Below are 68,317 nucleotides of genomic sequence, written 5' to 3'. Positions count from 1 at the left end.
ATCATCTGGATAATGTGTTATTTCATGTAATCATTAACAAATAGTCCTAAACTCTGTCCAAACATAATCCATCACTGTAGAAAATGGGAAGTACATTACTTGCAAAAGTGTTAGGATAAAGTCAGAAATTAGATTTCATGCTACTTTCAAAGAACAATGGAAGGTAAATCACAGTTGAAACATCATTTTATTAACTTTATATTTAAGACAACAGAATTTCAGTGAAGGTGCTTGAGTTCAGCAAACAGTTAATATTTTGTGTGTCCTTCATTTGATTTAATAACTGCAGACAGTCTTTCAGGCATTGCTGCGACATTTTTAATCAAAGTGACTTTTGGGATTTTACTCCAGATGTCTCTGATACACTCCCATAAAATTTATTTGGAAGTATTGATTGATTAATTGATAAAAGTTAATATTTTACCATGCTGTTTATTTCAATTTTATTAAACAGACAAACTTTGGGATATCTTTATAATGGAAACAAAGCAAATACAAGTGAAACTTGTATGAGACAAGATTTACAAAATCAGGTGCTAAAGTTTTGTGTGAGTTACTCTTACTCCTTTCACTTTGATTTTGACACATTCACCTGAAGTGACCACAATTACCTCATCCTCATCAGTCCATTAATGTAAAACTTCTACTTCCTTGTGGATTAGAATGAATATATATATATATATATATATATATATATATGTGTGTGTGTGTGTGTGTGTTAAATAATTAATTGTTAATAGTATAAAATAGAAGTGTCTGTAAAAGGTATACGTACTTACACAAAAGAAAAACTAAAATTGCAAGTTGAACATGTATGTCCTAGAACAAAAAAAAAAGATCAACAAACACATTGAAGCAATTGAGTGTTCAAAAATTATAGACCAAAAAAACCTACTTGTTATATATATTCTGTTGGTCATACTTTGACAGTGATTTTGAAATTGATAAAATGTTTTTCTTGATAATTTACCTAATAACTTGAAGTAAAGGAGATATTTATTAATGCAATATTGGCTTTTAACCTCAAAGCTTTTTATATTTGATACAGAAAATAACATCTTCATATTTCAAAAACACTTTACTGACATTTCAATAATCTGCTACTAAAAGGTCCATATATATTTTCTGGTGAAGCTGAGTTTACAAATTCTGTTAGTTTCCAGTTTCTCAAAGCTTAAAACAGAAATAAATTTAAATTCCACATTTTATTCCTATTACAGGAATACAAAAAATATGCATATTTGTCAGCCATTACTCTTTTCTTCATTGAAGAGGTATAAAAAAAGTGCAAGCTGTGTAAATTAATATGCACAAAACTTGTTTTTTTTTAACCCAGCTTAATCATAAAACTATGTTTAACAGTAGCGAAATAATTATTAAAAAAATTGCCTACCCTATCAACCTGAAATTGGAGTGTGTCTTGACGACATATGGCTACAATAATTAATACAATAAATGTGAATTATGTTGGTTTGTTCTTTAAATTATGTGCAAAGTTGCTTGAAGGCTATCTGCACTGGCCAATTTAGAAGTGACAGACTAGAGGGAATGCTGTGAGTCGACATCATTCACTGCTAACCATTGGGATACTCTCTTTCTCTGGTTTTTCTTCTTATGAGACCTGAGGTTGGCCATGACATTATAAACTTTGATATCTAGTCTTTGATTTGCCCCCCAGTGACACAGAAGTATGTCTGCAGATTTATACCACAAGAAACCAGGTTTTGTTACCCATGGTTGGCAGAGGACAAATAGCCCTTTGTGTAGCTTTGTGCTGAATAATAAAACATCTTTATGATATGTTTTTTATTAGATCTGTAAGATGAAGCCTAGTAACACAAGCCTCATATGTGTCTACAACAGGTGTTATGAAAGGTCCTTTAATGGGTGAGTTTGACAGTGGTAGAGTTTCAGTATACTGTAGAAATAATGAACTTCTGAAATAAAAAGTTTTAACTTTGTATTTGAAAAACAACTTTTGCACATAAAATGAATCAAGTATATTTTTGCTATTTAAGATCTATAAAAAGGATTTTAGGAAGAAAAAGGAAATAAATTTTGAAATATAAAAACATTCTCTTACTACAACTAATGTTATAGAATTTAATTCTATTGATAAAACCAAGTTTTTTATCATATCCTGTTTCTTTTGTTATTTTATTCATTGGCCTGTAAATCTAAAGCACTGCAACTTCAAAGGGAATTGCTCAATATTTACAGGTTGCTTAATGGAACTGAAAATTTTATAACAGCAGATACAACACAACAGGTTAAATATTAGTGTCACATTTTGTGAATTTGTTAGACAATAGTAGACTTTTTTTGGTACAGATGTTCCTGACAATACTTCACCACCACTAGCAGAAGGAACTGCTATTATTATTGGTTGCCTGTGTTAAATGAAAGAATCAATGTAAAGCTAGTGTTACTATCTCATTTATAATTTTTAGTTTCTCAGTTTTACTCTGACCCTTAATGGAATCATCATTATTAAGACAATATCCATCTGTTTTTCTGTGTTGTTGATCTCTCCAGTAATGAACATTATACCTACAACACTGTTGCACAATATCAAGTTACACTTTATGGATTTATCAGAGTTAAACAGCAATTTTAACAAGGGTATTTTACACAGTTGATGAATTTCTAAATTTACAAGTATTCATAATGCTTAAGAACTACTACCCATGCAAACAGTTAATCTTAAAATACAGTATTTAGATCCAGAATCCATTAATCTATGATTAGCTTACACAATAATGTTTTCCATTGTATCCAGTGGTTGGAATTATACTCCTCCAGTATCTTGTCTCAGGTATTTCAACAATGGGACCTCAACTGAAGCATGATTTTGTGACTGAAATGAATGTCCATAGGCTTCAGCCCATCTAATATACATTTCAGAAAGCAGTGCAAAAAATGTGTAATACACAGCCTAGGAAACTGGATATCTTATTCAATCAATCACAGGTTAGGAACAGTCTGTGGCCATTGTGGTCTTTGCAGAATTGGTTAACATTACAGCTCCTCTCACCATGTAATCAAAGAATTGCATATTTGGAAGCATAACTGAACAATTTTCTGGTTTCAGTTTTAAGCATATCTTCCTTACCTATTGAAGAACTATATCCAGGTTTTCAGCAGTAGAAAGAAACAGGTAAACAAATGCCATCTACATGAAACAAACCTTCATTGTACCTATTTCAATGTAAGCTCCATCAGCCAATTAAAATTAACATGAGTTTTGCATAAGCTTAATGTTATGATAAGGAACTTCAACAAATAATCTGAAAGGCTGAAAGCAGTCTTAGTTCTCTTGTATTTGGGCTCAACTTGCCAATATACAGAAGCCGGGTCTATTGAGCTAAATTAATGGGTGCATTCCAGTAAATACAGACATTCATCTGTCAGTGATTTGTCTAAATAATTTTATGATTACATACTTCAGTATTTGCCATGTCTTACTACTAATTATATTTCTAAAACTTATTTTATTAGTCAAAATGAAATGAAATTTTATTATTTGAGGTGGTGGTTTCTGTATAAACTAGGAATGTGTCTTTGCATTTGTGTTTCTTCATAAGTACATGACAAACCCCAACCAAATCTGTATGAGATGAGCTGGTCCCCATGCCTTTGAACACAAGCTTATTACTGTGACAACAGATTGGTGACCATACCCAATCACACACCCTTAATTTTACGAAGCAGGAATAGCAGCAATAATGGGTTGCAAATATTAATTCTGAACCAGTTGTTTAGTTGGACTTCCTTCCTCACTTTGCTAGGAAAAATATATAGAAATTATATTTGAAATGTACCACCAACCTACAACTGAAGCAAGCTCTCCTTTTCTTTCTTTTCTCTCTCTCTCTCTGTTTTCTTTTCTCTTTTTTGTCTAGAAATAATGGTTATTGATACTGTTGCTCTGTCACAAACTTCATGGGAGCCCTATCCACTCAGTGTGGCTGCATCAAGGTAATGGGAGATGCAGCATTAGAGTACTGGGTTGGGTCTGAGTTTTCGACAGTACAAAAAGTGAAAATACCTCCACAATTGCCCAAGGTGGAATTATTGCAGGAACTGTAGTTGGTTGCTTTCTCTTCTGAAACCGACTTGAAGTTACCAAATAAAACCTAGTCACAACAGAAGCATCATCTGTATTTATATCTCTAATATCCAGATCATATATCACCATTTTGTTTAGGATACTTTTGATGAACTTGCATATGATTATATCCTTGTGATCTGCAGCTGCAACATAGAATATATCTTACTGTGTATGTGATACAAATTTTTCACAAAAGTATACAAGCTCTCATTGATTTTATTCTAAGTAACTTTAAGCTCTTTTTCTTGAACAGTTCAGATTTTCCCTTGGGCCAAAGTATTGGTGAAACTACTCTACAACTGTGTTTCATTCACCAAGCTACTTCTCTTACACATGTTTGGTCAAATCAAGAGCAGATCAATTCTGGTTCAACGTCAAAAAATGCATTGTTTATATCTGAATTCATCCATTACATTCAATTATGTGCATAAAATATTGAAGGAAGCAGTTCAAGTTTTCCTGTGGAGGGATCTGCTTTACTCAGTGTCATAATCCATTTTCTGAATGAAGAGATGCAAAGTGATTCAGCTATGCATAGCCCCAAATGTCCATTTGACCTTTTTTAATTCTAAAAGTATAGTTTTTCTCTCTTAGATGTTCACAGTTTAAACACAAATACTATTTATTTAGTAGTTTGAAAGAAATGCAATTCAGTCAATGGATGCACCATACGAAATTGATAACAATTCTCTTTAATAGTTTAGAGATCTATTCAGGGTAACCAAGATAGCACTCAACAACAATATGCATTTCAAATAAGAAAAACTCATATGATTCATCTTTCACTCTTGGCCCGGCATGGCCAAGCGTGTTAAGGCGTGCATCTTGTAATCTTAGGGTTGCGGGTTCGCATCCTGGTCGCGCCAAACATGCTCGCCCTTTCAGCCGTGGGGGCGTTATAATGTGACGGTCAAATCCCACTATTCATTGATAAAAGAGTAGCCCAAGAGTTGGCGGTAGGTGGTGATGACTAGCTGCCTTCCCTCTAGTCTTACACTGCTAAATTAGAGAGGGCTAGCACAGATAGCCCTCGAGTAGCTTTGTGCGAAATTCAAAAACAAACAATCATCTTTCACCGATGTCACTTGATCATTCCATTTATAAAAATATGTAAGATGTATTTTTCAAGTATTCCTAATCTTATACACAATAGTAAAAGTTTGAAGAATTCACCCGTGCTACCTCCCATGGGAAAAATCCAGAAGTACCAAAATTAGGAAATGATTCTTAAAATTATGTAACTAGCTCATAGGTAATTTCATCGCATTCCAGTGCTTGTTAGCTGCAGTTATATATACAGCACATTGCACAGAACGTGTGTAAGTGTAGGAAATTGTGATGAACAAGAAATTTTAATCATTCTAAATTATAAGAAAATGAAACAGCTTGTTTTACATACCACATTCAAACACTATTGATTACAACACGAAGAAACACTCTAAGTCACTTTGTGTTGGCCAGGTGGTTAAGCACTCGACTTGTAAACTTAGGGTTGCAGGTTCGAATCCTCTTCACATCAGATATATACAATACAGTACAAAAATGTTAGAATACGAAAACATTTAGTATTCTTTCCATTTTATAGGGCTAATTTTTACATGCCACTACAGAATGTAAATTTCAACACTTTGGTAATACTTCACTGATCCCTATTGACAACTGAATGAGCCACAGTGAGAATACTTATCATTCGTTAGAATTCCCACATACTTGTATCAAGGGCATGTCATAAAGGTTCTGGTTGAAAGAACATACTGAACAAATTTAGGGTCTAAAATAACTTTCATGGCACTCCATGCAGTGTATTATCTACACTCTTGTGCAAAATAATTGAAACAAGAGGGAAAATTACGATTTTTTTTCAATTTTTTGCGTTTTCTTTTTGAGAATCCAAAAATTTCAAATTAATACATCATATGACCGCCTTTACTTTTCAGAAGATCATTAATCCGCTTTGGCATCGAGTCCACGAATTGACTGCAATCTTTACTAATTTTTGGATTGCGGTACCACACCTCAATTATAGCTTCAATTAGCTTATCTTTTGTAGTACAGTCATTTCCCCGAAGTCTTTCTTTACAAATCGACCAAAGATTTTCAATAGTATTTAAGTGCGGAGAGTTTCCAGGCCAGTCCAGCACCTTTATTTGCGTTGTAGTCATAAAATTCTTCACAAGTTTCGATGTGTGGCACGGAACCAGATCTTGCTGAAAAATGCCAGATCCATCTGGAAATCTCTTTTTCAATTCTGGAACGACTTTTTTTGCAAAACTTCGATATACTGTGGTCCTCGCATCATACCTTCTACGATATGTAAGCCTCCGACGCCATAGTAGCTGAAAAAGCTCCAAACGTCTTTTCAAGGGATGTTTTACGAACTTATTGATGTGAGATTCTCGAAGTTTCTCACCTGGAGATCTGCGAACATTCAGACTTCTTTGACCCTGTACGAAGAAATGAGTCTCGTCACTGAATAACACCTTCCTCCATTTTTCTTGCGTCCAGTTCTTGTATTTCAGACCCCATTGATACCGGTTTTTCTTCATTGAGTTGGTAAGAAGTTGTTTTTTGACTGGTCTCCTTGCCTTTCTAACTCAATTTCGAACGACGTAATATTCCTTAAAATTTCGTCGCATATCCCAAAAATAAATCGACCGTACTGCAAAACACAGCTAATGACACCGTCTGTGTGAGAAAATGACTATTAAAGGAAATTAGCGGGTCCAGCGAGCCTACACCCGGCCGCCATGTTGAAAATATTGTAAAATGACCATTTGTTTCAATTGCTGGAATTAGTTAAAATGATGCATTGACTCTTACAGAGTCCTGATCTCAACCCAATTAAGCAGATCTAGGATTGATAAAATACTTGACAAATTGAAAGTTACTTCCAAAGAGTGCCCACAGTGGTATGTCTGTGGACTCACAATGTTGGAAACAGGGTTTAATACCCTGTGGTAGACAGAGCACAGCCCATTGTATAGCTTTGTGCTTAATTCCAAACAATCAATCAATCAGTACTTCCAAATAAATTTTATGGGAGTGCATTATAGAAATCTGTAGTAAAATCCCAAAGGATACTTTGATGAAATATGTTGCAACAATGCCTGACAGACTGTCTACAATTATTGAAGCAAAAGGTGGAAGTAAAACATTAAATGTTTCTTGAACTCAAGCACTTTCCCTAAGTTTCCATTGCACTAAATATGAAGATTAATAAAATTTTGACTTTTCAACTGTGATTTACCTTCCATTGTTCTTTGAAAGTAGCTTGAAATCTAATTTTTGACTTTGTCCTAACACTTTTGCACAGTACTAAACCATTAGACTGGGTTGATAAAGCAAAGTAAATATCTTCAAGACCATCAGCACTTTATACATTTGAAAGATGTGGCTGCTAAAATTAGCTCCTTGATCTTTATAGATTTCGTCTGGTGCTCCAAACTGGGCAGTTTTGTGCTCCCAACATATAAGGTACGAATTGTATCAAAATATCAGTCAATGGATAAGCCTTGTCTAATTTGTGAAGTTGTTGATAATAATAATGAGTATGTCAATGAATTTGTTCAGTACTGGGAATGGACTAACTATGAGAGCTATCTTCCACAAAGGATGTCCAACAATTTTCTGCTGAAATTTACCCTGTTTAAACTGGCTGTAAGAACTGTATGATATTCACACGAGTGCTGAAAACCTGAACTTGAATGCAGCCAGCAGAGCATAAGTGAATGTTTGTACAAATATAAGTTACGACATGGTGCTCTATTTTAGTTGTGATATTCAAACTCTAAATAACCTGTTATATTAGAGACTTTGCAACACAGGTTATGCACCATGACCCAGTGTTTAAAAACAGTGGAACAATACATCTCACGCTTGTTACTGACTATACTAGTTTTAACAAATGCTTGGATGCACATCAGCTTGTCAAAAGTATTTGGAGAATTACAAAGGCTAAATGCTACAACAGAAATCTTGTACAAACCATTTAAAGTGCTAAAAGCAGTTTTATGTCTGCAATTTATGTTCAGCTTCATTTGCCAGTATCAGTAATTCAGGTCACCTTTAATATAGTCAGGCATTCATCTGCCCATAGCAATATAAAATCATCAATGCATATCACAGCAATCACCCCGTGGAACTCAACACAAAAGCTATTCATGCTGTCCTTTTCTTTCTGACAATGACTACTGAAGATGACCATGGCCTTTAGGAAGAACGTATTAATTCTGTTTTTTAACATTCACTTTATCTTAATTTTTTTTTTTTCTAGACCTCCAGAGAAGCCCGTGTGACGCTTGTTTAACCAAATACACTTCATCTATATTTATAATGGCATATTGTTAAATATACACAATTGTTTAGTGTGCTATTATTCAGTTTATTTGGTGATTTAATATTTATTTTACATTTCATAACATGAGAGTTAAATGTAATTATTTCACATACAGTAGTTGTGATACATTTCGCAATTGTGTTTACAAATACATTGTTGCCTAGGCTTTACTATTTTTTTACGTCACGTTACTCGAAACTTATATTTTTCTCGCTACCTTAAGTGAGTATTGTTACTTCACAGCGCCACTTGCGTATTTTTGAGAAAATTTGAGCTTCAGTTGGCCTGGTATGGCCAGGTGCTTAAGGCACTCAACTCGTGATCCGAGGGATGCGGGTTCGAATCCCCGTCATATCAAATATACTCACCCTTTCAGCCGTAGGGGCGTTATAATTTTACTGTCAATCCCACTATTCGTTAGTAAAAGAGTAGCCCAAGAGTTGGCGGTGGTTGGTGATGACTAGCTGCCTTCCCTCTAGTCTCACACTGCTAAATTAATGACGGCTAGCGCAGATAGCCCTCGAGTAGCTTTGCGCGAAATTCAAAACAAACCAAACCAAGCTTCATTGTCAAGTGGCTGTTCTTATGATCAGCGGATTCCACTGCAAAGTATGCTTCTTATGTCATCATTACATATCGTCAATAACGACATCAAAGTTTGTTTTGTTTTGAATTTCGTGCAAAGCTACACGCGGGCTATCTGAACTAGCCGTCCATAATTTAAGAATGTAAGGCATGGGGGGTGCCCAGCATGGCCGAGCGCGTTAGGCGTGCGACTCGTAATTCCAGGGTCGCGGGTTCGCATCCCAGTCGCGTTAAACATGCTCGCCCTTTCAGCCGTGGGGGCGTTATAATGTTACGGTCAAATCCCACTATTCATTGATAAAAGAGTAGCCCAAGAGTTGGCGGTGGGTGGTGATGACTAGCTGCCTTCCCTCTAGTCTTACACTGCAAAATTAGGGACGGCTAAGGTTTCTCCTCTTGGTTGGGGGTTGTGCGGTAGGCTAACAATCTACTCACTTAAAAAACCAGCCTGTTAATGAATCCGCAAGCGATTGCGGCCCTATGTTCCTTCATGGAATCGAGAGGCATAATAATAATAAGGCATGGGGGAAGGCAGCTGGTCATCACCACCTCTTGGGCTACTCTTTTACCAACGAATAGTGGGTTTGACCATTTAATTATAACGCCCCCACGGCTGATAGAGCGACCATGTTTAGTGTGACAGATATTCGAACCCTCATATTGTGATTGGAGCGCCTTGACTATCTAGCCATGCCGAGCCGACATCCAAAGTCCTAGGGTGCCGTATTCTTTGAGTTTTAAATTCATTGTAATATATGACTCAATTTTCCACCAGGTCAGAATGTTGATGTAGCTTTTTCACAACTATGCTTCAGTTCTGAAGCTGTGATTCTGTTAGCTGCTTAATTTGATCAAGGCATGACATCACCTGCTCTTGAGTCTATACATTCCAGGAAGTAACATATTTAAAATGATTCAACAACCAATCAAAATACTCTTTGGTCACACTTAAACATCTGGGAACATATTTACTTTGTCTTTACCACAGTTATATGCAATTTTGGCATAAGCCTATCCACTATAAACTTATTGTTTGCACTCAGTTGAACAGTCTTGTATGCTCGGAGTCTTACTCTTGTTAATTCCTGACGACATGGTTGCAGAGTAGTGAATTACGGGAAGTAGATTACTCATTGACCTTGCACAATCTTAATTTCCTCGATGATCCATAATTGCCTCAGTAGTATGGTTCAAATCATGGAGAAGCTTTTTACTACTCCAAAGATCACCATTTTCACAAGTAAATTCCTATTGTCTCTTCATTGTGGTAAAACAACTACTGTTGGTGGACTTTGCTTTTAGCACATCACACGTTTCCATTAGCTTGATATTGTGCCAACCTTCGTGACGTGGCTCTCTACTGCCCAATAAGTTACTCTTTTCAGCCCCACTGTCTTGACTGCTGGAACAACATTTTCTGTTAGTGGATGTCATCTATCAATGGCACCTTGCATTTTCCTCCTTCAGGAAAGGTGTTTATTCACTTTGGGTACTCCAAACACTGGTTGTCTTTTTTCCCAAGTTCGTGACAGCAAAAATATAGCAATCAGTGAACTTCAAAGCATCAATGAACTCCTGATGTTCTGGAGAGGAAATGTCCTAGAAAGAATGACCCTTCCTGTGAGCTTCTTATCTTAATATCTGATTCTTCCTCCAACTTGTGCTTTATCCAACTAGCATAAAATGCCATTTTCACATGTTGAGAGCCTCGACACTCTAGCGACTCAAAACGTACAGTCACATACCCACTAAACAATAACAAATATTCAGAATAAAAGTATTCATGGCCATTGCATCAAATTTTCTCCACTTTACTCCCTCTGTGGTATTTTTTCACTGATTTATCTTCGAGTAAATTTACAGGGCTTTCAAAATTGAAGATCTAACAAATACTTTATTACGTAATATAGCATTGCTTCTCTTTGACTTTGACTGAGGTGGTCTCTAAGGAAGAGGCTGCAGAAAAATGCATTCGAAATCATTTTTACAATAAAAATAGTCACAATACAAAACAAAACATTGGCAGGTGTTTGCTATGTTTATGTGTGTACTTGGATAAAATGTCAGATAAATTTTATTAGTTCTCTTTCTCACTAATTCAGTGTAAGCCCTTTTGCAAGTTGAACAAAATAAATCTGAATGTCAACAGTTAAAAATGATCATTACACTGTTATTCAAACATAAACTCTTCAAAATTAAAATATTGTACTGAAATTTCTTACAGTTTACGTTTGCTCAAATCTTTGGAAATGTAAGTAGAAGAGAGTACGGCTTTTAATTACCAAAATAAACTATACATAAACAAAGCTAGGCTGCTGATGTCCCATGTCTCACCCATATGACTTTAGGCCATTCTCAGTTGCCACTGTGGCAGGGAAACCCTAAACCATTACCTAGTCTTTCAACAGAAAAGACAACTATCTACCAAGGAATCCGAATAGAGCAACAACAATTTTTTTTCGCAAGAAAACACCTTCAGTAGCTCAAGTGAGTGATTCTGATTTCATACACAATTAAAGAGGAACTGTATTTTTTACTTCAGCAGCGCTATTCATTAAAAATGAACTGAAACAAAATAGAAACTTCGAAAAATTTACATATTTATGTAGGTGTAACAAATTTATTGTACCGTTCTGTTCGACGATCATATTCAGTGGTCAAAAACGTACCTCTCCAGCCTCAAAGAATGGGACCATTGAACTTTCTATGAGCTTGACTAGACGTGATGAGTTAACTGTAATTAAGAGAAGAGGCGAGGCTTAGAAATTGTTATTATTCTTTTTAATTTCGCACAAACTAATCGAGGGTTATCTGTGCTAGCCGTCCCTAATTTAGCAGTGTAAGACTAGAGGGAAGGCAGCTAGTCATCACCACCCACCGCCAACTCTTGGGCTACTCTTTTACCAACGAATAGTGGGATGGACTGTCACATCACAACGCCCCCACGGCTGAAAGGGGGAGCATGTTTGGCGCGACGGGATGCGAACCCGCAACCCTCAGATTACGAGTCGCACGCCTTAACACGCTTGGCCATGCCGGGCCTAGAAATCGTTATAATGTATTAGATTCTATTTTCTTAGTTTGAAATATATTTTTCTTCTTCTTTATAGAAATCTTTCCATGGAGTGTTCAATAAAATGAATAAAGACGCCGTGGCACAATTGGGTGCCATGAAGGCTAGTTGCGCCACTGCTGAAATGTAAAGATTGTATTTAAGTTTTACATTTCTTAAGGGTGGGTGTAGGACAGCCTTAAAAGACCAAATGGTTCCTTGTCTATAGGATTTTGTTAGTATTTTTTAATTTAGAAATCTTTATATACAAGTAAAGGTTTCTCACCTGCTTCCTGCATATTAACGTGTAACTTATAGTGCATATATTATTAAGTTATTCGTGTTTAACCCGATACTATATGTGCACCATGAGAGGGTGTATTATCATTCTGTTATTAGTTTGTATTATGCTGAATATATATATATATATATATATATATATATCTGAAGGATTGCTTCGTTAAAAATCTGTTCTTGACGTAAAGGGTCGTTTGTGATTTAGAAAAAAAAAAGTAAAATTAAGAGATAAAAGTTTATATTTGCCTAACGTAATGGGTTAGTGTAAAAATAAAGTTTAAATATAGAAATTGTAATGTGGGCTGATATTGATAATTAGTATTTAAACCGTTTGACACTTTTTCTTTTCTAATTCTATGACAGTATTAAAACTGTCACGTTCAAGAAATCAGTTTTGAACTTATTTTTGGGTCATTCCATGTCAAATCATCCAGAAAAAAAGAACTTTTCCAAGTTCATAGCATAGATTTTCTTTAAAAATATTAAGCAAAAACTACCTTTTGATTTATTTCGCAATGCAATACAGCTTTAGGATCTTGCATGGCTAAATAAATCATAATGTAGTTTTTGCTTAAATTATTTGAAGGAAATATATGATATAACTGGGAAGCCCTAGGTGCATGGGCATGGAATGACCCTTTTGTCAGTGCATGGCTTAAGGTAATGTAGGGTGTTTAGAAAGTTTTCAATTAGCTTGAAAAAGCTGGATTATTAGGGTTATATGCTAAATATAAATGTAAGGAAAGCGAAATAGGAAACGTTTTCGTTTGTAAGTAAGCCTTGTTTGTTTATTGTCTGAACTTAAACATATAAGGAAGATTTTTCTTTTTATCATAGATTTTGAAAAAAAAAAAAAAAAGATGGAGAAATATCTGAAAATTAAAACTAACAATTTATCAGATCTGACAAAGGATTGTTGAGATTCATGACTTTCAGAGAGCTTTGAATAAGTTTTTCAAAAATGTTTATTGTTAATTTAGATTCTTAATTTATGGAATTACAGAAACATTTTCAGGTGCGATTAGAAAATTTGCTTAAAAGTACTTTTTCAATTTGAAAAATATAAATATTAGGAGCTGTTTTGAGGCATGTGTTGCCATGTGTATACAAATAACTTGGATAGTGTTCTTGAGATTATCATCAAACTAGCTGATGATACTAAAATCTGTAAAAGAGTTGATTCTGTTCAGAATGTTTCTTTTATTCAGAGCATCTTGCCAATCTTATTCAGTGAGATAGAACTTGAAAAGTAGTTTTAATGTGCAGGGGAAGTAATGTAGTTGATAAATTTCCAGTCACTGTGGTATTACTGGATGTCTGAAAATCATAAATGTGTGCTAATCCTTCTACATTGTTAATCCTTCTTGTTTCTCTTTAGTATCAAGCTAACATGTATGCTTTTCTGTTTGAACATCTTGAAAGGTAACCTGTTAAAAAACTGCTTTGTGGAATAGCTTAGAATTCCTTCTTATGTGTATTGAAACACTGCTTTAAAAAATAAGCAAAGAAGTGAAGAAAAACATTTTCAAAAAAAGTAAGTGTAGGAATGGCAAATGTCAATTCTTGAAAACACAATGGGAACAAAATAGTAGGGATGGCACTTGCATCACCTCTATATTATAGCATAGGCAAGAAATTAACATATAGCAATATATATACACTGCTGGCCAAAATCTTAGGGCCAATGAACATAAAGAAAAAATATGCATTTTGCATTGTTAGACTCAACCACTTATTTGAGTAGAGATTCAAAAGATGAAAATAATAAAAAAAGGGAAAATAAAAAAAAAAAACGTTTTTAGCATTTAATAGGGAAAATGTGAACACTATGAAATTAGCCTAAATACTAGCTGGTCAAAAGTTTAAGACCATACCAAAAAAAAGTCCTAAACAGGGTAGGAACTGCCCAGCAAGAGGTCTCACTAGTGAGTTGCATGGCCAACATTGCAAATAACTGCAAACATTCGCTTTGGCATGGTCAGTGTAAGTGGTTGCACAGAAGGCTGGCTGGAATGTTATTTCAAATGGTGAAGATGGCTTCAGGAAGATCATGCACTGTTTGGAATTTCTATAGACTTCCCTTGCCATCCACCTCCAAACATTTTCAGTGGGGTTCAGTTCAGGTGAACACGCTGGATGGTCCAAAAGAATCAAGTTATTTGCCATGAAAAAGTCCTTTGTCCTGCAGGCATTGTGTATTGCAGTATTGCCCTGCTGAAAGATCCAGTCATTTCCACACGAGTGAGGGCCTTCTGTCAATAAGGATGCTCTCTCCAACATGCCAAACAGCTGCTGTTTGACGCCCCAGTATAAGCTAAAGCTCCATTGTTCCATGAAAGGAAAAAGCACCCCAAACCATGATGGAACCTCTTCCACTGTGTCATGTAGAAAATGTCTCCAGTGGGATATTCTTATTGTGCCAGTAAGGTTGGAAGCCATCTGGACCATCCAGATTAAATTTTTTCTCATCAGAGAACAAAACCATCTTCCATTTTTCTACATCTCATGTTTGGTGATTCTCGACAAAGTTTAACTGAGCTGTTTCATGGTGTGGAAGGAGGTGTGACCTTTGAAGATGTTTACAGTTTTTAAAGCTTTTCTCCCATTGATGCCGTCTTATTGTTCTTGAGCTGCATCCTGCATCTGTAAGGGCCTTAATCTGGTTCGATGTTCAGCTGGTATCTTGCTGGACAACCTATCGAATCCTCTTCTCAATGCCGGTGAAATTTTCTTGGGCCGACCACTTGAAATTCTCGTTCCATATCCCTCATGGTCTTTTAAGAAATTTACTACAGCTGTTTTACTGTGCCCAGTCTCGCCAGCAATGGCACGTTGAGAGAGACCTTGCTTTTGCAGCTCGATAATTCTCCTATGTTCAAACCTTGTCAACTTTTTAGCCTTTGCCATGTTTTTACCCAATGTAACACAGGAGATGTCAGTAAGAGATGTTGACAATGCTAATACTTGAATGCAAATGACTAAATTTTGTTACGTGTTTACCAATTAATGCTTTGTTTCAGTATGGTCTTAAACTTTTAACCAGCTTGTATTTAGGCTAATTTCATAGTGTTCACATTTTCCCTATTAAATGCTAAAAAAGCTTTTTATTTTTATTTTCATCTTTTGAAGCTCTATTCAAATAAGTGGTTGAGTCTAACAACGCAAAAGCATATTTTTTCTTTATGTTCATTAGCCTTAAGATTTTTGCCAGCAGTGTATAACCATTCAATCTTAACTGAGTTTATTCTATTTTTGTCTGTTAACGTTTATCTATGCTGTGCCTATGCTATTATGTATGGACGATGTAAATTCCATCCCTGTTGTCTTATTGGCATTATGTTTGAAGGAGTTATATTAGTTATTTCTATTTTTTTTTTGCTTACAAAGCTTATTTAAGTGTAAAAGTTAGTATTTAAGAAAATAAATCTTTTGTTTTACTTGGTTTTTTGGCTCTAGTGTTTCCATCCTTGATATCAGAAGTCAGTTACTGGGTAACTTTTACAAATGTATAGTGTAAATAAATATTTTGTTTATTCACTTATATTTTCTCATATTTGACTTTTCTTCCATGGTTTATCAGCCCTAAATCAGCATAATTTTGTGCATTTTTTAAATAACTATTGTCATCAACTGTTGCATACCACAATTTTTTTAAATGAAATATGACCATAATGAGGTCATAACAGTTTATTACCATACCTTTTTTTGTGTCTTTCTGTTTAAGAATAAATCTCAGTAGATTCATGTTCCAAAGAAGTTTCCCAATTTTTTTATTTTTCTTAAATAACTATCTCCAGGCTTTCAAGTGGCACACTGTGCATAACCTCCTTCTGGTGAGGGAGTGTGCATATCAGTAGAACTCTTGTGCAACTGAGTTGTGTCCTTAGTGCCACACTAGGGTAGACTTTGTCATGCACAGGTTGGTCCTCTGTCCAACATCAGCGTAGATCTGGGATAGGGTGGCTTGCCTTTTCTGGGTCCAGCCACTCTTGGCTGAAAGCATCTTATACCACGTGCTGGTCCCTGTTCTCAGTCACTTAGCCTTTTCTTTCCAGTATACACTGTCTTTAAGTACGTCATCTGGCTTGTTCAAACCAATTTGTTTTCGAGCAGGCACCAGTGTCATACTTTAAGATACTGGGTAAGGCCAGGTATAAGCTGTTACTCTGTCTCGAGGCAAACTTTCAGCAGCTGAGTTCCAGGGACGTTTTCCATTAGTGGTGGCCGGATGTTTGCTTTGTTTGTTGGTGGGTGGTTGGGTCGAGCATGGGTTCTGAGCTTTCCTATCTCCACTCTCGGTTCTTGTATGTATATATGTATTTTCTTTATTTTTCTTAATTTTTGTATACATTTATGTCCATAATTATTTTCTTGCTTTACTTATATTTAATAATTTCTTTGCCTTGTATGTATTTAATTATTTTTGCCTTGTATATTTAATTTTTTTGTTTTGTATATATGTAACTTTTTTATATCCTTAATTATTTTTTGCTTTGTATATATCTAATAATTTTTTGCCTTGTATTTATTTAATTTTTTGCTTTGTATATTTTTAATTATTTTCTTTTGCTTTATATATATTGAATTACTTTGTTTTTGCTTTGTATATGCCATTTTTTTCACTTTGTATGTATGTTTAATTATTACCTTTTATCCCTTGCTTTGTGTGTATGTGTGTGTGTGTAATTATTCCCTTTTTCACTTTCTATACATGTGTAACAATTTTTTCATAATTTACACTGCATTCTTTTTGTCATGATTCATTGTACGGTTAATTCTTGTTGGAAATAAATTCAAAATCATCATCTACACTTGTGTTTCCACAACAGGCAGTTGCTGTCCATTCTTCAAAGTTTCATCATGAATACTCTGCCTTAACAATCTATCAACAAATGCCATGCTAGTTGTTGCAGTCTCTTAAGAGTGCCTTTCTTGGAGATCTTGATTATTATGTTTTTGCTCCATTTTGATGATATTTTTTCTAGGTTCTGAATTTTGGTGAAGAGTAGAATGGGTTGTTTGCAGCTACTTTTGGATCTACATTAGTTTTTCAGGACAAGACACTTTTCCATTTTTGAGCCTCATTGTGGCTTCCATTATTATTTTATTTGTGGTGGAGGATTTCTGTTGGTTACAACATGCATCACCATTCACAGCCAGGAGTTGAAATATATATTTATTCTGCTTTTTTAATATTATGAACTTTATTTATCATACTAGTTATTATTTATCTAAAATTGCACAAAGTTTTTAACTCTAGATATCTTACTTTTAAGTTATTTTTAAGAGCATTCTTTTTTAATAAAACTAAATTGAAAACATTTTATGTGAAACTGAAAATTGGAATTAAATCAATGAGGTAGAAAGTGGTCTGAAAGTTATGCAAGTTTGTTTAAGAACTGGAAAAAATCAAACTAGGCTTTAGTTAAGACTTTTTTTTTCTAACTAGGACTAACATTGGAATTAGTAATAGGGGACAGCACTTTATAATAGTTGAAAAGGGAAATGAATACTTTATTTGAAAAATAGAGTAAGTTTATTTGTAATTTATTTTTCAGGATGGGTATGTTACATATGCATATTGGTAATAAGTTGTTCTGAGGCTGGATTTACTTTTTTATATTAAGTATAGTTAAAATGGCTGCTTTATTTTGAAAGGAGATACAATGTAGCTTTGAAAAGTTTTGGTTAAAATGCCTAATAACTAACTGTATGAATACATCACAAAAAGAAAATTTCAGTTACTGATGAATCAAATATTTTTCATAATGACAATGTTTTAAGTATTTTTTTCTTTTTGTACTATCACATTAAACTCCAGAATTTTTAACAAATCATAGTGTAAAAAAATATTGTGTAACTTTTGTTTTTTTTCATATATACCATTGTTTTTTTTCTAATAGTATTAATATCAACAATGGCACAAACATGTGATCCTTCATCATTTCCAATAACGATATGGGAAACAGATGTTGGTTACTATGCAGACAGTGTTGAATGGTGTCCTGTAAACCCTTATCAAAATCTTCTGTTATGTGGAATGTATCAGCTAGAAGAGGTTAGTTTGCTTGTTAGTTTAGATCATATTAATACACATTATCATTTTTGTTCAACTCGGAGTAACTAGTAAATAACTGAAAATATAAACTAGAATAAAGTTGTTTATAATTTGTTTAATTTGAAAAGAATATTCATTAGAGCTGAGTGATTAGTAGAATTTAATAGTTAATCATTGGACTCATTAATCAGTAACATTAAACTAATTGATTATTTTCTCATAAGATTTAATTGGTCGGTTGGAATGATTGGAAACACTGATTTTGGTTAATTACATTTGTGAGATATGAAACTGAACAGTTAAGCTGAACAACCTTGAATTAATCATAAATAACAATAAGGAATCATAATATTTTGATTAACTGGAAACTAATTTTGATTAGTTAATTTTTCCATGACATTTATAAGCTTAATTGAAATTACAGTTAAGTGTGATGTAATTGATGCTTATGAGTAATTGATTAATTACTCATCTGTAATGTCTATGAAATAAACAAAAATATTTTCATTTGGGATAACTTACTGCATTTTCTTTTTGTAGTAGAGAAATCTTTGAATCTAAATGAATGAAGAATATTTTGTTTCCTACCTGTGCTTTCTTTAATACAGATATGAAATTCTAAGATATAAAATTTAGCTATGTAATATAATTTGTATTAAAGAGCAAAGGTAGAACATTTATGAGTGGGTTATAAATTTTTGTGCATGTGTGTTTTTAAACTGAACAACTTAAAAGATACACATATACACATTTTATAAAGGTAAAATAAGCTTAATAATGTGTTGTAACATTGGTAAAGGGTAGGAAAAATTCCTAACTATAACTTTGTTATTGTGAAATACATAAGTAAACTACAACAGGTTATTTATCCATTGAGGCAAGCAATTCTTCACAAAATAACAACATATATTTAAGTATGATAATTTCTCTCCAATCATTATATACACATAAGCTTTGATAAAAATCTAAGTTCACAGCACTACCACTTCTTTACTGATAGCATTCATCAAGCTGATACCAGATTTAGTAGTCTGAATCCTGCATATTTTAAATTTTGTTAAAATTGGATAACTCTTACAGGTTGTAGAATTATTTTATTTCCAGACAAAAGTTTTTAAGTAATGTAAAGTAATTTGATATACATTTTAAGAATCACAAAATACTCTTTACTAAAATATTTTTGCATAAATTGTTTCTACATAGACATCATTTTCAGAATTTTACAAATTGTTACAACAGTTGTGAACAAAATAAATTTTCTGAATTTGAAGTTTATATGAACTGCAGTTGACTATGGTATAGGAGTAGATGATAGTTTGGTTTTTTTGATAAGCTTCTGTAGAAATTGTGCTCTAGTTGTATACATCTTGTTCTCTGATAGCTGTAGCTTGGATGTTTTGGGATATCTCTTTTTGTTTAGGTTTAGTTTATGATGTTATCATCATGGTAGTGATATTATTAGAGTGGAAGCACAGTCTTTGAACTCAAGTTTGTGGTTTCCCTTGTTTGTTAATATGTTTTTATTGAGTGTAAATCTCTCAATTTTAGTGAATTGAAAACCTTAGTAATCATTGAGTGTGTGTTGAGGGATGTCATTGAAGAACACTTGGCTTTATTTTCATTGTTTTTAGTACTGAGGATTTGTCCTTGACCTTAACTGAGAGTATGAAAATTAATGCAGTTTTTCCAGTGGAATTTTAGATAGAGTATACATAGTAGGTTTCAGAAATTTAATGCACTGAAACTGCTTGTTGAAAGAAAAGAAACTAATGTTTCAGTTTCTATACTGGGGCCACCTTCTCTTCAGGTTGCTGCTGATGCGGTATAAACGTTAATGTAGCTGTGCGGATTGGCAGAGGTTGTCAGCATGATCGTGTTGTCATTATATCAAGTTTGTTGAGGGTTGTTTTGGTTGCTGATGTGGAAATCATTCTCTGTTGAGGTCTCAGTATAGAAGCTGAAATGTCATTTTCTTTTGTTTCAAGAGGCATTTGCAGTCCATTAAAGTTCTCAAACCTATCAGTATTGTTATGTAACTAGGGAAGACTTTTAAAAGTGTAGTGGCTTTGTGGTTAATTGGTATTTCAACTTTTCTTTGGCTAGGCTGTGGTTCTTCAAGTGTCTCTAATATAGAAATCTCCACAACAACAGTAAACTTCATAGGTAATATTTTTTTTGCTCTTTATTACTTGTTTACTTCTGTAGTTTAGAGAGATGCAGTTCAAGACAGTTCAAGCTCCTTACTGTTTTAAACACATGCATCTTCATTACTTTGTAAGTGTGGTTGTACTATAGACCTGCATTTAAATATTAATATACATCCAGGCAAATATACATGTAAATGCAATGTGAAGTGTGTTCCATTAATATCATTTAGAAGTTTTTTGTTGTTTTTTTTTCATGCAGATTATGTTGTTTTCCACTCAATGATTATGTAAAATTATTTCTGGAAGCGTACGTCTTTAATAATCTTGCTCCAAAACATATGAAGGCTGTAATATATAGCTGTTACTATGTCAGATACCAAATAAGTAGACCGTGCTTGGCTATCCAGAAATAGTGTTTAAATTCAAGTATGATATTTATTACATTCACATTGTTGTTTATATACAGGACAAGTCAGTAACTGAGAGTGCAGGCTTCAATTCACAGACTAGGGTAGGATGTCTACAATTATTTCAACTGACTCAAGATGATACCTGTTTTCTCCAGTATAAACTTCAGACTTTTGGAGTTCTTGATGTTAAATGGTGTCCTCATATGATTCATAAATATTGTCTTGTGGGTGTGGCATCAGCAGATGGTCAGCTTGTTCTTTATAACTTAAAAAATGCAGATGATTCTCCAAACTTGCTACTAGAGGAGTTTTCGAAAAAAAAACTAGATGAAAATTCTAGTAATTTAGCTCTTTCACTGGACTGGTTCAACTGGAAACAGCCCAGGTAATTATTTATACATTATTAGTGTGTTAATAATGCAGAGTGTATAGTGTGTGTATGTATTTATTTTTCTTTATATTCCATATGTTTATTACTACAAACTTGGGATTGAACCTCCTTTGCAGTTGTTTTTTACTGTATGTAACATTTGTGTTATTTTTCTTGCAGTTTTAGAAATGCCAATTAGCTTATTAAAATACATTTATGATTCAAAAACTAAACGTTTATTGAGGTGAAACAAACGCACTCCCTTTGGACACCTGGCATGACTGTATTATATGAATGCCTTTTTTTCCTTAGTTTCAGACATGGGATGGCACCGAATCTTTGTGGAGTTTTCTTGTCATCTAACATATACTTTTCTGTTGTCCAAGTTGCTAATAACTTTCTTTATTCTTAAAACAATAGAATCTGATTTGCAAAGAAAATATTGTATGAAAATATGGTATCAGCTATTGACTGTATTTATTCCATACATGTGTGAGCATGTGAACAATTATTCCTACACTGGAAAGATGCTTTTTTTTTATCTCCAAACAATGCATACGTATATAAGTAGAAATGTTATAATTTATAATGATAGGATTTCTGTGTTTTACTTTGTACTTGGATGTATATGGGTATTTTTTTTTGTAAATATAATTTTTCAAGTGGATCAAAATTAATCATTCTGAAGTAAGGTTGCAAATGTTTGTTGTGTTACAGTTCAGTCACTATATTTCAGGTTCTGTTGGTTGAATATTTGGAATGGTAGTGACTTTGATCTTTGTAAAGTTGTATTATATGGAATCTCTAGATTTCCAACTGGAAAGTAAAAATAGCTTACATGGTGACAGTTTTTAGAAAGGTGGGGAAAATGAATGACATGGGAAATTACAGGTTATTAGCTTCATTGCTGGTGTTAATAAGAGATTGTGATTTCTTCTGTGATATTTTAGAATATGGAAAGTTGATATGCTATCAGAGTTTGTTAGAAGGTAAATTTCAGCTAACAAATTCGTTATTTTTGTGTTTTAGTAAGGTGTTTAGTTGTTGTTTGATAAGGGCAACCTGATGTGTAAGAGTTCTTGAAATCTTCACGCAATAAGTAAGGTAATGGAAAGCCAGTTTGCCATTTTAGATCATCCTTCTACTTACTAAACAAAACCAAAACTCTGTCCCAAAATAAAGTCCTTCCTAGCTACATACCTATCCAAAAAATGTGTAAGATAAGTTCAAACAATAGTATACATCACATCATCAGAATAATTATTCCTTAAGTTTATAACTTGAAAGAGAAGTAATTCTGCTAAAGGAACAGTTTGGATCAAGGCTTCTAAAGCTCAGTTAACTTCTAATAATCAAGTTCTCATTTATAATCTCATCATTCTACCATTTAAGCAGACCTTTTGACAAGTCTATCGTTCTCTAACAAATTTAAATAACTGAGTTAAGTCATATATACAGGGGATGAACCAGAAAAGTGACCCCTAAGAAAAAAGTGGTTAATTTCTTATACATTTCATTAGATAGAAAAGCATGTGTAAAACTTTGTTTTTAACATGCATTTGATGAGATCTGTTTAAATATGATTTCTAATCCTAATTTTATGACTGACTTACATAAATACCTGAATTTTTTATTTTAGTTACTTTTTCTCACAGTGTTGTGCACCTGTTGAAGTTTGTAAGATCATATTACAGTTACCTAAAGTATGTTTCTGTTGCTAATTTATCATAATTCTGTCTTTCTCTTCATATCAATAATTTGTTCAGATGCCTCATGGAAAATGTTAGTAATCAATATGTATATTAAATTAGAACCTTTTTACACATCACTTTTTTGATGAATGTATTATGTAAATTCAGCTGATTTTTTTTATAACTCCTCCAAACCCTTTTAAATTGATTTTTATGATAGTGTCAGTTAATCAACCAAACTTAATATCACTAAGACAAAACCTTTCAGCTGAAAAAACTTATTATGAAGTGTTGTTGTATTGACATATGTGTCACCTTCCAACAAATGTCTACAGGAAATGAAGGATGATACAGATGTTCAGTGTTGTGGGCTTGAGCATTCATAATTTCTTTTTATTATTTTATTTTAATGAAATTCTCCATTTGGCAGTCTCACATGAAGAGAGATGGTGTATTTTCACCTTAATGTGGGTCCTACTTCCACAGTTACTTCAAAAAACCCATGGCTTCCTTTATACCCCACATTATAGCCTGTATCTTGGAGATCTTTTTAATTTATGGGCATCTTTAAATTAATTTTTTGTTTATTTAAATGAATTGATGTTTTTATTGTAGTCCTTTCTTTTGATTTTTATTTTACTTAACTATTGAAGTATTAATTTTCTGTATATTGTGTGTGTGTATAAAGTAATATCTGCAGAAAGCATTAAATAAAGTCTTTCTTGGCTTAATACAGACTGCTGTGGCAAGTTTTGATCATTGAAACTGATATCAACGTGTTGGTATAAAAGTACATATGAACTGCTAGTGCGACATCTAATTTACAAAATATGAACTGAAAAAGGTTTTAAGGTTTTTTTCTTTATAATAAAAATTAGAGGAAACTTGATTCAAGCATTAAAAAACACTTTTAAGAGATTAAGTAAATTGTGTATGTGAAGTTTTTTTGAGTGGTAGAATGATGTTCTTGGAAACTTAAATGGTAGGATAGGTTTTGAAAACCACATCCATACTTATTCTTCAATAGAATAAGAATTATTTCATTTTCAGATATTTTAAACTTGTGAACTGCTTCCTTAATATGATATATACTGTTTGTTTATAATTATTATTTTTGTTTCATATCTTCTGATTTTTTGTCACTTAATCATTTGAATATTTTTTAATGTGCATCAAAAACACAATATTGTTGCTGTTAAAGCAGCTTTTAATTCAGTTATCAGTTCCTATGTGTATATGAAGCTGTAACTGTTGAGAAAGGTATAAGCTGAAATGTCAGGGTTGAATAAAATCTTTATTTTTTCTGGAGTTTGATTTGTATTTCTTTTTTAAATATAAATATAAACATTGTAATTTATATTGTGCCTGTTAAGTTTTTTTCATAATTTTGATTTGTGAATGGGTAATGTCAATGGCCTACTGTCATCATGGTTCTTATTGTTATGTTTGTATTTATCTACTAAACATTTGGTATGAAAGAGAGATGTATAATTTTGTTGCTTAGAGAAAGATAAATTGTCTAGAAATGTGTATGTTTCATAATGGTTTCATCATTATTCAGCCCCTGAAAATGTTTGAAAAAAAAAAGTGATTTCTTGTTATTTTTTTTAGACCGAATACATTGTGTGCTCTCTAAGTTTTATTAATGTCTTTTTATGTTAGCCTTGATCCAAAGGTGGTAGTAAGTGATTCAAATGGACAGGTGACTGTAATACAACTTACAGAAACAAATTTAGATATTCTTCATCAATGCAGTGCCCACAGTTTTGAGTGTTGGATTGCTGCAGCCAACTATTTTGATCCCAGTGTTGTTTTTTCAGGTTTGTTATATTTTGATTAATATGAAATGTCAATTTTAATAACATAATGATAGAGATTTAACATGGAACTTGAAAAGCTTACCATGTAAAAAAAAAAAATGATGATAAATATTTTTGTTTTTTAAAATGTTTTATAAAATTGAATGTCATCAGAGCTAAAAACTAAAACTAATTGTAGTCTGTAACAAATTTTGTAGAAAAACCAATTGTTTGTTAAAAATACAAGTAGTTTTATTTCCGACATGGTATTAGGTTGAGGAATAATTCGTGAGCGTTTTTAAATAATTTCATTCAACCATTACATGCAAGACTATACAATACTTCAATGCATGAACACATTACACCCAAAACATTTATTATGATACTTTATTTCATGTAATACCTAGGTATATAGTATGCATTGTTTTAAACGAAATTGCAAGAAATTAAATGCGAAAAGCAGATGGTGTCGAAAAAGCTAGATTTTGCCCACTTGACATTCCATTTAATGAGCTGAAAATGAAAGCAAAAATTAAAGACATATGAAAATCAAACACACCATCTATTAGAGCAAAAAAGTATCTACCAAATGACATGAAATATTTTGTGAAAGCGTTTCATTTATGAATATATTTTTTTAACTTGAAAAAATGCTCCCGAATTATTCCTCAACCCAATACATTACCTCCATTCACCAGCAGAGTCATTTTCATTCAGTGCTTCCCTCTATATGCAAAAATATTTTAGTTTGTCTCGCATGTAAATCAACATGAGACAACCCTTTACCAGTAGGAGTGCAAAACATTCTCTTCATGTATGTGACTCCCTTTGTTCAATTCTTTCAAACTATCACTTGTTGGGTAAAGATTGAGAGCAGATGTTTTTTCATTGTGCTGTTTTCACACATTCATTTTTGTTTTAAAGTAGTGATTTACTTGATTTATTCATTTGCTAGAGTTTGTTATTCTCTAGAAGTTTGCAGCACCAACCTTGTTTTTCTCCTGATATTTGACATCTTCACAATTTAAGAAGAATTCTAGAGTTTGTGTTTTACAACTTTATAATTATTACTGCTACTTTGAGTGCCACTACTGGCTTCAGGTCTCGGGATTTTATCTAAGGAATTTTCAGTTATCATGAGATTGATCGTGATATCATAATGATTGGAATTCCTCCTGCTTTGTCTGATAAGGAGGATTTTGACAGTTTTTTTTTTTGGTTTCTTCCTACCTATGCTATTTCTTCTTGTGCATCTTTTATGAACTCTATTAGGTTTAACTCTTCTTTCTGAAAATGCTTTCTCTTGAAATTAGCATTCCTTATTTTCTTTCCTTCATTTGACATTATGGTTTGTGTTGATTATTTCATTTCTCATTTTAGAGCTTGTGTGAGCATGTCTTGTTCTCCATGAACTTCTTATCATTATGCTTTATCTGTCAGCTGATCAACCATTTCTTGACTCTCAGCAGTTGGAGTCAATTTTGTTCATGTATGTGGCTGTCCCTGATAGTCTTATATATTTATCCCATGTCCATTTTCCAACCTTATCTTATCACCTAGAAGATGCTGGACCCATCAGGGACTTCAGCACTGCACAGGGACTTTCTGCACTTCCCAAGTTCAGAGCTTATACACAGTCTCATGTACCTTCTTTGCACCTCTGCCATTTGCAACTGTCTTCACTGTATGCTTTGAAACTTTGATCATTACCAAAGTATCCCACCTGGGGTTGTTTTCCTTCCTTGGTGGGCCGTGATTTTTCAGACCAGATGGTCTGCCATTGCTCCTTTTGGTTCATCTATCTTCCAGTTATCATTGTGACTTCTGAGTGGCTTTTTTTCTCCACAAGTTTCTTTTTGCAGTCTTTGGATTCATGTGTGGACTTTGCAATTAAGCACCTTTTCTTCTTTCCTGGAGTCTCACTTTTGTTGTCCCTTGGAGGAAACTTTTCAGTCATGCATATGGCTTGGTGTAGTTGTTTCTTCCATGTCAGAGTACTGCCTTTTAATTGTTGCTGTCTTTCCAACTTTTGGTGTGGCTGTGCATGGGTAAGTTATCTTTTATCTTTCTTTCTGTACATACATTTCCCCACCAAAGGCATGTCTGATGAAGGATTTAGATCCTGTTTAGTGGCAAGTGCTGCCTGTACAGGTACACTTCCCATATTTCAAATCCACACTGTACAGCCATGATATATACTCATGGTCAATAATGCACACTGTTGAGTTGGGGTGTTCTACAGAATTGCTAGTTGATATTTCTTTTTGATATATTTACTTCATTAATATACCTGTACTAACCCGTGGACTTGCATAGGTAAAACAGAAGGGGATAGCTGTCCATCCCTGTTGCTCTTTTGGTTGAATAAATCTGGGGTGATCTGCTTTTTAAAACATGGTTTATGTGGTCATCCATTGCACTGTATCCAGTGTTGGTGTCTCTCTAGACTTTCTACTGCATTTTCTTTCTATTGTTCTTCTCATAGGGAGTCCTTGCTACTTGTCAGTTCTGGGCCACTTGGGTGACAGACCATGGAGAAGTCCCTCAGAATGTGTTTGTTTTCATTCAAGAGAGAGTAGAGTAGTTATGTTCTGCTGGTGTAGATAATGTACACCATCTCTGTGCAATGATTCCCAGAGATTGATGTTATGTCTAGGTTCTGTCTGGAGGATGAGGTTGCTTATATTTCATGGATTCAATGTGATCTGAAGGTTGCTATTGTGCTTCAGCCTTTGTGTGGTCCTATTCAGAAGATGATGTTGCTTTAGAATAGATCTGACATATTGCATTACATTCCTTTCATCATCCAACCATCACCTGGATCTCAGTTCCCTGTGAGTGGTTTTTGATTAGAACTGGACCAACTAGCATAAGTCCTCACATGTGTTAGTTGTGTTACCTCTTCCTCACTCAATTATGCCTCAGGATCTCCACCTCTGTGTGGTGGGTCCCAAAGGTTAATTTTATACCTAGTTTCTGTGTAGTTCTATTCAGAGGGTTAAGTTTGCATTATATTTCTAGAGGTCATTCACTTCCATGAGGTGGGACTTGGATGATGGCATTGTGCTTTGGCTTCTGTTCAGTCCTATCCATAGGATAATGTTGATCTGGGTGACAGCTTTTCCTCTTGCACTCCACCTCAGGATATTTTCACTGGTTGAGGCTGATGTTGCACAGAGGGTGCCAGTCTTGATTTGAGTTTGAACCTGGTGTGGCCTTCTTCATTGGCACATCTCTTTCTATCATCATTCATAGTTGGTTGTGTATTTGAGCACATATGGTTGTTTCATAATCAGTTTGCACAGTGTATCCTTCCATTCTACTTAATTTGAGGTGAAGACAGTGTGGATCCTCCTGATACTTCTTAGTTTTGGGGTGGGCAGTCCATGTATTGTCTGTTGTGCCCCAGCTACATTACATCTTGGAGCACATTCATTTTAGCTTTTCCCACATTCCTGTCAGTAGATGGTTCTTCTGTAGTCTTTCTTCTATGGAATAGAGCTTCTGGTATACTGTGATTTAGAGTCCAACCCAACCGATTCTCTCTTCATTCTTGATTGTGCTCTTCCCACTTTCTAACCATAGACGAGACATCTATTTCAACACTGGGTACAGAATATGCCTGTTACAGAAATAGTACAGTTTTCTATATGTGATCCTCTCTCAATATGGATCACACTTCATGGGTGTTCTTTGGATGATTTGAAGGATACTTATTTCTATCCCTCACACTGGTCCGTCCACTTATTCTAGCTATACAAATGAATGGAGGTGATATACTGTATTGGAAGTTATTTTCCTGTTCTACCAATGGATTTCTGAAAAGTAGTTACCTCCTCCTGTCACACTTGTCACCTTTCCTCTACACCGAAAACTGGTGCTTTCTTTTTTTCTTAACCTCAGAGTGATAGTTTAGTAAACTGAATAGAGGGAATCACATGGTGAGGGGGTTTCACTCCTATTGGTGGAGGGTGGTTGGATGATGATTTATATGCAAGACACAGTTGAACCACACTGAACATTGGAGTTTGAGGCTTATGGCATGCAAAATGTTGTTTTTTTTAATATAGAAGGCAGCATTGTGACAGAAGTCAATAGATTTTATTAGAAATCTTAAAAATAGTAATTTATTCAAGCTTTTATCTTTATTTTCTTGTACATAAGTGGCATTTATGTAGATATATATTTTTGTTTTGTTTTTTTTCAAGATACTTTCTGGACTTGTTTTGTTTGTTTCTTTTTGCAAAATAATACATACCCATATGATTTTGGTAATATTTTTAATTGTTTTCCTTTAATTTGTAATTTTTTCTTATAAACACCATAAAAGAGTAGGACTTGACATAAAAATAAAAATTCTGATAGATAACTACAACATTTAATGACACAAACATCTAACATTACCTAAATTAAAATGTTATTTATGATTTAAATTAATTGATTGCTCCAACAAACCAAGTCAAGTATCAAATTTGTAAAAATGTTTATTATTGTTTTGAAATTATAGGTATTTCTGTCAAGATATTTCTGACTGATTCTGTAAAGTTCTGACCTCTTTTTGTGGACAGATTGTTTATTCAGAAAATATTGATAATTCCTTGGCTAGTGTCTGTATTATTCAAATTAATAATTAATTAAAATATTCAAAACAAAAACTAACTTTATGAAACCATGTTGTTTTATTTTGTGTTTTTGCTTGATTTAGTATAGGAAGAGATAGATATTTATTACTTTAAGTTTAGAGTAATTTCACATATCTTAGATGCTACTTTGTGAGAGCAAACAAAATAAGAATGAGGAATATCAGTGTTTGAAAACAAAGTTTTTAGGAATTTTTGTTATACTTTTCTAGCCCTTTAAACAACACAAGTTTTGCATTAATGATACTTTTATAAGACATTAATATTTGTCTTTTAATTTTAACACTAATTATCATTACAAGTATATTTAATGATAATCATACTTTGGCAACTCAGCTTATAAAAGGAATTCATACTTGAACAGTACAAGTTTTTTTCAGTGTTGACTTGTCAAAGAAGTTTAATATTATAAGGGAAGAGTGTGGAAAAGTTGGTGCCTGAAGTTTTACTTAGAAAGCTGCCTTTAACTTTTATTTCATTAAATATACTGAAACAGTATAAAACCTAATGTAAGTTTCCTTTTTTTACCATGGTCAAAATGTTTTATTCATCTATTAAGTATAATTTCATCCAAAAGAATCTCATTAAAATGTACAGAAAGAATTTACTATCATGTGTCTTTATTAATGCACTTACAGTTTTTGCTATAGACTTGACTTAGTTTTGAAAGAAATTTGCACTACCTCAGATAGACACTGATGTCAGTGCAGTATCCATTATGTGTAGACAATGTTTTATGATTATATAGGTAGAATTCTAGAAATCCTTTATATATATATATATATATAAAAAAAGAAAGAAAAAAAAGAAGGATTTTTGCTGCCACTGGCAAAATCCAACAGTGGCTTGTTCAAATCAGGAAGGACTCGTGCCTTTGCCGATGGTATAAAATATGAATACTTTTAGTGTCTCTCGTATGGAATTCACAAACCTTAAGAGTTTACAAGTCATAGTGACATTAAAGAAGTGGATTATCCAAATTCCAACAACTTTAGACAATTGAATCATGTCACCGTATTTTTTGTACATTCCAGGAAAAAGTAATAAGACAAATGTTGAAGTCTCTCCTAATAGCTCAGTGTTTCAAAGTGAATATCAACCTTGTAACTTTTATCTATACCATTTTTATCAGATGACCTTCTGTCTTATGAAGAGGCCAAAGGTAGTATTGTGGATAAATTTGTAAACACAGAATTGTACAAATGGAAAATAATAAACCCTCTTTTAAGTTAAAATTTTAAAAGAAAACTCCAGTCATTTAGTCAGTTATAAACATTATCTAAATACTCTTGGCAAGTACTGAAGCTTTTCTCAGTAAACACCAAAGCATTAAAAATATTTTTTGATATAACTGGTAAACTGTATTATAAGAAAATGCCCATATTATAAATGTGGTTGGCTGAACATTATTATACTTCATCATTTGACTTTATGAATGACCAAAATTTAATTATATTAATTAAATCACATAAACCAGTTTGATGGTGTCCAGAACTTGTTTTTTAATTTTATAAACTGATTTTTTTCAGTCATTAGTAAATCTTCAGTTATGTTTTATTTTTTCTTTCTCTATACTAAACTTGTTTATAAAACATAGTTGGTGACTATATTAAAAAACTATTTTAAAAACGTAGATAAATAGATTATTGTAGTTAACAGACAGCTCATTTATTTTTAAAATGAAATGTTTTAATTCCTATTCTTTGGCCACAAAAAAATTAAAAGAAATACATCAAATTCTTTTCAATACACTGTTCTTAAATATTATTTTACCAGGTAATAAAAATAAGTTTTATTTAAAATTTATATTAATCCTTTTGGTACTCTTGTGACTTTCTGTTGCTGAAATTTGAAACAAAATGGACAATATATTTTTACCACTTTATAGCTTTATGGTTTCTTTTGAAGACTGCAATCAGTATGTAATATGAGAGAGCTAGATAATGTTCAATTTATGTCTTAGCTAGTGTAAAAAATAGTACTTTTATTATATTCTGTAATATTATCTATCAATACATATCCCAAGATAATTTCTTTAACATTTTGTAAGTTGTACAGATTATGCAAGTTCATTGAAAGGTACTTTTTTTTTTAAATTTAACCACCAGTTTTGTTTTGTTTTTCATTCTCAGGAGGAGATGACTGTTTGCTGAAAAGTTGGGATATTAGGATGTCAACTATTCATCCAGTTTTTGCTTGTAAAAAGTAAGTTTCTGTTATACCATGTATCAAAGCACTAAAACATATATTTTCCTACACATTTTTTTAATTACAGAAGCTTTAATTATACACTGCTTGCCAAAATCTTAAGGCCAATGAACATAAAGAAAAAATATACATTTTGCATTGTTAGACTCAACCAATTATTTGAGTAGAGCTTAGAAAGATGGAAAGAAATGGGAAAATAAATAAAAAAAAAATTTTAGCATTTAATAGGGAAAATGTGAACACTATGAAATTAGCCTAAATACTAGCTGGTCAAAAGTTCTAGAATGGAAAAATCGACTTGTATGTATTTTTTTTTTTATGGCATTTAAGAGATTGGTCAAATTGACAGACCCCACATAGTTATGGTAAAGAAAATAACATACATAAAATCTTACCAAAAACAAATGTTTGAATTTAGGAGGTTTTAGAGATTACATAAATAATATTTGAAAATTTGAGGATGAAGAATAATTTTTTAATCATAAAATTAAAAAATCACTTTGCACTAGAACTATTAACAAAACAGGCTGAATATTTTCACTTCATTAAAAAAATGATTTTTTGTGTTAAAAAAATTTGCAATCTTTACTAAAAGTTGACCAAATTTTTTGAAGATACACACTACATCAAAAGGTATGTTATGAATACTTAAAATGTGCTGATGTGTATATAAACTTGTATATTATATTAAGAACGTCACAAAAATATTTACACAAACATTTATTAATTTAGAAAGGAATGCTACATAAAAACGTGTTGAAGTTTATAAAATTTCTTTATAAAAGAAAGCTGTTAGATATTGTTTAACATTCATTTAAAATAAAATAAATAATGCAAATTTACAAAAACTTGTGAAGTGTTCAAATACTTATTGATCATTTTCTGTTCAACATTATTTTGGTGATAGACATTCCATGGGAGTAACCAGTATCCACAAAAGCAAGAAGAAAGAGTACATGTTAGCCTCAGGAAGGTAAGCTTCGTCATCATATGAAGTGCTTTAAATAAGATATAGAATTGCGAGAGAATATTTTATGTAAAGTTACATATAGACACATTGTAAATATTATTGTAATTATAGCCAAAACATTTAACAGTAAGAATGCTTGTCAGACGTGTGAAAATGCACTTTGTATTGCCTTATTGGCTTAATTTTAAATTCAAGATAGATGAAAACTTTTTAAAATTAAAATTGGTAACAATCATTTATATATTTGTGGTTTCAAAATGACTTGATAAGAAAAACAAAAACTGATTGATTTATAGTATAGGAATTTAGAGTAGTGATTTAAAAGTAAATAAAATAATTACATTTTATTTATATACATATATACACTGCTGGCCAAAATCTTAAGGTCAATGAACATAAAGAAAAAATATGCATTTTGCATTGTTAGACTCAACCACTTATTTGAGTAGAGCTTTGAAAGATGAAAATAAGAAAAGAGAAAATAAAAATAAAAAACTTTTTTAGCATTTAATAGGGAAAATGTGAACACAATGAAATTAGCCTAAATACTAGCTGGTCAAAAGTTTAAGACCATACCAAAAAAAAGTCCTAAACAGGGTAGGAAATGCCCAGCAAGAGGTCTCAGTAGTGAGTTGCATGGCTATCATTGTGAATAACTGTAAACATTTGCTTTGGCATGGTCGATATAAGCTTTTGCAGAAGGTTGGCTGGAACGTTATTCCAAATGGTGAAGATGGCTTCAGGAAGATTGTGCACTGTTTGGAATTGACATCCATTTCTACAGACTTCTCTTGCCATCCACCCCCAAACATTTTCATTGGGGTTTATTTCTGGCAAACACTCTGGATGATCCAAAAGAATCATGTTATTCACCATGAAAATGTCCTTTTTCCTGTGGCATTGTGGATTGCAGCATTGTCCTGCTGAAAGATCCAGTCATTTCCACACAAGCAAGGGCCTTCCGTCCATGGAAAGAAAAAACACGCCAGATCATGATGGAACCTCCTCCACTCTGTTGTGTAGAAAATGTCTCTGGTGGGATATCCTTATCATGCCAGTAATGTTGGAAGCCATCTGTACCATCCAGGTTAAATATTTTCTCATCAGAGAACAAACCCTTTTTCCACTTTTCTTCGTCCCATATTTGGTGCTTCTCCACAAAGTTTAACCGAGCTGTTTTATGGTGATGAAGGAAGCGTGACCTTTGAAGATGTTTACGGTTTATAAAGCTTTTCTCATAGATGACATCTTATTGTTCTTGAGCTGCATTCTGCATCTGTAAGGGCCTTAATCTGGATCGATGATCGGCTGGTGTCTTGCCGGTTGACCCGTCAAATCCTCTTGCTCAACATCTGCGAAATTGTCTTGGGCCGACCACTTGAAATTCTCATTCAGTACCCCTCAGGGTCTTTTAAGAAATTTGCAACAGAAGTTTTACTCTGCCCAATCTCACCAGCAATGGCACGTTGAGAGAGTCCTTGCTTTTGCAGCTTGACAATTCTGCCAACTTCAAACTGATAACTTTTTAGCCTTTGCCATGTTTTTACCCAATGTAATGCAGGAGATGTCAGTGAGAGATGTTGACAACGCTAATGCTTGAACACAAATGACTAAATTTTGTTATGTATTTACTTACCGATTAACACTTCATTTCAGTATGGTCTTAAATTTTTGACCAGCTAGTATTTAGGCTAATTTCATAATGTTCACATTTTCCCTATTAAATGCTAAAAAAGTTTATTTTTCCTTTTCTTATTTTCATCTTTCGAAGCTCTACTCAAATAAGTGGTTGAGTCTAACAGCACAAAATGCATATTTTTTCTTTATGTTTATTGGCCTTAAGATTCTGGCCAGCAGTGTATATATGTGCGTGTGTTTGTGTGTGTTTATAACATTTATGTAAATATACTGCTTTCAGTTGTTTTCACTTTTATTGAATTCAGCAACTAGTCATGTATGTGTATGGTTTAACTGTATCAAGTCTGTAATGTGTTTCATAAATCAAGATATATAGACACAAACACATGTATAAACTTATCTTAGAGCATTGGTTCTCAACCTTTTCAGTAGCAGAGAGAGCACAAAAACATGCAAGAAAATTGTTATTAGATTGATTTTAACTAAATTTTCGAATTTGTTTTGTTTTTTAACCATTTTTAAGGTGCTTGGTTCAGTCGACTTACTAAGAAACCTGTGAAACTGTACATAAAGATTTGTTAATATAATTCCAAATTTAGTAATTAAAACCTCTTTTTGTAAAGCTAATTAGCAAATAAGTTTGGAAGTTGGATAGATAGGGAAAGTGCTTCTCCCATGGGTTTAAGAAATATATTGATATTTCAATTAATTAAGAAGGTGGAAGATTCAAATATTTGATTCTCACTCATAATTATGTATACTTTGTTCCTGACTGGATGGAAACTGCAGTAGGCTATTTTTGATATTAGAAGATACTGAAGTAGAAAAATTAGAGCTCAGATGCATCACATGACAGAAAAGGAAGACTGAGAATTTTTAAAATATTTCTGAAGTCAAAAAATTAAACTTTAGATAATGCACAAACTTAACTAACAAACTGTGTTTTATGCCTATTTAATGACATTAATAATAGTTATTTAATTAAATTTCAAATTTAACTGTAAAAAAGTCATGACATAAAAAAAAAACCCACAACACAAACATTTTCATTTTTAAAGACTTGCAAACATATTTCTGACAGATTAATGTGGATATAAATTAACAATAATAGTCCATAAATTGTGATGTTCTACATTTTCAAGCATGATTTATTGTAGCAGTCCATGTTTCAAATACAATACACCAGATATGTTCATTTAGAAATTTTGTTTTTTGTCACAATATAACAGATAAAATTTGTTTTACATAGTGACATCCCCATGGTGTGGATTCCTGTACATGGTGAGGGGACCTCCCAGGGAAGGTTCTGTTCTTTCAGTTTACTTCCTCTGTGATCTAAACATCCACCCACATGTATGCCGTGCATGGCAACTCGTGAAAGGGAGGAGAGGATCCTGGTGGTTGAGGGGTCCAACACCACTTTGGCCTTGAATTCCTGTAGACGGGCAACATTGAGGTGGCCCCCCTGGGTCAGTTGGCTGTTCCACTCAGGCTAGCGTCAACCAAGTTCCAGTGTTGGATGTTCTCAACACATGTTGTGGGCATTAAATCTGATGCTGGTGTTTGGGTATAGTGCTCAAAAACCCTGGTGTTGCTGCAGTATCCTTGTTTTACATTGTAGTGTGTCCCCTCGTAGGACTCCATGGTGGGTGGGGTCAGTGGGCACCGAAATTTCCATTGATTTATTATTGATACACCAATTAAAAATCTTAGTAAAATTGTGAAAAAACAGTCTATAGGTAAATAACCACATCTTGAAGATTCTGATACATGCCTCATTTTCTTATATTGCACTCACTTTCAGACAAACCTTTACTACTTTGAATTCATCAGTGTGAAACGGATCCTCATTGTATCAATTTCAATGGCTCTCACCCATCCGACTTTTGTTCTTGCCCTAAATGGTTGGAAGAAAAAGAGGTGTATCGCTTGAAAGCGATTCATAATATTACCTATCTTGAGGCTCAAAAATTGCCGTTCATCACCTCATTTTGGACGTATGATGCTGCACTTCATTCCACAGTTACTGTGGGAGTGCAGACAGATCTCTCTGTGCCTCCTAAAGAATCGTTCTCCAAACAAATGAAAAGTCTTTTGACCTCCATGGTTAAAGAAGTTGATGAATCAACATCCACACCTATCTCTGTCCCTTATATACATTCCACCAAACCCCAAGTTCCACATCCTTTAGTTCCAGATACTGGCATTTCCTCGGATCGATCTTCCTCTCTCACCCCAAGATGCAAAACAATCATTTGTTCATGTCTTCAGTGTCTGGAATTCCCTTCCAACAGCAAAGACCTGCCCAATTGATCCAGGGCAGGATCCATAGAAGTCGATAAACCTCCCTTAAGTAAGGAAAAAGAAGTGGTCGTAAACAGAAGGGTTCTTTGCCCAATTCGCCTACGTGTAAATGAAAATGGCCACCCTGATACAATGGAACTGTCAAGGTTTACGTTCTAATCTGGATGACATCAAAACACTGATTGCTTCCTACCATCCTGTTTGTTTCTCCTTACAGGAAACATTTCTGAAACCTGCTGATACAGTCACCTTTCAGCAGTTTTCTTTATACAGAAATGACAGGCTGTGTGATGAATGAGTGCATGGAGGGGTAGCACTGTTGGTTGATCAGCATGTGCACACCCTGTCTTTGCCACTCGACACACCCTTGTAGACCATAGCCATCTGTTTCCTTGGGTTATTCCATCACTGTTTGTTCTCTCTATCTGCCTCCTAGAGAAACATATGATCAATCAGTCCTTGATGCTCTCATTGAACAGTTGCCATCTCCCTTTTTCATCCTGGGGGACTTTAATGGACATCATTCTCTCTGGGTAAGTGCTGGAATTGATAGGAGGGTATGCCCTCGGATCACAACCTTTCTCTTTTCAATACTGGTTCTTCTACTTATTTCAATGCGCCTAGTCAGTCCTTTACTGTTATTGATCCCTCAGTTTGCTCCCCTTCATTATTTTCCCATTTTTCATGGAGGGTTGGCAATAATCCATGAGGCAGTGATCATTTTCTTATAATCTTGAGAGAGACTGGCCATGGTCAATGCCACCTGACCCGTGTGCCCCAGTGGAAGCTGGATCAGCCATCTTTCACTGCTCTCACAGAACTTGATCCTGCCATTGTTTTTAAGCCATCAATAGACGACTGTGTGGCAGCAGTAACTGACGGCATTATACAAGCAGCTGCTCAATGTATTTCTAAAACCTTGACACGTTTTCCACTATATCCTCGTCCATGGTGGAATCCTGCATGCCACATGGCACGGAAGGCTCAAAAACGAGCCTAGGATACATCCGTAGATATTCCACACTCTCAAACCACATCGCTTTCCAGCAGACCCATGCTCGATGGGTAAGATATCAGATCCAGAAGGAATCTTGGATTAAGTTCATAACCAGCATATCTTCTACCACCAGTTCTAAAGTCATTTGGGACAAGATTTGAAAGGTCAGTGGGCAATATATCTCTCTGTTTCCCACTCGATCTTGCTCTCTGATGCCCAGGAAGTAACTGATACCCAGAGCATTGCTGATACTCTGGGTGAAAGCTTTTGCCAGGTATCTAGCGCTTCTGCCTCTTTGTCGACTTTCTTGGCCATCAAGACTCAGACAGAGCAATCACCTCTTTCCTTTCGAGCTGATTGTCCCTTTATACTGGTGGAACTCAAACTAGCCCTTCATCGGTCTGGCAGTACATCAGTTAGACCTGATGATATACACTATGAGATGCTGCACCATCTATCTCCTGCTTCTCTTTCTATTCTTCTGGTTTTTATTAACTGGATCTGGCAGGAGAATGTTTTTCCTGATGCCTGGCACCAGGTTATTGTCCTGCCTTTTTTCCAAGCCTGGGAAGGATCCCAAGATTCCTTCAAACTACCGTCCAATTGCTTTGACGAACTGTCTCTGTAAGACCTTAGAGAGGATGGTTAATGCTCGTTTTGTTTGGTTCCTCGAATCAAACAACCTCCTCTCACCCACACAGTGTGGGTTCCAATGACAGTGCTCCACCATGGACCACCTTATTTGACTTGAAAAGTCAATCAGAGAAGCCTTCCTGAAATGACAACATCTTGTATCAATATTCTTTGACATTGAGAAGGGAACTTGGAGCTCCTTAGGGCTGTGTTTTGAGTGTCACACTTTTCAGTATGAAGATTAATGCTATCACTGAACATCTCCTTCTCACTGTTGCAAACGGGCTCTATGTCGACGACTTTCACATCTCATGTCAGTTGTTGAACATGAGGTATATTGAGCAGCAGCTACAGAATTCTCTCAATTGTTTACTGAAGTGGACCACAGTAAACGGCTTTACCTTCTCTCTCTCTAAAGATGTTTGCATGCACTTTTGTTGACAATGAGGTATTCACCCTGATCCTGAACTCTGTATTGGTGAAGTTGTGCTGTCTGTGGTCTCTGAGACTAAGTTCTTAGGGCTTATCTTTGACCGTAAGCTAACCTTTATACCACACTTCAAGCAGCTTCAGGTCAAATGTACAAGAACACTGAACATCCTCTGTGTCCTCTCTGCCACCACTTGGGGAGTGGATCGACGTTCTATGCTAAAGATATATTGTGCTCTTATTCGTTCAAAACTGGTCTATGGCTCTGCCAGACCATCGGCCTTAAAGATGCTAGACCCTATTCATCACCAAGGACTTTGGCTCTGCACTGGGGCTTTCCACACTTCCCCAGTTCAGAGCTTATACATAGTCTCATGAACCTTCTTTGCACCTCTGCCATTTGCAACTGTCTTTACTATATGCTTAGAAATTTCGTTTTTTATCAAAGGGTCCCACCTGTGGTTGTGTTTTCCTTCCTCGATGGGCCATGCTTTTTCAGACCAGACGGTCTGCCTTTGCTCCTTTTGGTCTTTGTATTTAGGTGTAGTTAGATGAAGTTGGTCTGTCCTTTGATAATATTGCTGTATCTACTGGTCAGCCCATCCCACCATGGCTTCTTAGTCCCCAATTCTGATCTATCTTTAAGTCATCTGAGAAAAGTAGACACTCGCAATTGGAAATACTGTTTGCTATTTGCTGAACATTTTTCAAACCATCTTTTCATTCCTATTTATACAAATGGTTCAAAATCAGGTGACTGTGGGCTTTGCCATGGTTTGTTGTGGTTCTGTGCTTGCACGCAGAATCCTCTCTACAGCTTCTGTGTTCGCTGCTGAATTGTATGCCATTTCTCTTACCCTAGATCACATAGAAGCTAAGCAGTACTCGAACTGCATGATTTATTCTGACTCGTTTAGTTCTCTACTGGCCCTGGAATCACTTCATGTTGGTTCACACCCTGTTCTCGCTAATATTGAAAACCAACTAGGCCATTTCTCTTTAACATCTACTTCTATCCAGTTTGTTTGGGTACTGGGCCACGTTGGTATTCACAGGAACGAGCTTGCCGACACTGCAGCTAAGTCTTTCTGCTCTGGCACTATCACTGCTGTGCCTGTTCCATACGTGGACTATGGTCCTGTATTCAAGGCTCGGCTCCAACTTGGAGTGAGCAACATGAAAACAAGCTTTTTCAAATAAAACCCTATATTGGCCATCTTGTTCCCGTAAGGATTGGAAAGAGGAAGTTTTTATAACTATACTACGCATTGGTTACAATTTTTCAACTCATCATTTTCTTTTATTTGGAACTGATGCACCAGTGTGTAGTTTGTGTAACACTCAGATCACAATAAGCCATATTTTACTATCTTGTCATCATCATGATTCACAACCATAGCACCATTTTAAGCATGTTCTCTCCCAAGGTTTCTCCATAACGTTAGTTAGTGTTATTGGTGATAGTGACGCTGTCCTCCTTGGTAGTGTGTTTAGTTTTTTAAAAGCCATTAATCTTTTTAATGCCATTTAAGTTTTTTGATTTATACATTACACCTTTTCATGTGGCTCTCTTTTAAAAATCACAGTTCATCTAGCTCAATTTGAAATTAGAAACTGACTGTAACATTGAGGAATTCGGAAACCAGTATTGGAAAGGCCAACTTCAGGTGACTGATGATGGTTTTTGTACTTACGTGTTAGTCTTCCTGGTGAGTTATGATTATTACTGTCATGCCTCAGAAAGTCCTTTACAACATGAATTACTGTAGTTTTGACATTGTAGACTAGATGTAAACATTTGTTTTATGCTTTTTTTTTTAACTTTGTTTTGTTTTACCTTAATTTCCTTTTATGAATTTTACTGAATTTCTTTTACCTTTTTACCGACATTTAGAGCAGATAGCCTTGCTGCTTTGTGCCATAAAACACTAAATCAACCAAAGTGATATATTAAACCTATGTAGCATTATGTAACTGGCAGAATTCATGCTATTTTTTAAACCAATTTTAATCTATATGTAGCAAAAGATTTAGAATAACTATACAAAAATTTGGCTTAATTTTGAATGGTTTGAGAGATAAATAATGTCATAACTTCTTACTTTATTTGTAGGTAAATAAAATCTTGTTAGTATTAGTGTTTATGTTTGTCTTTTACTGAAGTTATGACGAGCATGTCGTTCTTTGGGACACAAGACATATGAAGCAGTCGTTAACAGAAAATAAAATAGGAGGAGGAGTATGGAGGTTAAAGTGGCAACCTGAGAAAGAACATTTGCTATTGGCTGCAGCAATGCACAATGGATTTTATGTTCTTGATGCTATAGGATCAGGAGAACAAGGTATGAAAAAGATTCTCAGACACTAAGCTGTAAGTGCTAAAAGAAATACACATGTTCAGAGACCATGTGTGAAAGGTTGAACACTGGGTTAAATTCTCTTCTTTACATTAATAACACTGCTGTGTCATTACAGGAAAGTGAAAAAGCTTCACCCTGTTAATTTATAATGATGTATGGGCCCCACATGGGTTTCATATTGAATAGGGGCGTGTAAGATGTTGAAAATATAATTCAAATAAAGCTCACACATGTCAAGAAGTCTCCAATTATAACATCTTTGAGGCTTAGATGAAGTTACAAAAGTAAAATCCATCATGGATAGGATGTTTAAACCATGTGATAGTTTTGTTTTTATTATAATTTTGTATTTAAATTTTTTTATTACATGAGTTTCTTCTCTGTTTAAAGAAATGGAACAGTACAAAACTGTACACCTTTGGGCATTTCTTTGAGTAACTATTCATCAAATAGTTATTATAACACAATTTTCATATATTTTTGGATTTATTTATTAAAAAAAAAGCCATAATTTTTTATCCGTATTGTTTCATGTCATTTCTTCCCGTCTTTCCAAATTTCTTTCTGTGTTGGTATATATAGAAGTCACTTAAATTTCTACCAAAATTTTGAGTCCTTTATAGTTTTTGATGTCGTATTAAGCATTATCATCAATTGAACTTTGAAACTTTAACAGTTATAAATAAAAAGGTAATGTTACCTCTATTAATGAAATTGATTAAACAAAAATATTGACATATTACAAAACTGTATCTAATTCAGTTTAACTACTATTTATCTTTTACTGCTGGTGACCTTTACACAGAAATAAATTTGTACATGATAGCAAAGAGGATGAAAGAAGAATTATCTTGAAACACATATCAATGATTTCTCCAAGTAAGAACTAAGTGAATAATTATTTTACAGTAGAATTCACCATTAACCACTAATGGTCAATGTTAATTATCAAATTGATGGGCTCTTCACTAGACTCAGTGTTTGCTATCATGAAAAACTTGGTTAAGTTCAAACCAAAATTTGTACTTTTTTTAAAATCATCAAAATGATTGATTTTGATTGATATAGGCAAAAATTATTTATCATTTTGAATTAATTTTTGAACATTATTGTTAGGAGTAAATGTTTGTAAACTTTTTTGTATTCAAAAATTTAAATTAGCAACTATGAATAAATATTTTATATTTTTACCAACCACTTGGTAAGTTGTAATCTTTCAGCTGTTTGTTTGTGTATTACAAAATAGATTTAACAATAGGACATTGCTAAATGTATAAGAATAATTAGAGGTTGGTGAGAAGAAAAGTTTTTGTTTTTTTTTAGTTATTTTTTGGGGCATTGTAACCAACCAATATCATATAATTAATTCTGAGTTGTAGAGGTTTACATGTACCATTACTGTTTGACCAATTAATGGTAAGGTGATGTAAAAAGCTTTTTTCACTTCTGTCTAGGTGATGGTTGTCTAAAACCTGTTTGGCACTACACTAAACACAAATCACTGGCCTATGGAGTTGATTGGTGTTACAAAGAGAGTACTACTGCTGTCAATGAGGCCGATTACAGACTGACAGAATTGGAACAAAAAAGCATAACTGTTGGGTCCTGTTCATTTTATGATAGGTCACTTCAGCTGTGGAGAGTACCAGATTTTGTATCTTAATACTGTTTAGATGGAAGAAATCTCTGACAAAAAATGAGATTATTCTTTGCCTTTATATAAATGAAGTTTGAATTCTTATAATATTGACTGTGCAAACAAAGAATGTATATTTAGTATTGTAAATGTTTAAACAGATATTAATAATTTTGTTCAGTATACTTTAAAAGTTAATTCATATGCATTTTTCAAAAATGTAATTTGGTTATAAAATCCATATTTTTACAAAGAAAAGTTTTTATGAAATGTATAAATACACGTGCCACACCAAGTAAAATATCAATCAAAGCTAGATATATAAATACATGTGACACACCATGTAAAATATTAATGTAAATTAGAAAGGAAGTAAAGAATGAATATGAGTAGGGTGTAGCAAAAGTACTGAAAACAAATTTCAGTTTTGTTTTTTAATATTGCAGTCATTTGCTTATCATAACAGGTTCCTAGTGTGGTTCCAGTATGGTAATTTATCTTGTTACATAATAGCTTCTCTTCAATTCTGTCCTCTATATGCACAAATGTTTTGCTCACCACTAGTTTAAAACTTCCATCTTTCCCATGTTCAATGTGGTTTCACTGCATCTTCACATATAAATAATCATATGACAACCCTTGACCAATAGGAGCAAAACAGACACTCCTGATGCAGGTTACTCTTTCTGTATGATTCTTCCTAATTTTCACTTCTTGTTGAGGACCTTTTGTGTTTGGACATTACATAGTTTTGCTCATTTTTCAACTTACTCTTTAGTTTAATTTTTTTTCCTTTGTTTCTTAATGTAATTGTTTTTAAATCATTAAGCATTTCACTTTCAGATTGAAGTGAAAGTTAACTGTTTGTTTTTCTTTATTCTTTGTTATTCATAAAGTGACCACAGTTTAATCTAAATTCTTAATTTTGAGTTGCACATGCCACTTTTATGATTTATACTACATTTTTATTTGCCGTTTTTTTCTTCAATTCTACAGTTCCGGCTGAGGAGGTCTCAACCTTCATTTATATGGAGCTTCAACACTACGTGATATGACCAGCTTCTTTTGAACCTGGACAAGATATTCCTTTACACAGGAGTTTGATTTTGATGATTAAGATTTACTGAACCTTTTTCTCTCTCATTCTATGCTGTGCATTCTTCTCTGTCACTTGTTGAAGTTACCAGGCCTCCCTCAGCCTTTTTGGTTATAAATGCACTGATATGTTACCTTTTGTTGTGTGTTCCCTCTCTTGTGAAATCCTGCTTCTTCCCTTTTATACAAGATTCATTCTGACCAGTTCCAGGTGCACATGCAAGGTGCAGCATGCCTTGATCCCCTAGATCTTCATATTTTTGGTTGTGGCTTGTCACCGAGCAGATTTTTCCTTTTCTAGGCTCACCACACCTATAATCTATGATGCAATTGTGAGTGGCTAATTTTGATTTTCAGGTTAGGTTCTTCCAAGTACAATTGTTTTCAGATTCCAGTTCACACTGATCTCTGTTCTTAAATACTTGACTACTGTGTACCTCCTAGCTGAAGTTTTCCTATGATCCCCTGAAGTGTCTTGTTTCTTGAAGGTACTCAGAGCCTCATACTTTCCTCATTGAAATGTTTCTATTCAGCTCTTTCTCTGCAAGTATGGATCTTTTGCTACTGGGATTTCCTGGGTAGGGAAGCTTTTTTGTCTGAGGTGTGCCTACCCTTAAGCTACCTGTATGACCTTAGGAGGGCATTATTCTTAAAGAAATATATTTTTAGAGATGTTGGTGGAGTTGTGAATGGAGTCTGCACAACATCAATCCTTTGTTTCTTTACTAGTTTATTGGTAGTCTTAGCTTTCAACAGTTGCTCTCACTATCTCTTCCCATACCTTCTCCACCTTTACCTGTTCCTCTCTCTCTTTCTCTCCCCAGGAATTCAACAGTCAGTCATGTATTTCCTACCACAGAAGCACATGGTGCCAACGATACCAGTAAATATCCAGTGAGGTCTGGCAGGGCAAATGCCTGGCTGGTTGAATTTAGTCATATGTGGTAGGAGTTCACTTCTGAATCTTGTTTTTTTTCAAGTGCTGTCCAAGAACCCCTTTCTTCACTTCCTCTCTTTTTCTCAATTGTCAACAGATCCTATTTTTTCTTCTCTCCATTGGAATCCCATGACTTGCCAGCATCTCTCTAAAGTGGCCCATATTCTTCTCCTCAAGGACACTATCGAACCACTAAGTCAATCGTTTGTGGCTGTTTGTGGTTCCCAACAAATCTGGGGTTGGATGTCTGATGATAGCTCAACTGTTTTGTATACCTTCCCTGTTTCACCATGGAGTTTTTCTAACTCTGTGATAATATTTCATTCCAGGTCTGTTACTAACCAAGGTAGATGTCTGGTATACATTCCTTTATGTCCCTGTTACTGTACTTTCTAGATGATTCCTGTGTTCATATTCAACATTGGTCAGGTTTACCTGTTTCATGTATTGATGTTTGGTTCTTCACAGTACATTGTGTGCTTTGTTGAGTATTCAGGGCTTTTGCTTGACCACTCCATGTCCAAGACTTGCATTTTATCATTATATGGCCAACTGGCTTCATCACAGATAGTTGCTTCTTGGAGAAACAATGCATGTAGATTTGGTCATTAAAGTGGAGAAGCATTTTTCACCTACCTTGTCCATTTGAGAGTATGTTTTACTATTACTTAAGTGATACCCAACACTCTCTGGTTAATGGAGTCTTTATTTACCAAAGTTCTTACCTCTACTATACTCACTGCATGTGAGGTTAATTCTGTTTTGAGGACATGGACTTCCATAGAAGCTCTTATACTTTTAGGTTATACTTGCATGCACATTATTCAATAAATGCTTAAGATTAGTGGAACCTTGCCAGGGATTCCATTGTCCATCTCTCACCTTCTTCCTACTTATTTTTATTCAGTTTGATGTTTTATCAGACAAGGAGCAGACCTTTTGCTACAGATCACTGAATCATAGTTTCCTTCCTTCCAAACTTCCCAGTGGCTCAGCATTATGTCTGCAGACTTACAGTGCTAAAACTGTGTTTCAAAACCTGTGGTGGGTGGAGCACAGATAGCCCATTGTATAGCTTTGTGCTTAATTCAAAACAACCTTTCTTCCAAACCAACCATACCTCATGTCACAGAATTTTACTCGGTTGTTTAAGCATAACTCTTTAGTATCAGCCATAACAGGGTATCAAACAGCCTTGCCCAACACCTTCCATTATACCACATAGTGCAAAGTGCCATATTTTATGGCACAAAGCAACTAAATACCAAACCAACCAACCAAAGTGCTTTCTCTTGCACCTTTTCCTTTTGTTATATTCCTTTCAGATTAGGATGTCTTCGCCCCCATATAAATGGCCAGATTGAGATATTAATGTTGTTCTCCACACTTTTACTTGTCCTCTCTTTGCAACCTTAGCCATTTGTTTTGTCTACCATTTATTCCCTACAACCTATTTTCTACTCCTCTTAGCCTGTGGTTGTTGGATATCTTTTACTCTGACATTTCATATGCTCTTTTACTGCCACACCAATATTCTCTTTTATCTGGATTGTAGCTTCCTTCTCAAGACATCTGTGACTTGTGAAGGGAACTCCTTTTTTACACTGTTCCCTCTCTTCACTTTTCTGTTTATACTCGTGTGCAGATCAAGAGAGACTTTTATGCCATAATTGTGCTCTATTTTGTTATATTGCTTCCTTTCATTGTTCTTTTTCCAGGTTATTCATTCTATGAAACCCATCCTCTCAGTGAGAACTTTCACCTTCCTCCCTCATTACTTGGATTTGCCAACTTATTTGGCTGGCATATGCATTTTTATTTCCTGATTCTCTCATCAGATGTGACATCTTACCTCTTTCTTGGTAGCTTATTTACATTGCCCTCTGAAGGAGATCATCCAGTTTGGCATGTGGACTACATTTACCATGTACATCTATATTATGTTATTTCATTCTCATCTGGATGCTGCATTCTACCTATGCCACACTTCATGTGATGGTTCAACTGTGAATCAGTAAGTTTACTTTTTTTTTTTCTTCTACATGATCTTGTCTTATAAGTTGTGGTTTCTGCTCAGTATATAGTCAAATTTTATCACATAAAGAGAATATATATGTACACTGTCTGCAGTATTCCTAGTATACCACCTGTGATGGGTTGATGCCTGGAGGCTGATGTAGCAAGGAGGGGACTAGGTGAATGGTTGCCTAGCATATCCCAGCAGAGAAACCCCAGGGGCTGGACCTACCAATTTCTCTCCAAGCCTATAATGCATATTGATGAGGTCCCCCAGTGGCTCAGTGGTATGTTTGTGGACTTATAACACTAAAAACTTGGGTTTCGATACCGGGGTGGGCAGAGCACAGATAGCCCATTGATTAGCTTTGTGCGTAATTCAAAACCACAACCAACAACACACTGATGAGATGGAGTAGTCCACAAGAATGCTAGTAGGTTAACTTTGCAGTATATTGCTTCAGAGTTATGCCTGTATCAGAACATACTAATACATGTGCTATCATGTAAAGTAGAAGGGGTAGCTACTTATCCCTGCCATTCCTTCAACTGAGTAAATCTGGGGCAGTCTTCTTTTCAAAATAGGATTACTGTGGTCACTCATTGCATAGACTCCCCATCATGTACCTTCTTTTTCAACTTGAGTACAGAAGTCCTTATCAATTACCAGTTTCTAGCTACTTGGATGATGGATGCTTCTTTTTAAACATGCTCAATTCTGTTCAGTAGAGATTAGGGCAGTGGTATTCTGGTAATGTAGAATCAGAAAGTGGATTAAATTCACCATAGTACAATTCACCATTCTTTTAGGGACCCGTTTTCCTATTATCACCTGGTTATTGGTTCCTGAACAATAAATTTTGGATTGTTGCTGGACCAGTCAACATTTGTCTGCATGCATGTACTGGCTGTGAGTCTTCTATTATGGACACAATGTACTGGTTGGTTAGAGTACTTTTGACATATCCATCAAGCTTGAGGCTTAGGTGTTTGGTATTGCAGGAAGCTAACTTACTGACAGGTACTATAGTTGGCTGGAATACCATTTATGGGTTGCATGAAGCTGGACCAGGAATCATAAGTCCAGTTGGTTTTGAATTTCAGTTAACCTCCACACAAGCACTTTCATTCCTACTGTTGTATGGATGTTAGATTCTTGAGTAACTGATATTGGTTAAGAAATTGTGCACCTGTGCCTTTTCAATTTTTTAGGCTGGAGGTGTTAACCGTAGGGATCTTTCTCCTACTGTAGACTAGATGATAAGTACCCAACGCTACCTGGTTTTGGACTGGAGTTGACATGCCAGGCACAGTATTGATACCCAAACCATTATACACTGTAGCACACAACTGTTTATTTTCCCCTACCATTAATATATTTGTTTAGGAATCATCCATTTCACCATCTCCTTGATGTCAGTTCCTAGGGGCTTGTGTTGCATGTTAGACTGGACAAAACAACTCGCATACATTATTGAATTTGCTCCAACTAATTTCCATTCAATCATGCAACATTTACTACCACAATAGGCAAAGATTATATCTGGTACAGAAGTGATGCAGTCTCCCACGGGGATTCTTTGGATATTTTCGAAAGAGTGCTCATCAATAAAACTTTTGCACTGGAACCTCCATTATTTCATTGTGTTATTCTAACTATTATGTGAGAGAAGGTAAGATACCATATTGGAAGATATGTTCATACACTGAAACTATATTTTCAATGGGTACTTACTTCCTTTTTGCAATTCCCACCTTTCTCTCCATTTCTGATGATTCTTTTATGCTTAATCTCGAATGAAGTTTAGGCTAAATATTATAGAGGAAGTAACCTGCATAAGGAGAGTGTGTCATGCTCTTATTTATGGAAAGTTATGTTGTTGCATGATTATTTACCTGAAATTATGAAGTACAGAGGTCAACACTGAATGAGAGAAATTATGTGAGAGGACGTAACTGCCTATTGGAAATATTATTTCACTGTAAGAAAATATTTTTGGCTCATAAACATAACTGAAATGTGTGTTGTGCTCAACAGAATTAAGGTAGTTAAATAGGAAAACAATATCTTCCTATATATTAAAAACATTCGACTAGTAGTAAAGTTTTGTGATAACAGAATTTACGAAGAGGTTATTTGTGTGGTAGTTAATGTTTTACATTTCTCTTCCATATACTTCTGTTAGAGTCGGTGATACATGAAAAGTGTTATTCATAAAAAACAATGTACATGAAATAATGCTTACTTTCCATAGTATGCAAAAAATTAACTGTTTACATAACACACAAGTTTTATTAATTCTTTCTTTTTGAAATACCATACATTTCTGCACTCATACAGATGCAGTATGTATATAGTAATAAACGTTAAATTTTGAATGGTGAAAATTACATTTGTTATTGTATATATGTGTTTCTTATAGCAAAGCCATATCGGACTATCTGCTGAACCACCGAGGGTAATCGAACCCCTGATTCTAGCATTGTAAATCTGTAGACATACAGCTGTACCAGCAGGAGGTTCACTTTTACAAAGTGCAGTTTTAGTTATATAAACATAAATGTGTCCAATTTTAATAATTACGATATTAATCAAAATATCATAAGATATTGTTTTTCCAACATAAAATCCCAAAGTTCGTGTATGTTGCAAGTTTAAACAAATGAATCTCGATATTAAAGCTAAATTATATATTTTTTAAACAATATTAAGCTATTTATGATTAATGTAAGAACATTGCCTAACAGTACATTTCTCAACTGACAATCGTTTTTGTTTCATTATGTAATGTTAACTAGTATATCACTTTTTAAAATTATATAGATTAATAAGCACTTATTGTTAAGAATAAATAATAACGTATAATAATATTTAAATCACACCATATTTTCTTTTTCTAAGGTGACCAGATTTCAAAACCAAGACAGCCCAGCCCTTGCCCCTTATTTCAGAATAATTATTACAAATTTAAAATAATTTAGCTTTAATTTACTTTACACTTATTAAACTATTCTGAACTATTCCCAAATATATTAACATTGGTATTGGTTTTGAAATAATTTAAACTAAATTTTTGGTGATAGACATACATTCTTTAATTTCATGCTCGCCCTTTCAACCGTGGGAGCGTCGTAATGTACGGTCATTCGCACTGTTAGTCTTATACTGCTAAATTAGGGACGATTAGCTAACTTTTGAAAGAGAAGTAGGAGTGGGAGCACTGTGTTAAAATTACCAAGTGTTGAAATGTTATTCTGCCTGTATTCCTACCTTGTTTCCTAACCTTTTGATCTCCATTTCTTACTTCCTAATTTATTTTAAATATCTTACACTTATCATAAAACTGGGATGTTTTTGTGTCAGTGTGACGAACTGCAACAAAAGAGAACTATCCCGGAATCTGAACATTTTATCTATATCCAATCTTATCAATAACTTTCATCTAATACCAAAACTCTCCAGGCGAAATATGGTAGTGGGCGAAACACGATTAACATTAATAGTTGTACGTACAAATGTTAAGATACGATTTTGGTTGTTAAAGTGGTTTAATATAAGTTTATCCTTTTTTGTATATCACAACACGAAATTATAACTTAGTTATATTTTATCGGGGACCTAACTGGATTGTTGAAGGTTGGTATTAAAGAAAAATGTTTTAGGTGTTCATTGTTTGAGTTTTAATACTTATGGAAACCTTTAACTGGTGTGTTTTAAACTTAATTTTGGTACTGTTCTTTGTGGAGCGCATGAATTTAAATGTTATCAAATGTTTATTATTTCATTGTAAAATTCAAATATATATTTCCTGTCTGATATAAATTAGTAAATGACATGCAAGTCGGCATTATCTTTTTCTCCACAGCTAGTTTACATATAAAGGTTTTGCTTTGTTTTGAATTTCACGCAAAGCTACTCGAGGGCGATCTGCGCTAGCCGTCCCTAATTTAGCAGTGTAAGACTAGAGGGAAGGCAGCTAGTCATCACCACCCGCCACCAACTCTCGGGTTACTCTTTTACCAACGAATAGTGGGATTGAGCGTCACATTATAACGCCCCACGGCTGATAGGGCGAGAATGTTTGGTGTGACGGGGATTCGAACCCGCGACCTTCAGATTACGAGTCGAGTGCTTTTAGCACCTGGCCATGTCGGGCCCTGTGTAAAGGAATTTTTGTTTTAAAGTACAATGCCACAGAATGGGCTATACTATGATCTTCGTGATGACCTTAGAGAGTCGAAACTTTCTTCTCTACTTTATTTTAATACAGTTTTAATACCCATACCAGACGTCTTGAGATACATTTATACTATTTTCTACCTACCACAGGTATTGAAACTGTTTTTATCGTTGTAAGTCCGCAGACTTACCGCTATGCCACTGAGAGGCGGGAAAAATAATACATTGCATTGCTTTTCTTTATAAACTGGTATTTGAAGTTGTAGTAAACTAATCTTATGTGTAATTACTTGTTCAAATGTACATTGAAATGCAAATTTTAATTGTAGAAATAAGTATAAAATCCATTTGACGTAATTTTTCTTTATCTACATTTGAGGTCCCCTGCTGGTACAGCGGTACGTCTTAGGATTTATAACGCTAAAATCAGGGGTTCTATTCCATTCGGTGGACACAACAAGTAACCCGCTGCGGTTTTGCTATAATGAAACACGCACACCCTACTTTGTTTTTCACGATGAATTAATGAATTTTTTAGAGGTATATCATCACTATTTTCTAGTTAATAAAACCTTTCAATCCAGTAACTGAATGATGCCATTAAATCTGTATTAACGTATTGAAACATTTGTTTGATTTTGATATATATTAATTATACGAGACTATTTATTTATTTGCTTCGGTCTTTCAAGTAGCATTGATGACTGTGTATTCACCAAAAGAAATGTGCTGTAGGAAATTCATGAACAGATTTGGCTGCTACGCCTCTTTATTCACTTAAATTCGCGTTGTAATAAGTGTGTGTATTTTATATCAAAGCTACATCTGGGTCAAAGGCGGGTAATACAACAGCTGATTTTTGCTTTGGAATGCGATAGACTTACCGCTGTCCCACCAGGTGATTTTTTTGTGAGAAAATAAACAAATAAATATTGAAATTTATCGTCAAAAAACAAGTAATAGACGTTGCGAAAGCCGCGTTATTATCATTGAGTTTTTCAGTTTTTTAATACAGTAAAATCACAATATTTATTCACTACCTATTATATTAAAATATATTTTATATAAAGGGGACGGACAAAAAGTATCCCCCTGAGAATGTTGTTAATTTGTTATATATTTTATTCCATAACAAAAATATGTAAAGCTATATGTTTTGAACACACTCAACAATATCTGTTCAAATACGATCTTAAATCCTAATTTTAACTCTGAATTTCGTAAATACCTGAACTTTTTTTTTTATTTTAGTTACATTTTCTCATGAAAAATGTTGTGTGTCTGCTGTAGTTTCTTATATTTTATTCCAATTTGCCTTCAAAATTACACTATGTAACACAAATTTTGTTCCTGAATAGTACGTGTTACTTTTTTAATTGCTTATGTTGTAAAAGTACAGAAAATGGCCATTATTCCCTTCAAACTTTTTGATTTTGTGACCTTGATAATGAAATTTAAAAATTAACCTATCTTCTATGAAAAAACGGGCAAATTTACATAAAGACTGAATAAACCAGCATATGAATCAAGATTTACTTGTATTTATACCAAAGTTATACAAAAATGAACATTAATGTTTAGAAGTGAGTAGTTTTTCGAAATTTGCGACTGCAATGTAAATCACTTTCTTGTATCAGCCCCCGAATATCATGTTTTCGTTATACGCTCTTAGGTCACAAAAGCAAAGTTTGAAGAGTAAAATAGGTCTTTTTCCATTTACTTTAGGCATAAGCAATTGGGAAATAACACTTTCTGCCCAGGAATGAGAAAAAGTAAAAATTTTGTTACATAGTGTTATCAAAGAAGTTTATCTGCAACTGTGGAGTCATTAAAAGATATTTTAGAAATAAGAGAATTGATGTGATAAAACAGGGTCACCAAACTTTTTTCACAGGGGGCCAGATTACTTGGGGAATGAGAAACGCGGGCCGCATGATCATTATGTTCAATACTCATAAGCTAAAACGAAGGATCTCTGTAAAAGATTTAACATTAAGTTTAGGATGCCACATTAGCCACGTGGGAGTAGCATGCAATACACATACATAATAAAAAAACAAATAGAAATATAACCAACATTTTTATTTACCAAAAGGTTATAAAAAAAGGTGACATTAGCAAAAACAATTGTCACATTGCACGTAGTGAGTACATATCTGAATTTCACTAAACCGCAAAAAAGTTAGATTTATGAAATTGGCGTTGGGCTTTCAAAATATCTTTAATGTTCGGTTTTGAATTACTGCATCCAATCATCAGAATTGCTTTCAAATGTTCATCAGTCAACCTTGATCGATGTACCGACTTCACATACTTCATTTTTGAAAATGCTTGTTCAGACATAAGTTATTCTGAACATTGATGCCATACCAGATGGGAACTGCTTCAGCTTTGGAAATCATCTTCAGGTATGCAGCTGTAAAATTCAGTAAGTTGCCCCTCTCTGTGTTTTGCTTTCAACAAGTCATTTCCTTGTAAATCGATGACCTTCTGCTAAAGTTCCACTGGCACGTCATCAATGACATAATCAAATGGATTCTGAAAAGGAGAATGTCACTTTCGATTCTGTCGAGATCCAAAAATCTCTCTAAAATGCTTATTATTACTGATAATCTTTTTCTGAAACTCCAGGTTGACATCTTCTGTAATTCCAGCAGGAAACTCATTGAAACACTGAAAATGAGAGAGGTTTCCTCCTTCCAAATGTGCTTAAACAATGACAGCTTTCTCCGAAATTCTTTAATGATTCTATTGAGATCACAGACAAGGTTCTCTTCTTCCGAAGTTTCAAGTTCAATTCATTCATGTGGGATGTGATGTCAACCAAAAATGACAACCAGGTTGGATCCGACAGAAATGGATCGGCTCTTTCTTTCTCGATAAGAAATATCTATTTTTCTCCTCAGCTTATAAAAAACGAGACAAGACTTTACCACAGCTGAGCCACCTCATCGCCGTGTGATAAGGCAAGTCACAGAAATCCGAATCAATTTCTTCAAGAAACGCCTTGGACTGGCAATGATTAAGTGGATGACCCCGAATGAAGTTCACTGCAGACATGACTGGTTTCTGTACGCAAGAAATACGAGGGCTGTTAAAAAAAATACGTGGACTGACGTCATAAAACAAAATGTACTTCATTTAGAAGTTACAGGTCTGGGACCCCTTCAAAGTACTCTCCTCCCCAACGCACACACTTATCCCAACGGTGTTTCCACTTGTTGAAACAGTCCTGGTACGCTGCTTTTGTAATGTCCTCCAGCTCCTTCGTCGCATTTGCCTTAATCTCGAGAATCGTCTCAAATCTTTTTCCTTTCAAGAGTCTTTTGAGTTTGGGGAACAAGAAAAAATCGCAAGGAGCAAGGTCAGGTGAGTAGGGGGGGTGGGGAAGAACAGTGATCGAGTGTTTGGCCAAAAACTCACGAGTTCTGAGGCACAAATTTCGCAGCAACGCGGTGCATCTTCAATTTTTCGGTCAAAATCTCGTAACAAGATCCAACTGATATCCCACACTCTTCAGCAAGCTCCCTGACAGTCAGGCGTTGATTTGCTCGCACCAGGGTGTTGATTTTGTCGACGTGTGAGTCGTCAGTTGACGTGGAAGGACGTCCAGGACGCTCATCATCTTCAATGGACTGTCGACCATCCTTAAAACGTTCATGCCACTTGAAACATGTTGTACGCTTCCTAGCAACATCACCGTAAGCCGTGTTAAGCATAGCAAAAGTTTCAGTCGCAGATTTTCCAAGTTTAACACAAATTTCACAGCAAGTCGTTGCTCCTTCAGGTCATTCATTCTGAAATCCGCCAAACGAAAAAATCGCACTTCACTTAAAACCGCGTAGCTAATACACAAATGAAGATATCTGCAATCGAGAAATGGCGTCGTAATCAGCTGATCTGTGCAAACCTAGCGACACCAAGCGGATTCCCCTGGAACCAACTGCGCAATTCAAACAGTTCTTGTATTTTTTGAACAGACCTCGTATCTAAGTCTTTTCCACAGAGTACTTGCTGATGTATGATGCAGTGTATGAACAGAGCGCTTGGGAGTTGAAGATCTTTCAACTGTTTCCTGATCAGCCCCACCAGACCCTTCTTTACTCCAGCCATGTTTTTCATCCATCAACTGTTACACCCCAAAACTGATTTTACTGAAGTTATAGTCTTGCAAAGTTTTATGCACTTCCATGAAAATGTCTTCTCCAGTTGCTCTTCCGTGCATGCTGCAAACTGATGCCAACTCTTCCGTGATTTGAAAGTCCAAATTAACTCCACGAATGAACACGAGAAGTTGTGACGTACTCGAGAGATCAGTAGACTCATCCAGTGCCAGAGAATACCATAGGAAGTTTCTAGCATTTTGGCGTAGCTGTAATGCAATGTTCTCTCCAAGTTCTTCTGCTCTCCGTACAACTGAAGTTGCTGAAAGGCTGATACTTTAAAAAAAATTGGCTTTTTCATGTCGCAGCTCATTTGCTGCTTCCATCACACACTCTTTGATGAAGTTGCCGTCAGTGAAAGGTTTTCTTTGCTCTGCCATCCTATGCACTATTTTGTAACTTGTACGAGTGACAGATTCATTTTCAGTAAACTTTCTCGTGAAGAGATTCTTTTGAGATTCAAAAACACGTTTCATGGATTCAAATTTCTCAGAACGGAACTTTCTGAAAATTTCAAATATATTGATAGATGTTTTGTTTCATAGTGACGCCGAAGATTGTACTCTTTCAAAACGGCAACACTTTCGGTGCATATCACACAAGTAGCTTTTTGGTTTCCGCAAAGAAGTACTTTTCTTCCCATTCTTCATTGAAAGCACGACACTGAGAGTCCACTTTTCTTCTTTTAAAAGCAGCCATAACGATGGGTGATAAAAAAAACAGGATCTGAAAATGAAAATACAGAACGCTGTGAGAAAAGTATTGTACTGGTCCAAGAACGCACGAACAAAATATATTGAAACGTACGTTTGGCACGACACTTGCCTAAGAACGAGTTACGAAAAGCGCATAACTCGACTACTAAGAGAAATGAGCTTGTTGAAGCGGTAACCCTTGACCGCTAAATTTACAAGACGAGTCGATAGGACAAGGGTTAAGTCTGTACTTGTTTTCTAAATCCTAATGCTTTTATAAATACGTGACTCGATATGAATAAACGGGCAGCAAGAACGAAAGAAGAATTTTCCTATTGGTTAAAAATGCGCGTTACAGTCTTGTTTCTTTTTATCATAACGTCTTGTGTTTGCCAGCTTAAAGCGACCATCGGTGTGATTTATTTTGTTATGATAGTCGGACATTTGATGAAATGTCACTTTTTATTTCCAAGCGGCTAGCTGCTGGCGGGCCGAACAAAATGACTTCGAGGGCCGTAGTTTGGTGACTCCTGTTATAGAACGACCAGGTCAATCATATATCAGTCCGATTGAAAATTTATCGGCTGAATTCCACTAATTAACGAAAGATTGCAAACCAAACACGGAAGTTGAACTTTTTGAAGTACTCAACGAAGGTTGGCAATCATTCGCGCAGGATTATCTGCACAAACTTATTAAAAGCATGCCACGTCCAAGTGAAGCAGTACTGAAATTCAAGGCAATGTCGACTTGTGAAACTAGTTTATGTTGAGTTTCATTTTTACGTTCGATTATTGCATAGAAACTTTAATCATTTTATAGGCTTATTGGAATAAGAAAATCTATGAAACCACAGCAGGCTCACAACACATTTTAGGAGAAAATATAACTAAAATCACGAAAAGTTAAGGTATTTACGAAAATCGTTGTTAATATTAGGATTTAGTGATATTTTCTCGAAAAGCGTGCAATATAGCATTATTATTTTGGTTCTAAATTACATGTGTTGTGAATATAATCAATAATATGGAGAACGTCTCAGGATCTTATCGGAGTAACATCCAATAGAGGGCTCTTTAATTCAACATTTACGTCATAATTTTTTTTCGTAAGAGTTTATGACAAGTAGGTGATATGTTGTTACATGCTTATAAATGAATCGCAATTAATCTGTGTTTAATGAGTGTGGTATAGAGTATTTTTTATATAATTCTTACTATAATGTATAATATTTTGTATACAATATTGTTTTTCACTTTTGACAAGAATTAGTTCGTTCTCACTTTAAATATAATTAACAGAATGGCGGACAATGCTCCAGCCAGTGGTAGAGAAGGTTTTCGTGGAGGCTTCGGGTCTGGTGGTCGAGGTCGTGGAAGGGGACGAAGACGTGGCCGTGGTAGGGGTCGTGGACGAGCAAAAGAAATTTCTAAAGAATGGGTTCCTGTAACAAAGCTAGGAAGACTAGTAAAAGATGGAAAAATCAAATCTTTAGAAGAGATTTACTTGTTTTCTTTGCCTATCAAAGTAAGAAGGGCCTGTAGACTAAAATTTCATATTTAGTTAATACATCACACCACCACCGTATAAAATGTACTTTAATTACCTTCAAAGCACATCTGTATTATAGTTATAATAGTATTATGTCTTATAAGTATAACTATTAGTCCTAATACTGTAATAGTAAATAAAGCTAAAACCAACGTCGATAATACAAGTAATATAATGTAACACTACAGTAACAGTGCTGTAATAATTTATATGCAAAAACGGCTCGTTTGGGTTGAGAAAATATTTTACATAGAAGAGCGAACAACGTTTCGACCTTCTTCGGTCATCGTCAGGTTCACAAAGAAAGAGGTAACTGACCGGAAGCTGACCACATGTTTGAAAGGGGTTGTGTAACTGTGTGTCGAAATGTAGAGGGCGGTATTAGATGTTTGAATATATAATTTTATTTATTTATTATATTAATATAGGTATAAAGGCGTTCCTTTATATTGGTTTATTTTGGGTTTAAGTTGTTGTATAAGTAAGGCTTCTTTGATTTTGCGTTTGTTTATGTTTGTTTCTTTATTTAGTATTTGAGTGTTTTCTATGGTTATGTTGTGTTTATTTGACTTGCAGTGTTCGAAAACGTGTGAAGGTGACTTTTATGTTCTTTGAATCTGGTTTCCATTTTCTACTTGTTTCTCAATATAGAAGTCGTGGCAGTTATCACATTGTATTTTATAAATAATGTTGGTTTGGTGTTTGTCAGTGTAGTTTTACATAGTATAGACCTCAGTTTTGTGCGGGTTTTGAATAAATTTGGTATTAACTGGAATGTCATATTTTGTTACTAATTTTGCCAAATGTTGGTTATTTGTTTGCTGATGTCAGGAATATATGGTATACAGCAGTATATGGTTTTGTGGTTTTGATTCGTGAGCTGTATTTACTGTAGTTGGTTGATTTTGCTTTCTGTCTAGGTGTGTGCGTATAATGTTTTCTACGGTTTGTGGAGGAAACTTATTGATGTTGATGAAGTATTGTTTTATTTTGTCTAATTCATCGCTAATTTTATCTGGTGAGCATAGTTTTATGGCTGTGTTTATTTGGTTTCTTAGTATGTTGAGTTTTTGTTTTGTTTCATGTGCTGAGTCCCAAGGAATGTATAGTCCAGTATGGGTGATTTTTCGGTGGATTTCTGTTTTGAATTGTGTGTCAGTTCTTGTAATTTTGAGGTTAAGAAATGATATTTGATTGCTTTCTTCCTGTTCACATGTGAAGTTAATGTTGGGATGTATAGAGTTAATGTGATTGAAAAAATTAAGTATGTGTTCTGTAGATTTGAATCCCAAAACCGTGTCATCTACATATCTGTACCAGTATAGTGGTGGATGTAATGCTGTGTTAATTGCTTGTGTTTCAACTTGTGTCATAAAAATATTGGCAAGAACTGGTGATACTGGGTTGCCCATGCTTAGGCCATTTGTTTGTATATAGTTTTGGTTGTTGAACATGAAGTTTGTCTTTATCGTGGTGAATTCTATGAGGGTTGCTAACTGGTTACTGGGAATTTCTATATTTGGGTTAGGGTCTTGGATATAGAGTTCTAAGGCTATCTTGCAGGCTTCAGTGGTTGGAACTTCTGTAAAGAGGGATATAACATCGAAACTGGCCATTAAGGCTTTATGATTAAGTTGATTTAGATTAGACTTGAAATTAAAAGAGTCTTTGATGAATGAGCTGGCTGATGTTACATATTTGGAGAATGCCCATGCTATGTATTTACCAAGATTGTAATTAAACGATTCATATGTGGACATTATTGGTCGTAATGGACAATCTGGTTTATGAGGTTTGGGGATGCCGTATATTTGCGGTGTGCGTGAGTCGGTTTTACGTAGGTAGGAATAAAGTGTTTGTGAAATTGTGTTGGCTTTTTTCATTTGTAGTAGTAATTTGTTCAGTTGTGTCTTGTGTATCTTTGTTGGATTTGTGTTTATTTGTTTAAATTTGTTTGTGTCTGATAGGATGTTATTCATTTTTGGATGTATTCATTCGTGTTCATTATGACTATAGCGCTACCTTTATCTGCTTTTAGAATTTTTATGTTTTGTCTTGTTTTAGGTTTTAATGGAATTAATGTCTCTTTTGTAAGGTTGTTTTTAGTTTTCTGTTTTGTGAAATTATGTTGATGGTTTTGTGAGAAAATTCTTTGAAAAAATCGTTTAAGATGTTGTTTTAGGTGTTTCTGGAAAATATAAATTTGTAATTTTACCTGGGAAGTTTAGCTGTTGGATGTCAATAAAATTATCTAAGTTGTCTTCTTTCTGTTGGTTGTGTTTGGTTGTTTTCATGTTTTTCTTCTCAAAGAATTTTCTCACAAAACCATCAACATAATTTCACAAAACAGAAAACTAAAAAACAACCTTACAAAAAGAGACATTAATTCCATTAAAAACCTAAAACAAGACAAAAAAATAAAAATTCTAAAAGCAGATAAAGGTAACGCTTATAGTCATAATGAACACTAATGAATACATCCAAAAATGAATAACATCCTATCAGACACCTAACAAATTTAAACAAATAAACACAAATCCAACAAAGACACACGAGACACAACTGAACAAATTACTACTACAAATGAAAAAAGCCAACACAATTTCACAAACACTTTATTCCTACCTACGAAAACCGACTCACGCGACACCGCAAATATAATGCATCCCCAAACCTCATAAACCAGATTGTCCATTACGACCAATAATGTCCACATATGAATCGCTTAATTACAATCTTGGTAAATACATAGCATGGGCATTCTCCAAATATGTAACATCAGCCAGCTCATTCATCAAAGACTCTTTAATTTCAAGTCTAATCTAAATCAACTTAATCATAAAGCCTTAATGGCCAGTTTCGATGTTATATCTCTCTTTACAGAAGTTCCAACCACTGAAGCCTGCAAGATAGCCTTAGAACTCTATATCCAAGACCCTAACCCAACTATAGAAATTCCCAGTAACCAGTTAGCAACCCTCATAGAATTCACCACGATAAAGACAAACTTCATGTTCAACAACCAAAACTATATACAAACAAATGGCCTAAGCATGGGCAACCCAGTATCACCAGTTCTAGCCAATATTTTTATGACACAAGTTGAAACACAAGCAATTAACACAGCATTACATCCACCACTATACTGGTACAGATATGTAGATGACACGGTTATGGATTCAAATCTACAGAACACATACTTAATTTTTCAATCACATTAACTCTATACATCCCAACATTAACTTCACATGTGAACAGGAAGAAAGCAATCAAATATCATTTCTTAACCTCAAAATTACAAGAACTGACACACAATTCAAAACAGAAATCCACCGAAAAATCACCCATACTGGACTATACATTCCTTGGGACTCAGCTCATGAAACAAAACAAAAACTCAACATACTAAGAAACCAAATAAACACAGCCATAAAACTATGCTCACCAGATAAAATTAACGATGAATTAGACAAAATAAAACAATACTTCATCAACATCAATAAGTTTCCTCCACAAACCGTAGAAAACATTATAATGCGACACACCTAGACAGAAAGCAAAATCAACCAACTACAGTAAATACAGCTCACGAATCAAAAACCACAAAACCATATACTGCTGTATACCATATATTCCTGACATCAGCAAACAAATAACCAACATTTGGCAAAATTAGTAACAAAATATGACATTCCAGTTAATACCAAATTTATTCAAAACCCGCACAAAACTGAGGTCTATACTATGTAAAAACTACACTGACAAACACCACACCAACATTATTTATAAAATACAATGTGATAACTGCCACGACTTTTATATTGAGAAACAAGTAGAAAAATGGAAACCAGATTCAAAGAACATAAAAGTCACCTTCACACGCTAACACTGCAAGTCAAATAAACACAACATAACCATAGAAAACACTCAAATACTAAATAAAGAAACAAACATAAACAAATGCAAAATCAAAGAAGCCTTACTTATACAACAACTTAAACCCAAAATAAACCAATATAAAGGAACGCCTTTATACCTATATTAATATAATAAATAAATAAAATTATATATTCAAACATCTAATACTGCCCTCTACATTTCGACACACAGTTACACAACCCCTTTCAAACATGTGGTCAGCTTCCGGTCAGTTACCTCTTTCTTTGTGAACCTGACGATGACCGAAGAAGGTCAAAACGTTGTTCGCTCTTCTATGTAAAATATTTTCTCAACCCAAACGAGCCGTTTTTGCATATAAATTTCTCAACAAGTGGGTTTCTCGACATCACTGATTATTATTTCATCAGTGCTGTAATAAACCAGCATCCTTACAAAATTTGAATGTTGCCTAGTGTGTAGGTCACTCAACTCGCAGTTTGTAGGTTATAGAATTACACATTCTTGCCTTTTCGGCTGTGGGTGTATTATATGTAATAATCAATCCCACTGTTCATTGGTAAAGTCTAAAGGGCAGCCAAAGAGTTAGCAATGAATGGTATTGAATAGTTACTTTTATAGTCTGGCAATTCAAAATTAGGGGCAACTAGTGCAGGTATTTCTCTTGTAACTTTGTGTCAAATTCAGTAAATAAGTAATCGGTGAAATACAGAGTATCAATAAATTATTTGTCCCATTTTAGGTCTTTATAAATTATTTATTATGGGAGCTATCTTAAAACGGTTTGCAGTAATTAATGACAAAGTTTTTCTTTATTTCGTGACAGTTCTAAGATAACTGTTTAATGTGATTGGACTGTTTTTCTTCCATGAGAACACTGTGAAAGCTAAAAATTACCTAAACATGCTTGAAGTGTATGCTGCACCTAAGCTTGAGGATATTCAGCCCCATGTGTTCTTTCAGCAGAATGGGGTACTGCTACACTGGGGATTAAATGTGTGCAGGTTCCTCAATAAAAAGTTCCCATCACATTGGATTGAGCGAGGTAAACCTATTCCATGGCCACCTCATCCCTTGGATATCATGCCTCTGGATTTTGTTTTATGGGCTACATAAAGGACATAGTGTATGCAAAGAAGGTTAATAACATAACAGAATTAAGACACCGGATTTAAGAGACATTTATCCATCACGCAAGACATGCTTCTTAGTGTTAGGAACAAAATCATCCACTGCCTTGATGTTCTGTGCACTACCAATAGGGCTTACATGGAAGTTTACTGAATTATTGACTGAACTATGGTAATTTATGCAATTAAAACAAAAATTTCTTGTTGTGTTATTAATTTGCTACTGTGTCTATAAATTATTCAATCCTTTATAAGCCTTTGTAATTTCTCTATTATATGAACTAAGAATTCTTAAGTAGAAATTTATGCTTAGTTCTGTGTATCATCTAATATCATAAGTTCTTCAAGCAAAATGTATGTTTTTGTTCAGTCATTGGTATTTAACAATATTTTGTTAATTGTGATTGCCATATACTGTTTTTGCAGCATGTGATTGATTCATAATTCTTCCAAATGATTTAAGTGATTGAAATTGTTTGTTACTGCACAAGTAACAGTTTCTAACCTCTTTGCAGTTTTAATGAGTTTTTAATTGCATTTCTGTTATTAGCTTGTTATATTGTCACAAGCAAAAGGTTTCCCTGAGTGGCTAAAGTACCTTTCCCCTAGTTTGCTGTAGTGATGAAAAGTTTTGAAAATTGTTTTATTAAGACTAGTAGCAAGATTACTTTGAATATGTTCTGTTAAGCTGTTTGTTTGATACACGTCAATACTGTATACATTAATGCATTGTGTGCAGCTTTTATGAACATACATACATAGCTTAGTTGTTGAACACACAATGAACAACTATGGCATTAACCTATCAGTCAGAAGAAAATAATCTTTATTATAATCACACTTATGGATTATTTTGGTCATCCACTCAATAATCTGTTTGTAGTAAAAGTTGAGGTACCTTTCTTTTGTGATTAGGTGCAAAGTAGCAAATATTAAACAACATAATATCCACATTAGAATCCACACACTATCCATTTTTACATTAGTTAAATCATCTCTCAAAATATTTATGATGATGAGAATCCCACTTGAAGTAAAAAATATATCTCGAGATGACTGGTATGGGTATTAACACTTATTAATAAAGTGGAGAACAACATTTTGATCTTCTTAGGTTGTCTTCAGAAGATTGACCTAAGAAGGTCAAAACGTTCTCTGCTTTATTAATAAGTGCTAATACCTATGCCAGCCATCCTGAGATATGTTGTTTCTGAAGATACTTTCCATTGTAAGCACAACTGTTTGAGAGGGAAATTAATAGGAATGTGTTGGCTGTTTGATACGATCTGTGTGTATTTAATAAAACTGAATAGGTAATCAATAAAATAAATTACCTTTGAGCATTAATGGGTCATTGGTCAAAGACCATTTTATCATGCTTGTTGACTTGCATTAAAAATTTTATTGAATTAATATTTCATGAATTTATGTCAGTAAGATTGGTATAAAATTGTAGATTATAATTCAACTTTTAGTATTATGTATTATTAAATATATTAGTTTAAAGTAAATATTAAAAAAATATTTAAATGTTGATTTTTGTGGTATGATGAATGCAGCACTAGTTCAAATTAGATTTTTGTGATGTTAAAATATTAAGTTCTGAGTATGAATTACGAACGTAAATTACCAATATTGACAAACTAGAATATGAAATAAGAACATCGTACCTTTCATTTTTGCTGCGATATGCTCATGTACTGAATGAAACTGGATCCATTAACCTCTTTCCATTTTTTGGAAATTGTTTTTTATATTCACTTATTTCAAGAAATATGTGAATAATCAATCTACAACTTGGAATGTTCATCTATTAGTTTTGTCAGCATTTTTAATTTGTTGAAGTTCACCTTGTTTATTTGAACCAAGATTTAAGAGAGGTAGGTTGCTTTTTGTTTGCTTGAAATTTTATTTTTTTACCGAACTATGGCATAGTTTCTAAGCTTGATAAATTATAATGGAATTCTATGCTATTGATATAGTAATTTATGATTTTTTTAGTATATTTAAAAATTGTATATTCAACATCCCAAATAATTTCGTTTCATAACCTCTATGTGAAATTTTAAAAGGTTAGCAACCTCAGCCAAGCAGATACCGAGTACGAAGGTCATAGATAGAAGAGAGAATTGTTTACTTCATTTACCACTTACGTATAATATTGAGATTTAAGCTGTGTAGTCTAAATATGTTTTCAAGTCATAATCTGTTGTCATTATACAACAAAAAAAGCATAATTTTTATTTCCAAATTTTTTATGGTAGTTATTAGATTGATCAATTTTACTAAAACTGTACGGAGATTTGTAAGTGAAGAAAACAGATAAAATATAAATGTTTCTTTACACTTATTATACCTATCTAGACATTATAAAGATTTCACATATAAATTTTGAAAATTTTCTGATGCATAAAAGTATTTTTAATCTTAAAATGAAAATCACTTGACATATTAGATAAGCAACATGCAAAAAGAAAAAAATGACATGAGAAAAACATTGCTTAAAAACCTTAATATTGAATAAAAACCATTGATATTTTGCATATGGAAACATTGTGACATTTGCTGATAATTTGCCAAATTTGATTAACATATGCTTAATAATTTAAAAATTATAGCATGAAAACTAACATGCATGCAATGATTGTATGGTCAGTTCCAGAGACGTCCTGTGCTAAAAGAGTTGATTAAGCATCATATATACAAAGTTAGTAGTCAAAATTGCAATTAAATCAGTTAATGTTATGAAAATAATCTACTAACCAAAATTAGTACTTTCAGTAATTCTAATTGTCCAGTTCATCAGAATATTGCTGTTATGACTTGTCATTAATTAAAGGTTGTTAATTTTAATGAAAATTAGTGTTTTCTATTATTGTTTTTTATTATTCCAGCTGTCTCTCATATGGAAATAAACAGTTGAATGTTATTGACTATCACATTTAATTAATTGTTCAGCTCAAAGTGTACACTTTTTTTTTTTTTGTTAGTTTTATGAAGTTGTGTGTTTCAGCACTGATTATTGAAACATCTGATATTTTTTGCAGGAATCAGAAATTATAGAATTTTACCTTGGCTCAGCACTAAAAGATGAAGTCCTTAAAATTACACCTGTTCAAAAACAGACTAGAGCTGGTCAAAGAACCAGGTTCAAGGCAAGTATTAAGAACAACTTGTGTAGTTTTTACTTAAAATTTCCATTGGCGAATTGGTTTCTTTATATCATTAGGATGTGGCAGCAGTATTTCCTCTAATTTTTCTTTGCACTGGGCAGGCTACAAACTCTTCTTGGCACTGCTTCCTATTTTGGGGTGTTGGCTTCTGTACTCCTATCTTATATTTGGAATGATATTGTTCAAATTGTAGGCTTTAGTTTTCCATACAAGGCTATTGCCAGGTAAATAACTTGTGAGCAGCCTTTTCTTTTTGATTCATGGAACCTGCCAGATTATTTCAGTCATTCACATGTTCATCTTAAAGGGAACATTGTGTGGCAGTAGTGTAGAACTTCAAATTTTAATTTTTTTTGATCTATGGAAGTATAGAAATTGTTTCACTGTTATGAATTTGGTTTTAATTATTAAATATTTGATTTATACAGGCATTTGTTGCCATTGGAGACCACAATGGACATGTAGGGCTTGGAGTAAAGTGTTCTAAAGAAGTAGCAACAGCCATTCGAGGAGCAATCATCCTTGCTAAGCTCTCCATTATTCCTGTTCGGCGAGGCTACTGGGGGAACAAGATTGGAAAACCCCACACTGTACCTTGTAAGGTGAGAAATATAACCAACTTGTAATGCTTTTTTCCTTGAACTATAATTTCATGTTTTTGAATTTATTTTTAAAACATTAGTCTATGAGATTATAATAGAAAAGTAAAATTTGCAATTTTTTACATTTAAATATTTAAATATTTCTTTATATTCAATAAACTGGTGTTGTAGGATATCGCAATTAAATTTCATTGTTCAAAATGTGATGTATGAAGCAGTCCTGTCATTTGTTACTTAAACTTGTGTGTGTAATTTTATGAAAGAGAAAAAAAACGTTGCAGCCAAACGTTCAACACTGGGGTTCAATTAATAAAATGTGTCATTATATTAGGTTGAGGAATAATTCGTGAGCGTTTTTAAATAATTTCATTCAAGCATTACATGCAAGACTATACAATACTTCAATGTATGAACACATTACACCCAAAACATTTATTATGATACTTTATTTCATGTAATACCTAGGTATATAGTATGCATTGTTTTAAATGAGATTGCAAGAAATTAAATGCGAAAAGCAGATGGTTTCGAAAAAGCTAAATTTTGTCCACTTGACATTCCATTTAATGAGCTGAAAATGAAAGCAAAAATTAAAGACATATGAAAATCAAACACACCATCTATTAGAGCAAAAAATATCTACCAAATGACATGAAATATTTTGTGAAAGCGTTTCATTTATGAATATTTTTTTTTAACTTGAAAAAAAATGCTCACGAATTATTCCTCAACCCAATATAATGTTTCCTGGTTTTTAGAGGTACCATCAGTCCAGTTTAGTGTCAACTTTGCTAGTCCCTAATACTTAAGAAGAAAATGAAATGGAGCTAATGTGGGTGCTCAAGCTCACAATGTCCCATATCTTTATCATATGTGGGTGTTTGCAGAATAGAACAGAATACGAGACATCGATGTAGGAGACAGCAAAACTGTCCCTGAAGTTAGCATTCTAGCCACAAATAGGTTGTTTGGACATAAATATGAAGATGTTAAGGTGTTACTATACTAAGGCCAAACAAAATTATTAGTATAGCTCCCATTTCTTGCTCTTCAATGGTTCTAAAGACATCCACACAGTAGCAGGTCTTGTATTTATAGGAAAGGTGATAAAACTACATTAACCCTTTTGTGATGGGTCACAGGTAAAAGGCTACATCATTGTGTTTGTTGACTTGCATTCAAAATTTTATTGAACTACTATTTTATGAAATTGTCAGTAAGTTTGGAATCAAATTTTAGGTTATAATTCAAACTTTATTATATATGAGTTAATTTTTTAATTTAAAAGAATATATTGAAAGAACACATCTAAATGTAGATTTTAATTAGTCACGTAGTATGTTGAATACAGCACAGTTTATTTGGAGATTATAAAGATTTCAGATGTGAAACTTAAATTTTCTGAACCATAAGTATTTTAATCTTAAAATGTAAATTACTACTCCATGTTGTGCAGTCATCATTCTGAAGGAAAAAGTGTTATGAGAATATCTATAATTAAAATATCTTAATATGTAATTTAAGAACCTAATATGTGTATGAAAGCCTTGTATTGTTTACAATAATCTGTAGAATTTTGTAAACATATGCTTACATTGTCAAAAATCATACTATAATTACTCTCGTGGATACCTTTATAGTTGGAAGCTTGGTAGATTCCACCCAACCTGTAATGAAGGGGTTAATGATTTTGATGAAAAAACCTTAATTATATATATTTTAAATAATTTTATAAAGTATTCTATAAAGTTGAAAATGATTTAAACAAATTTATAATATGTACAACAAAAAGTAACTTCTAAAATTGGTAAGACAGTATTTGGAATTACTTATTGGGCACTTCGTATCTTATACAGATTAATCCTTTTGTGATGGGCTTGGTATAATATACACAATTTCACCTACACATTTGCACATGTTAAGTATTTGTACAATAACTATTGATAAAGCAAGAGTATTTTCACAATATTTGGTAGACTTTTAGCAAAGATTACATGTATTTTGTATACAAAAAATAAAATATTTTTGCTAATGATTTGTTTGTGAAAATAGTATTGGTTTTGTTACTAGTCTCAGTACAAAGTGATTTCATGTTATTATCAAATAAAACTTCATCCCAGAATTTTCAAGTATTATTCATGTAAACTCTAAAACTTCCTGAATACATTTCAAATGTTTGTTTTCAGTAAAATTATATATTTTGTTAT

The 68,317-nt window shown here is 34.0% G+C and overlaps 2 protein-coding genes across 6 annotated transcripts in view; both read left to right on the top strand.

Moving 5' to 3' along the window:
* Positions 1-12,181: 12,181 nt before the first annotated feature.
* LOC143225868 (diphthine methyltransferase) lies at positions 12,182-42,929 on the top strand. Of its 5 annotated transcripts, none has more exons than XM_076456023.1 (9): positions 12,714-13,041; positions 13,760-13,915; positions 18,285-18,439; positions 21,053-21,381; positions 24,720-24,877; positions 31,629-31,701; positions 32,612-32,677; positions 40,839-41,017; positions 42,490-42,929. In XM_076456023.1, the coding sequence occupies exons 3-9, from the start codon at positions 18,299-18,301 to the stop codon at positions 42,696-42,698; spliced, it is 1,155 nt and encodes a 384-aa protein (XP_076312138.1). In that variant the 5' UTR covers positions 12,714-13,041; positions 13,760-13,915; positions 18,285-18,298; the 3' UTR covers positions 42,699-42,929. The 5 variants fall into 5 exon arrangements, with proteins under 5 accessions (XP_076312136.1, XP_076312138.1, XP_076312137.1 ...); XM_076456022.1 differs by having other exon boundaries at positions 12,714-13,150; XM_076456021.1 differs by lacking the exons at positions 12,714-13,041; positions 13,760-13,915 and adding an exon at positions 12,182-12,319.
* A 13,867-nt stretch (positions 42,930-56,796) lies between these two features.
* Positions 56,797-68,317, top strand: part of LOC143225867 (small ribosomal subunit protein uS5-like) — a 15,617-nt gene continuing 4,096 nt past the window's right edge. The window contains exons 1-4 of the mRNA XM_076456018.1: positions 56,797-56,882; positions 57,059-57,284; positions 65,383-65,490; positions 65,937-66,110. Of these exons, the coding sequence (XP_076312133.1) occupies positions 57,060-57,284; positions 65,383-65,490; positions 65,937-66,110 (507 nt within the window). The 5' untranslated portion in view covers positions 56,797-56,882; position 57,059. The remainder of the gene's footprint in view (positions 56,883-57,058; positions 57,285-65,382; positions 65,491-65,936; positions 66,111-68,317) is intronic.

The sequence above is a fragment of the Tachypleus tridentatus genome, chromosome 9 (genome assembly GCF_004210375.1).
Source record: "Tachypleus tridentatus isolate NWPU-2018 chromosome 9, ASM421037v1, whole genome shotgun sequence".
NCBI lineage: Eukaryota > Metazoa > Arthropoda > Merostomata > Xiphosura > Limulidae > Tachypleus > Tachypleus tridentatus.
This window is presented reverse-complemented; position numbering and strand designations above follow the sequence as displayed.

Excerpts from the sequence above, each read along its gene's own strand:
- LOC143225868 (XM_076456021.1), top strand. The coding sequence starts at position 18,299 with ATGGCACAAACATGTGATCCTTCATCATTTCCAATAACGATATGGGAA. Across the intron at positions 18,440-21,052 it reads GAATGTATCAGCTAGAAGAG|GACAAGTCAGTAACTGAGAG; the intron begins GTTAGTTTGCTT and ends GTTTATATACAG. Across the intron at positions 31,702-32,611 it reads CCAGTTTTTGCTTGTAAAAA|ACATTCCATGGGAGTAACCA; the intron begins GTAAGTTTCTGT and ends TTTTGGTGATAG.